We start from the raw sequence: 72089 nt of genomic DNA on the forward strand, positions 1-72089 counted from the left end.
GATCTGATTCGCCGATTCAGCACGTCTAATTTTAAGTACAAAACAAACGATTTCCTCCCCATTTTTTTCATTGCCTCACAAGAAACATCGAACTGTGAATATAATATCCAGTAAATTATAACATTTTATAATATTAACACGTGTTAATATTTCTAATTCATATCCCCAAATTATATGTTGATACTAAGATAACGCAGTTATCGATTGTGCAATATCATCAAAAAAACACAGTTAACTGGATAACTCTCAATAAATTTGTATACAACAGATTGAACAAGAACATGCACTTTTCAACATCTTACAAAACTTTTAAAGTGTACAAAAAAAAGTACCTTAAAATACGATTATATTTACATTAATCAAAGCCTCAGTTTCTTAATATATAAATAATAAACTGCGTCTAATAGCAAAAACATTGAGGTTTTAGAATTACAAGCCTATGAATTGATTCTAGTTTGGAAAGAGTCCATGACTTATTTTGAATAAAGAAAGTAATGTAAGACAAAGGTATATTTATACTTATCAATTTTATATAACTGTCAATATAAAAATTTTAATTATTAATAATAATAAACTTTGCTCTATTGTCAATCGTTTCCGCAGCGTATGCAATATAGGATTGTTTCTTTATTTCGTATGAATAAATTAATAAATAGGGATTAACTATAGACCCTTAGTTTTCGGGAATATTGTATATCCTACGGTCATCAGAGAATTTTTGAAAACTATTGTGTTTTAGAGCCTATTCAAACAAATATATAATCAATCAAAGCTTTTCTCTATATAATATTATTATTATAGTGAAAATTTAATCGTACAGTCCCACAAATCCACTATCAAACGCGACCAAATACTAGTTAAAAAGGTTTGTTATTGAAGCACATCTTTCGTTAAACACAACAGTATAATAAATAAAAATTCAACATCTATATATTTCTAGTTTCGTTCCGTTGTTCGATGTCTTTCAGAAAATGCAATTTGTCTGTGCGATACCTGTCAGAGAGAAAGAATTTCATTATTTCCTTCGAAATGAATTATGCTAATGGTGAAACGGAAGTAATGCATTGTATATCGTTTCCTCTGCATTACTCGTTTTAGTATTATTGTTTGCGAAACAAAAGATGAATGACAGCCATTTTTGACATGATTGTCATTTGTTTTTTCAGAACTTAATGAAATAAAAAGCTGGATACAGAACTGGAAACAATAACATTTATTTATTTTTGATAGAATAAAAGGTATAATAAAGGAAATAGCGTAAACGAAATGAACATACACAAAAACGTATTGATTAACACATTTTTACATACTTGGATCGTTTTTTTCTTCTGGCTGTGTCAACGGGCGTGGCTTCAATACATAATACGATGAGCCTTGAACTACACGTATATCTGTAGAAATATAAAATAAAATTAATTTCTTTATTTTCACTACGTGTTAATTTTGTATAACTCTGCCAACTTCTCTTTGTTCAACAATTCAAAAATGTGTAAGTAAAGTAATAAACCAAACTAATTTTATATTTAAAAAAATATTGTATTGATAAATGTAGTAAATATTAATAATAAATTGTAGTCAAATCAAAAATCATTTATTCATATAGATAACATAATGTACATTTATGAACGTCAAAAAAAAAATACATTAAATGATTCTAATTTTACATTTGCTGCCAGTTTTAAAATCAAGGGCGTAGAACGGAAGAGAAGAACTGGCAATAAACTCTCCGCCACTCTTTTTAATCGCCAAGTTTTTTTACACAATGTTTGTAAGCAGCTGCAACCATTACACCATGTCCCATATGACATCTTGAGTAATAAAGAATAATAAAATAAATTAATAATAAAGAATAATAGATATCCCATACAAAAGCTTATATTAATTTACTTTTAATAAAAGACATCATTACGGCAAATAGTCTACAAATGAAAATACTTTTCTCCAACATACGAAGTAAAAATCGATATAAATGTAATACTCACGTCTCTTGATCTAGCAATTTATTGGAGCGCAGTGAGGAGGCAAGGCCGAACTTCTCTGGGTTGCTACTGTGCCACGCGTCACAGTAGGCATCCATCGCTGGCTCACCGTTCGGACTTGCGCCGTGCCATACTGCTTTTTGTGTCCTGTGGACAGTGTATAAATATATTCATGCACTTTTCACAAATTAAATTAACAATCCAAATATTAATAATAATAATAAAATAATAAAAGCCCTCTATTCGCTGACATTTTTAATTTACTGCTAATTAATCATGTTATAATAAAACAGTCTTACTGTTTTAAATCTAATTTACAAAGCTAAAACAATACATTTACTAGCAACTACTTTGGATAGTTTTTCTGTTGACATAGGCCTTCTATTAATCTAAATATGAGTTAATATCATTTTACGAGTAATTTGTTACTAGGTTACGTATTACTATTAATTTTGAATTATAAACAATATTTAATTTATAAATTGTAGGATACATTAATTAGAATAACAAAGTTTAGTATTTAAAATGGTGTTTTCTTTAAATATTTGAATTGTATCGCAAAGTTCATCAAGCCAAATTTCTATTTAATTAAGATTCTAATATAAAAATATAACATATTAAATTGTTAATATGTATGTCAATTAGCCTTCCTATTTATAACAATTCATGAATATCACATATCAGTCTAAGATTTTTTCTATTTCGTTTTATTAAGTTACTGTAAGAAGTCAAAATAATTCGCTGAAAATTGTGGGTGAGTCACTTTTGGAAGGTTCCAAGTGATATTGCCATTCAAGTTTTCGACTGAAATACGCAAGGTAAAACGTGGCCGCCCAGAACATACTTGACAACAAACATTGTTGACGCGAAAGAAGCTGATCTAGTAAGTCACTAGAGCCCCAGACCGGAGAGTCAAAAGAGCGATAAGATTAGTCTTCTAAGCTGATGCACTTTGCCCCACTCAGGACGTTAAGTGAAGTGAATACAAAATAAGAAATAAATAAATATTATTATGAAGCGACACACGATTTGCTTTAGCCGCCGTCGCAATAAAATCCCGTTAAAGAGACTGGTATTTTAATTGTAATTACAAAGTTTATTACAACACATACTTCATTGAATATAAACCTTACAAATGAGCCTCAAAACCTATATTTAGTCGTGTAATTTCACAACAATGTCCTATCAACGCACGCAATATTTCAAAGTACGCTTTGAGTAATGTCACACATTACACGAACGTACCACACAAGTCACAACTTCTATAACATATAATCAAAGTAGAAATTATACTGGTACAATGTTTACTTTCCAAAATTGGGTCATCATAAAATTGTAAGCGAAATTCACCTTCATGAATATAATAATACGTACGCCAGACTGGGATTTTAGTCGGGTTAGGGGTATAAAATGGAATGAGTAATGAAAAATAGTTACTCTCAGTGCATAGTAATTTGTATAATTTTCAAACGTTTGGTACTTAATTTTGATATGAAGTAACTTTTGGATTTTCTTTGCTGTAGATTTATTTGTATAAAAATTAGGCTTTCTGCAAAAATAACAAATGAAATTATGAACTGTATGCTGTAACGACCAAACTTAATTTATAAACTTTTTAAAAATGATATTAACATCGCTTTGGAATGCGAAAGCTTTTGAACGTATATGTTTTCAATCAAGCATTAAATTCGTAATTATAGTTAATTTTCCATCTATTTCCACTTCCACCCAACGCTAAATTAATAGTAACGTCAGTCAACCTTAATCCCGAACAGAGAATTAATTACAAAACACCTTTGCTTTCACGTCAAACATCCTTTGAAACGGATGATGAAATAAATTACAGTATGCCTCTTAGAAGCAAGATGGCATTGCTTTAGAAATTGGGTTACTGTTTTCAAAGTCTAGCTGTCATGAGATCAATCATTTGATCTGTTGGTATGATTAAGGCTTTTACAAATCTGTAATCATTAAAATCCCACGTTAACATGTTACTACTATATTTCCAACGTTTGTGTATGTAAAAGCTTAGTGTGTGCATGAATATCATCGCATCACATCGAATTAGAATAATAGGAATTTATAAAATGTTTTTCCGCTATTATTAAATAACCTATATTCATAAACACAAAGCCTAAACGACTTTTGACTTAGTTTTTTGTTGGATTTTTATCAGTTACACTGAAAACTCTGTCGTATAGATAAATACTTCAGTTAAAGGACTTAAAATATTAATTTTAAGTTATGCGTATTTGATCATAAAATGCCACAAAATACTCTGAAATATGTTTTAGATCTTATATTATATTATCTTTTCTGTTCTAACTTTGGTTAACGCCATTTATTTATTTAGTTTATTTAAGGTAACGAAACAGAGACAATATATATACAGTATAAAGTAAAGTAAGTAAAACATAATATATATACAGTAAAAAAATAACACATAAAATAAATACATATCCACATTACGATGCAAAGCAAAACAAAACAAAACATTAACATCCATACATTTTAATGGCATTACAAGAAGAGAGCACAATGACTTTGAGTACAATCGTAATTAATTGTTTTGTTCACAAAATCCATCAAACATACCACAACCAATGTCAAGGTAAATTTTCGACTACTTACCAGCCAGGGTCAGTCAACACGTTCTTCCCACTGAAACTGTAGATTCTCGGTGCATGTGCAAACAATGCACCGGATCCATCGAACATCTCTCCCCAAGAGTTGAACAGCACGTCACCACGTATGTTCACAACTGGTATTTCACGATCAACCCAACTCACTATTGAATCTATGTTTTGGACCCTAAAAAGCAGATATACACAAAACCATTTATATTATATTATGACTAACGATTTAGTACTGTACATGAATATGATCGGTAATCTGTGGTTACATATTTATGGTAAGCTATTATATTGATTTAAATACCAGCTAAAAATATAAACACCACAAAATATAATTTAATAAAGAAAATGATTATTAAAGATTCAATTTCATTTGAAAATAATAAACTTTCAGTAAACAATTTTCTATTAATCTGTTATGCTTTTTTGCACATTGCAGATTTTCATAAATTATAAAACTCTATAATGATAAAAGAAAAAGAACAGGGCCGTATAAAGCCTGAACTAATGAATATGTATCGGTGTTCAAGGACAGATTCCACATTCATTAAATCTTTGACTTTGTTTGCTCTCCGTCGGTGAAGCATGTACAGGTAATTTACTCGCTAAGACAAAGTAATACTGGCGAGTTTACCTTGAAGAGATGAAAGCACGGAAAGTGCCATCGAGGCCGGCTCTCTGTGCTTGTCTGTGGCACTCGTAATTGGTACTGCTTACTCCGTGCATGTCACCCGTATGCGGTTCATTCAACGCAGCTAGACGAAGCTATACAGACATAATATATAACAATGTTGGTCTCGTAATAAACTTGTATTATGGTAATTAAAGCATTTATTTTTTACTTGTAAAATATTACAATCTTTAGTACTGTTAAAGATAAACAAAAGTTCATATTGAAAACTAGAGTCTTAAAAATTTTGCTACAATATTTTTAAAATCTAATTCAGCTTTCAAATTACATACCACTGGGCCTTCTCCCACGGGACTCTTGTGATGCACTAAACTAGAAGTTTCTAGAATATTCTGTAGTGGCGTTCGAGTGGGCCCGTTGCCAGGTGAGTTGTGTACAGCCAACAGGGACCCCATCTGTTTGAACCAAGATCGAAATGTAATCACATTTACAATATTAACTTTTGTAGTTTCATAAAATATTCAATGGTATTTGGAATTCTGTCGGAATTAGGTATATATTTTTTTCCTGGTTATTTATTTTAGGTAGGTAAACCAATATTGCTTATGAATCGGCCAATATAGATTCTATACTGGATTTTTTAACATAAGCGGCGATGGATGAATTTATTTAGTGATCACGGTTAAAATTTTGACTCCATTGGTATATGTAAACACAGTTATATACGAATTACTGCTCGAAACAATATAAACGTTACAAAATTCTAATGGAAAAATTTAATTATAATCATTACGTTACCTGAGAGATGATTATGATGTATTTAGGTATTTTTTTTTATGATGTATTTTATTTACAGTATAAAAGCTTTCATATTTATATATTTTAGATTAGTTTATCAGCCTTGGTCGAATCCTTGAGATAATTTAATTTGAATGTCTGCCAGTAAAGTATTTACCTCGTAATGTCATCTCAATATACCTATTGTTATGTTAAGATACAAAGATAAAATGTATAATCCCTTGGGGACTGTTTCGATGTGGATTTATTGTAAGAAAACCTTTGTTTATACTTAAGCGAGTTATGTAACGGTGATGACTACGTATTATATATAAATTTTTTTTTATTCTATTCTATTACTATCGCTCGTTATTACTAGCATTTTACGTATGCTTTTCTTTATAAATTATAATGAATTAGTGAATTATTGATTATTGATTAGAAGTGTCTTTTCACCAACTTCGATTTTAAAGGGGGTGGGGGGGTTTAGATGCTTATCATAGCATGCATAGGTGCAAATAAAATATGATCAAAATGCTGAAATGCGATAAAGGTACGCCGCCATAGGGACCAAACTTTTAAAATTTGTTTAATTTTCTGTTTATTAATGTTTTCTTGTTTGGTAAAGTGATAGTTACAGAACTAAAAAAAAAACATTTCTTATGTCAAATCTGCTACTTAAAAACGCTACTAAGTATAATATATCTTTATTAATTCTAGCTATTTTTACGTTCTAAAAAGTATGTGGAAATTTTTGCAACGATAGACGAAATTTGCATCACTAAAGTCGCCATTACTTAGTCTATTCTTCAGAGAAGTTTTCCTAAATGTAAAGTTTTGAAACTAGGTTATTATAAAACTAATCCCACCAATATTATCTCGAATAATATATAACAGTAATAAGATAGGTGAAAATTGGTTTCACCTTTCTTTTTAAAACCTCATTAAAACGTCTATGTTCATTTTGTATACTTTTAGTTTCGCCGGGTATAGAACCCATGTAAGTACTCGCAAGTTATACGACACGGTCGTAAATCAGCTACAGAACAAATGTGTTTTAATAATTAAAATATATAATCAATGTTTTTAGGCAGACTGTGTCAGTCCCGGTAGAATGCGATTGCGACCCCGGAGCTTCTGTAATACGGCTTTGTAGGACCTCAAATAACAAGAAAAAGGCAGTCTGAGGCTAAGACAGCTGGGAAATCGTCTAATGTATCCAGGCCAATTAGGCCAGTATAGTCCTCTGCCCCCATCTAGGTTATATACCTATGGTCAAATATTCAACAATCTTAATATATATATTTCTTGTGTGCGTGTGTATGTGACTGAACTCCTCCTAAACGACTGGACCGATTTAGACGAAATTTTTTGTGTGTGTTCAAGGGGATCTGGGAATGGTTTAGATTCACAATTTTGTCCGCTGGACAATGTTTTTTAAATTAATTTTCAATTTATTAGTTGTTGTTGATTTTGGAATGTTTTACATTGAATCGGACAGACGGCGCTACCATCGCAGTGTCAAATTTTAAATAATATTCGAATTTTAATTTTAGTCTGTCCCGAAATTTAAAAAAAGTTTTGTTATCATTGTGTTATATCGTGTGTGACCATGTGCTGGATCGTTAGATATTGTCATAACATTTGAATAATAATTTTTATCAAAATGGCTTATTAAAAATTGAAATTTTGAAATTAAAGACGTGTAGACAGGACAACGTCTGTCGGATCCGCTAGTAATAATATATTTATCTCTATGTATATAAAATTCTCATGTCACAATGTTCGTTCCCATACTCCTACGAAACGGCTCGACCGCTTCTTATGAATTTCTTTATTCATATTCAGTAAATATAAGAATCGGCTACTATCTATCTTTCAACCCCCTATATGATAAGGGGTGTCTAAGCCAAAAAAAACATCCATTAATTTTTATCTACAATCGACCCCCTATTTTTTTTTGTTAGTTAAGAACTTATTATTTGAACTCTGAAGTTTATGTAGAGAAAAATCACAGAAAACCCTCTGGGATAGCATGACAAAATGTTCTATGTTAGTAAAAAGATAGTAAATGGTAGATTAAGTAAAAATCCGATTTAGGGTAAACGTTTGCGGGGGCAGCTAGTTACTTATATAAAACTATCTAAACATCGCATGTGTCATTTGGATACATTATTTGGCACGGAAATCCATTTGAAATGCTATTATACATTTAATAGTAGCGTAAATGTATTTTTCTTTAAGCTCCTAAAACTTCGGAATATAGACATACCCTATAGGTTGAATTATTATTAATTCATAATATATTCAGCTTTCCAACTTAAATCTAAACAAGGGAAATACAGCTTTAAAACTCTTTTCTAAAAATGGAGGAAGTGTTCATAAAATCTGCCTTCGTCTTTAGAAAATTCATTTCAGGGATCAGCCCGTTATCATAAGAAAAATCCTTAAGTTTAAAATTCAGCTCGTCTTTGTTGGATGATACTGGAGTAATAGCGAGGCTTACAAATTTTATCGGTACTGTGTCTATTGAGTCTTTTATAATTTATGTGGAAAATGTAATTTTTACATGAAATTAAATACGAATAGGAAAGTTCTATGTCAATAGAGAACCTTATAGTAGAAGTAATTGCTGAAGCTGTACTAAAAGCTAATAGCTGATAATATAGTTAGCATTTGTTCGTATCAGTAGTAATAGGTATCCTCTAATGTTAATATAATTTATTAATAGTTATTTAAATAGAATATTAATTGTGTATAGCTTTGAATTGTTTAGTTTTGTACTGTTTGAAAGTTGAACAGTAGAAGAGACTTTATTGGACAGTGTAAATGGATGCTTTTTATGTCGTCAATTTGCAGATGGTACAGTAGATAAGTAAATAAAAATGTAAGAGTACTACGGTCTCAAAAATTCATGACAGCGTCTACAACAACTAGCTTCTACTAATTGCGTACTAGTAACTACTTGTAGCGTATTTGAAGTATAAATACATTGATATCTGATCCATGCATTTTTTTTAAATATATATTTTCTACATAATTCCCCGTTGTTATTGTTCCCCCTATGTCGTTGGAGGTATTAAATAGCTTACGTAAATGGTATTGGTAACTCGGATGATAAAACACTACTACCTATTTCTTTTAACTACTTTTTGTATGACCTTTACAGCAAATCCCAAAAAGATGCTTCTTTATTTAATGTTTAAAATTATTTCCTTTAAATTAGTATCCGTTACTTTTATACCCATAGATAGCTTGCTCAGTGTTAAACCTATCGTATCTATACATTGGACAGTCACTCAGAACATATAACTCCATCTCCACATCCGTATCGCCACAATGACAGGCATCACTTTGTTTAATCCTGAATATGTAAAAGTACGACAAGAATCCACCGTGACCTGTCAACATCTGGGTAATCAATCCCGTTGGTTTCATTTGTTTAACTATCGAAAAAGCCGGAACAACATTTGGAAAGAACAACTTAGTTATTGCCGCTGACAGATGCTACAACTTACAATTAATTTTAATTCACAAACACAAAGCAAAAACCATTCATATCACTTTCGCGTTATTACAAAATGCCACTTCAATTATCTAGCCACGCTTCCAATTAACTATATATTGAAACCACATAAACTAGTCGAGTTAGAAGCGGAAATTACGAAAATTGTAATACATTACGAGTGGCGTGCGGTTTACGCCAAATTCACAGATTTAAATTAAATTAGTAGTTTGTTCTTATTATTCATATCAGCTTTGAAACTAACAGTTAATATGTCTAAAACTAATTTCGCTGGTAATTTTACTTACACGTACAAGTACGTGATGGATTTAAATGCTTGTTTATTATATACCAATATATTATATTATATACTAATATATAAGTGATAACATAAAAAGAGAGTACGATATACAACTCCCAGGTTGTATTGTCAATTTTTCAGTAATGCGATGGATTGATCTGTTAAGCCAAGAAACGAAAAGGACTTTAAAAAAAAAATTTTTTCAAGGATTATTATTAATACGAGTAGTATTTTATTTATTTATTTATTTACACTTCGTTGCTAAAGAAATACAAATAACACAGTATATATAAATTACAAGGGATGCAACGGGCGGCCTTATCGCTAACAAGCGATCTCTTCCAGGCAACCCTAGTAAGAATAGAAATAAATAAAGAAAAATGATGGGTGCAAGAAGTGCAGTAGTAGGCAATCGCTCTGTTATAATTTTACCAGACTGACTGTTGCTGACTCGTGATCATCATTATTCTTTCTAACAGCTGATTTATAATTATAAAAAAATAAGTTATCAGCGATATTCCTGGCATTTTAGGGAATAGATCGTTGAGATAAGTTGTAGTGTGATAAAAACATTGGACGACTTGGCAAATATTAATCGCTTTGAATCTGCGACGTACGACGTCTTTGATCTCTCTTCCTTGTTAGTATAAATAATCCCGTGGCTATAATTGCATTTCTTTTTTTCATACTTTTATAAGGTGTACAGTTTTCTGTACATGTCGCACATCACCGATTGTTGGGCCTAACATGAATTTGTGTTCGCGATTTTTAAAACCACTGCGTATGGCTGACAACACAGATTACATTTTAATTCAAGTTTTTTTACATGAATTGTTCCATTAGTTTATTCACTTTATACTATCCAGAGTGAAGGCAAAACCAAAATAAAAAAATAATATAAAAGCGGATGTTATCAACTAAGAAATGAAATAACAAACCCGAATTTTTAAATATGTAGAAAATAGATCTAAGTGTATATTTTAATGTATAGATTTAACCTTCATCAAAATATTATAATAAAGTTACTTACTGAAACATATTGCCATCCATTGTTAACGCGAATAAGCAGTGCTTGCTCTTGAATGACATATGCCAGAGTACCTCGAGGATTCTTTGCACCCAACTGTAAGAAAAACAACTTAAATTTTGTAAAATGATCAATTTGATACATTTTTACTACTTTTAATAAGAACCGTTTAAACCGTCGTCTTTGCAAATAATTATCAAATCAATGTATACTATTGTAAAAACTATTTTAAATGAGCAAGTATGGAGTTTATTGCCTATTCTTTTCCATTTAATTCTACATTTTGAAAGTACCCCTTCCAAAATGTATAGTCTTTTTTAATATTTTTGACTTGTGATTAAGATGATTAAGATGATTGAAGTGATTGAAGGCACTTTTTCACACAGTGCCTTATTAAAATAAATAACTTGATTTTGAATTTTGACGTCGCCATGTTGTGGCGAATAATAAAAATATATCAACTAAGCGTTCTTTAAAATAAAAGAGTTTTAAGGCGATACTAGTGGAAAAAAAATTAAAATTATTTCAAAGCTTGTAGTCCTAAAGAAATTTCTGTATCGAGCAAAACATCAAATACTTTACTAAGATAATTAAGTTCAGTATTTATGGTCTTTATATCGACGTACTATCATTATGATTATTAACCTATATATCAAAGGTTTTGAATACAATTAACCATTTGGAAAAGCCTTAAATGATCAGAGAAACCGACGTCAACGTGAAACATTGTCACAACCGAATATATACATTTAATTTTACTCATTACGTTTTAATAACAGAAATTGTCGTTCATTTAGACATGAAACATTTTCATATACTTCAAAGTCCTTTCATAATTTATTTACAGTTTCATTTCCACTTGTGTTAGGCTCATTACGAACATCAAAGCATTTTTTTACGAAATAAAACAAAGGGCTTTGTTAATAAGCTATTAGAAAGTCTTAATTAATATTTCATATCACGGAAAAATAGTAGCCTTTGTAATTAAACTAACAAAATAAAGAAAATGGCTTCCTCATTATTTAAAAATAAGTTGAGTTGAGTTGCAATATGTGGTAATAATGTGTAACTCACCCGTAGTAATGAATCCGTGGTTTTGAATAAGACAGTTCCAATAATAGTCCTTCCATCCTCTTCGTCGTCATAATCACCACTTTCACTCAGCGAATCTAAAGGTTCCGCGAAATCTAATTAAAATAATATAAAATGTAAAAATAAGCGGAAAATTGGCGCAGGTGAAGGCATGAGATTCAGAGGCAAAATTAAATTGGCAATTAATTATTATAATTACATATTTGCTGATCCTAAATATAAACGTGAGTTGTTATTGTGAAATTATAATATGGATCTATAAAACAGCATACATTTACGTAGGAAATATTGCTATAAAACATATATTAAATAACGTATATGACTTATATACTTAATAATTTACTAATAAATAAACTCATTTCATAAAGAACAATTTGAATCTTTTATAAATATAACTGTATTATTAACTCTGAGACGGATGAAAGGCTTTTAAAGTAATGTACGATTGAATGTGTCAGTGTGTTGCAAAGTGAGGCTTTTTAGCGCAACTGAACACTGTCAGTCTTATGAGACAGTATTTTTAAGATAATACTCGTAATTATTGATAAATTTGAGTATTTAGTACATTTCATAACTAATATGCAACAATGGCATTGATTATTAAAAATCAAAGTTTTATTATTACTAACAGAAATTAAATATATGGTGTTTTTTAATTATAAGAAACTTACGGTACGCTCCTTGTCGATACTGCATCAAATTATTTAAATTTCTAAGTATTTGCAGTGCGTCACGCGGTTTTCCTAAAAGATGATAATATTTTAAGTTGCTTCTTTAATTGACATGCGATTTCTGAGTCCAATGCTTCACACGTTTTTCAATGATAGCCATAGCCATAGGACTAAGGCTACTCTTAAACAAAGCCATTCTTAAGCCATTTACAAAGTCCTCTCATTAAGATACCAAGTGGAGTTGCTACGCATACGCTACGAAAGCTTGGGTGCTACGAATACAACGCACGTAGCTAGCCGTTATTAACGCTACGACTACGTGCCCTCTACGTTTCTTTTTACTAAAATGAGGTGGCAGTATGAAAATCTTTCTACCTGAACACTCTTAATCCTTATCCGGCCCTATATTATAAAGGCAGAATGGGGTAAAAGAGGTTAGTTTTTTTAATGCAAATTTTGATATTAGCTCAGTTACAGGGCCGTCAGAAACTGAGTCTTTTGAAATTTTACGTGAAATTTTTTACGGGAAAATGACGAGAGTAATTTTTGCGTGCATGCCTTCACAAAAAACCGACACCCTGAAGTTAGCTAAGTTATAGTTTTTGTAGAATAAGGCAAAAGATAAAATAATCAAAAAAAATTTTTATCTTATTAAATCAAAGAAGTATAATTTCTAACGCGTGCGTAATGCTATGTAAACACATGTTTTTTTACATTAACTCTATATTCAAGAATAATAAACGAATAAACCATTGGTAAATACGACTTAAACTGACCTGCCGTTGTTTCAAGACGATTAATTCCCGGGCTATCTGTCAAAGTGTCCAATGGAAGTTCGTTCGTGTTACTTGTTCCTGGTGGTCCCGGGGGCCCGGGAGGACCCGGCACAGGGATGTACTGAACGTTTGAAGAGGTCCCTGGAGGTCCAGGTGGACCTCGGGGCCCCTCCTTACCATTTGTACCTGGAGTTCCATCTAAACCTCGTTCACCTTTATCACCCTTCAACTGTAGAAAATAAAATGATATAAATATATAATTCGTGTAAATAGATTACTCAATTCAATCGCTAGTACAATACAAATAAAGTATTATTCATTTTGAGCCCCAAAAACAGTTTATAATATTTTTAGGTTAAACAATTTATTAGAGGGAAACCGTAATTATAACCAGCCTTCTCCGAATTTCGCTTAACAAAACACCATATTCGAATAATAAAAAATGAGGCACGCCCCGGTCTAAAAAGGCGATAATTAATGGAGTAGTCTAATTTATTCGTTTCCGCTCAATAACCGTGTTTGAATTTCAGATTTACCTTTTCAAGGTCCGCTAAAGCAATTCCCGGCTCCCCCTTTTCACCTTTTGGACCCTGAGTGCCCGGAGGGCCGGCGATCCCAGGTGGACCCTATTAAACACGATTTGTTAGGATTTACGAGATATATATAAGTACTTAAATTAATGGATTAGCCGATCATGATTCTTGATACAATCTCGTTAAATTTCTATATATTTAAAATCCCGGTCACAATGTTAGTTCATATACTCTTCCGAAACGGTACCGACGGACCGATTGTTATGAAATTTGTTATGCATATTCAGTAGGTCTAAGACTCGGCTTTTATCTTTTGAACCCTTAAGCGATAACGGGTGTCCATGATAAAGACAAAGACTTAAGGGATTTATTTTTTTTATGATACAGCAAACCAAAATACATACAACCCTTAATTTTCACCCCTCTACAATTAACCCCTATTTTTATTTGTTAATTTTAAAAGCTGACGTAAACTCCAAGGTTAATATAGAGAGAAATCACAGAAAAACTTTAAACATTCTCTGTAGTAGTAAAATGTTCCATGTTGGTTTGTACTTAAGGTAGGCTAGGCATTAAGGAGAAATGAAGTTGGCGGTGGCAGCTAATATACATATAAAAAAAACATATTCTTGCATTACATGAATTCTATTTTTTAATAACGGTCAAATTTAAATACATAATAAGTCAAATTTGATGTAATTAAGGGAAATATTTAGAAAGCGTAAACCTACGCTTACGTCAGCAGAAAACATTAGCCTAGTTAAAATTGTTATAATAATTTGATATTTTTTTTATTCACCAGAACTCGCATTCTACCCTGATAATACTCACAGTCCACCCAGGTAGACCAATGTCCCCAGATACTCCATTAGTACCAGGAATTCCTGGGGGACCAGGCAGACCCGGCGCTCCTCTTGGTCCAGGAGCTCCAGGGTGACCTCTTTTTCCCCTAGGACCGGGTTCACCTTTATCACCCTAGTCCAAAAAAATGCAGGTACATATTTCAACACACTAAGCAAGGGCAACGACCTTTTAAAGCTGTCACACAGAAACAAAAGAAATTTTATGACATCTCGCCTACTAAAGTAGGTACATTAAACAACTACGTGTCATTGTATTAGACATATACACGGAGAAATGTACTTTTATGTTATATGAATGTGACGTTAAAATGTTAATTATTATCCGTCAGAAAATATTCTATGGAAATAATTTTTACTGACTTCTGTCCTTACATTCATCATATTTCTAAGTCAAAATCGATCATAATTGCTACGAGTCTTATGTATTTCATAACCGATTACAGATTGGACATTTGGCTTTTATATGTAATCCAGTTCTGGAGGTGAATTAAGAATTATTATTTAAAATGTTAATTACTCTGTAGTACCTTGGTCATAATAACAGCTTCTTCTCTAGATATGGCAACAGGACCGGGGGGTCCAGAATCTCCTTTGTCACCTTTGGGTCCAGTTAATCCTGTAGCACCTTGCGTCCCAGGGAGTCCTGAGGGACCAATATCTCCGCGTTCCCCCGCCTTTCCATCGTTACCCGGAAATCCTTGTGGACCTTCGATACCACGCGTTCCTTTTTCGCCCTGTTTTGAAAAAATCATTTAAATAACTTCAACGTAAATATCGTAATTAATGACGCCTAGCCAATATCTACGTATATATTACAAAAAGATTTTTATTTATATTAAACAAATCGGAAATATTTTTTTAATACCTACTGTATTTAAACTTTTGCTGACTACACTCATGTACAGTATTTAAAACGTTAAATTACGAGAATTCCCACAGTAAAGGAATTAATAAAATATTGTTTCATTTATATAAGAAAGCTTTATTTAAATGCTACAAAACTTTAAATACAGTACGTGGAAGCAAAAGACTATGCAAAGTCTTATTAAATATCTTGACAGCATTTTATTATTATTTATGAAACAATTTAGAACAAAATATCTTACAATACAAAGGAACAGTAAGCTATTAGTCACATCTGGCTTATAATTACCTTTTCGCCTCGTTCTCCTTTATCACCCTTGAGTTTAGCGATGTCTCGCGGCCCTACATAACAATATCATATATCACATAACCAAATTTAAGGAAGAGAGATTTTAATGTCATAAAAAATAATACAAAAGAAAAGTTTTGTTGGCACTCACTTCAAATATAAACTCATATAACAAATTTACACCTTACAACTCAAGATCGGCTGGACCGATGTCAGTTATTTTTTTTTTGGTGTATTCTTCTCCGTTCCGAATAGCAGAAACAGTAATTAAAAATCTGATAATTTAATAATAATAAATAAGTTAACTACTTTTACCAATCTGTTGACAAAACTACGCATCTTTTTAAATCGAATTCGTGTCACTTCAAGAAATTTCAATCTTGAGGTGAATGAAGAGATGCATAACCAAGCTTTGATCTTGATCGAAGACATGTTAAGTGTGATTTTTTTACATATTTATTCATTATATTACCTCATTAAAAAATGTTGTATAGCAGATAGTGTTTTAACATTAATTGGCGTAAGAGAGAAGAGGCCTAATGTGTGAAACTACCATTCTCCTTTCACAATGGAAAACAATAAAACATTTCTGTATTTGCAAAAAAGTTGTATTAATATTACTTTAATAAAATCCTAAAATAAGTTTGACTAAAGTAACAACGATATTATTAGACTGTAAAGCGAAACGAAGTTAACCGGGTCAGCTAGTTAGGCATACGTAAATACACAACACTATTGAATTCCTTATTTGAATAACCCTGGTTAAAACAGACCCATATTCAAAAATACATTGATAAATGTATTTTTGAATTAAAAAAATATGAAATTGTCAGTTTTGTATTTAAAAGACAACATCCTAAACCATTTCGGCTTGCTTGTTATTTGTTAATTAAAGGTTCACAAGAAATATGAAGTACGTGTAGTAAATACGATCTAAGAATGTGAACTGTGAATGTATTTGCGAGATTACACTTACATTTATATTCCGTTTACGTTATGGGAAAGTCATAAACATTGAGTTATTAGTGAGCACCAACAAAATGGATTTAGGGAAGGGTGTTTCGCGAACACGTTTAGTGCCGCTTAAATGTCTGTGGTTCTACGTCAAGTTTCTCATGAATATTGAGTGAGTGTATTGTTTGAGAATCTATATACCATTTCACACTGTCTACATATATCTAGACAGTATGGTATATAGCTGTGCTTACTTATAAGCAATAGTTTTCTGATTACAAAATAAGTTTAATATACAAATATAAGTAAACAAAAGTAGACATTACATTAATTATAATCGAAACTATGTAGTTTAGATTATAATTTATGAAACTATAAGATGGCAAGATGATTTTATGTTAAATTTACAGTTAAAATCTAAACTGCATAGTTTGGATAATAATTAATGAAAGTATTAGTTACTTATTATATATTTAAATATATAATAAATAACTAAATATCTTTACATTAGTAATATGCAACGAGATGCGTAAAATAATAATTTATTTTATAAGTACATTAAGATTACCTTTTATCTTCTGAATAACTTTATTTGTTTAAAGAACCTGGTTATCTGAAAGGCACTTGTACCCATGGAATAGTATTTGAAAGTGAAAGTGTTAAATATTAATAAATGTAAGATATAATTTACGGCTTAAAATTTCTTTCATAGGATTAAGTGAAAAATCTCTTATGCGGCGAAGTTTCATATCCGGCGCGAATCCGTAAGTTGTTAATATTGGGTTAACTAATTCTATTATTTGGTAAAGTAGGTCGCTGGATTATAACTTAGGCTCCAATGGCTGATTGAATGGGATGTCGTGTTTTCGGTACATTGGGTTATATTAAGAAATGGGTCTATACTTTCTATAAATATCATTACTCATAATAAATAGTGGTTTTAGATATAAGAAATATTAATGCGTATTTTTTTATGATATGGAAATAAAGATGTGTTAGACTTTTTATCTTTGCAACGTAATAACCAGATTAGCAAATGAGTATTATTCGTGGATATAACGTTGTGGTCTGGGTATAAAGTTTATCTGCATTAAGGCATTTAATTTGCGGCTTTTATTCGAATGTTGTGAACAATAAACAATTTATAGAGGTCTATATATGGCATAATGTCGGTCGGTGTCAGTTCAGTTCCAATGTCATGAAAATTTAATTGTGTATGAACGCGTATATTTGACATTGAGAGTAAACTTTGAAAACTAGTTTTCGAAGCCATTACGGAAACACTAGCAATCAAAACTTTTGCGACTTGAGAACTCTTCAAAAGATTTCTTGACTTTAGATTTTGAATTTTGTTTTAGACATTGTAAGTGAAAGTTTGGGTTAAAGGTGTTACTTGTATGTGATATTACGAAAGGTTTTACTGACTTATTAAAATCAATATTCAATAGTTTCTAACTTAAGGCTTAGGTAAGGCTAAGGGTAGTAGCGCCAGTAATTTTATTATATACCTGAAGTTTACTTTTAAATAATATAACATACGTAAAAGTACAATTTAGTTTTATCTATAAAAGTCTTAATATAAATAAACTCGTAGCATTCCGATCGCCCAATAATTGTAAATCGTGTTTTATTTGTAATGTTGTTTATTTATATATATCCTGTAGTAATTCCGTTAAGTACATGTTATAAGATCGTTAATATTGAACTTCGTTTATCAGCAGTGACATGGTCAACGTTATTACTGCAATTGTCATTCAATTGACACGTTATCTGTGGCGTAATTTCTTGGGCTATTCGGAGTTTACGCAATAAAAAGGTTATATGAAAAAATATTAGTTCACACGAATTTCTATATATTTGAAATAAATCTATTGTTGTGCGTATAGTCTATGTGTACTATAGTGTGTAAACGTCCTTGTTTATGTCCGTCAAGGGCGCTCGGAATATTGTTAAACGTAATAAAACAGAATAAAGATAACAATAATGTAAAATTTAACGAACCCGAAATATGTAATTATTTCAAAAAGACCGAAATGTAATTTTTTTAAAATAAATAAAAATATTAGCGAAAGTAAACTGTAAAATAAATGTAAAGTTATTATGAGTACAAATTACCAATATGAATATAAATAAACTAAGAAAATATAGAATTTAAATAAAGAAAACTAATAAATGTAAAATCTTAAGTAAATATAAAAGTAAGAAACATAATTAAAAAAAAATAAACAAAATTGTAAATAAATGAATTAATGAACAAATAAATAAAGCAAAACGAGGTCCCTGATAAGCAAAAGTCAGGGGTTGGTTCGCAGCTCCATAAAAAAAGTCTGTAAGTTGTTAAGCATGTGAGTTTCGCGTTCAAACCCTGATCATTGACTTCTCCACAAAGAAATATACGTTACTAACTTGATTCTACGATAAGGAAGCTATTGACAGAACACAGATATAACTATGACATTGTCATAGTATAGTATTATATTGAATCAATAAAGTACCAACGTTTCACGTTACCCGAGTTCATAATATTCAAGATATAACATTAACAACTTTGATTATTTTTCATAAACAACAATAAATAATTATTTTTTGTCATTACAGTATTACATTTCATTGCACCTTATTATCTAATCATTGCATTGCTTATATGCTAGTATTGAACTATGTATGCTAAAATTGAGGTTTAAAAAATACAATTCTAAAAATGTACCGGAAATAATTGTTATCGCGGGCACGTAGTGTTTGATAAATATTGTTTTTATTCGTATCCGTTCGTAGTAGAAACTCTTTATTAAGTTGAGTACGCATTGTTAAATACCTTTTTTACTTGTCTATAAACATAATTGTATTTTTAAAAATAGTTTTCGATTAAGTTAATTTAATAAACAGTCATGTGAATAGAAATCTCAGGAGAATGGCTCTTATACAATATAAGTTGCCATAATACCTTGCATAATTAGCATAACGCATTACATTTCTGGTATATATAATGTAATTAATATGATAACGACGAAGTGCTATTAAATTAAAGTGATTTTATGTGTAATTATTTTCTTATCTGTATAAATAAGGAACAATATAGTATTTTTAGTAAGTTTTAAGTAACTTTATATCCAAAATGGCATGTCGAAAAGTATTCGAAACAAAAAATTAACCTATGAACAAAAATTCATTCGACCAAGTACAAAACCTAAATAATGTATCCCAAATGTGTGTCGCGATTAATTTTTAACTCCGTACCTGTTCTCGCAAGGTCTCCCAGTACAGAATTTTCAGAAACCGCAGTCAAAGAAGGCCCCGGCGGTCCAGGTAGACCCCGACCACCTTAAAAAGCAATAAAAACATAAGCCACTTAACCTTACGAACAAAAGCACATTGGGTATAAAATATTCAAAACAACAATTACGAACTGCCTACATCCATCTCAAATCGCATGAAAGAAAGATAAAAGACGTTTATATTGCTATAAAGACAGAAATATCCCAAGCAATGGAAAAAAACTCTTTGAAGCTAAAATGAAACAAGCGGTACAATTGAAGATATAAAGCGACGTATAACAATAAATAATGCGTAGGTACTCTTACGGAATCCTATCTCAAGGGTCCAGTTGTGAAATAAAGATTTTCCGAATCGTTGCTATAAAGCCCTAAAATCTTGCGAACGCGTTTCACTCGCATAAATAAAAGGCATAGTGAAACATAAAATTTGATGGTTCAGTTAGTTTGTTACCTTTCTCGCCTTTTTCCGCCGGTCGGCCGTGAGAGCCTGGGAGACCGGGCAGCCCGTCTTTACCGGCTTGGCCGCGTTCGCCCTTCGCGCCGTGTGGGCCTCGCGCTCCCGTATAACCCTATAACACAGCCATGACGAATATCGCATTTACAGGGTTATAACATAGTTATAATCTTCGCTCCTAGTCACATAATGTTACGAGGGTCAACCGGTCCGTTATTGCCTTTTCGCGAAGTTTATTTCCGGATTTCGTCCGTGAATTTGAGTTTATTTAAGTTTCTATATAACTTTGTAGGATAATATTTCATTCATAATATCTCGTTTATTATCGAGAAACTATTATCATTGTATTTATATAATGTTACAAACAAACAAAAATCATTTATTCATATAGGTAGCATAATGTACACTTATGAACGTCAAAAAAAAGAAATATACATTAAATTAAATGATTCTAATTTACTGCCAGTTCTCAAATCAAGGGCGTAGAATGGAAGAGAAGAACTGGGAATAAACTCTCCGCCACTCTTTTTAATCGCCAAGTTTTTTTACACAATGTTTGTAAGGAGCTGTAACCATCATGTTCCATATGACATCTTGAGTAATAAAGAATAATAAAATATATTAAAAACAAAGATTTGTCCACTATCAGCAGGAGGCATGGTGAAATAGGAGAACGCCCTTTCATACTCGTGAGAACAACACGCAAATACGTAGTATAAACAACTAATATCACCGCATTCACGAATTCAAGTACGACCAATCACCGCAAGTAGTTAATTAAACATACGTAATAAAAATGTGTTTATAAGGGAATTTGTTAAATTTTTTATTCAGACTTTAAAAGTCGCAACTCAATAAAAGAACAAAGCTAAAATTGAACGGATATTTGCACTTTCATCAAAGCAAAGGATGAAAGACTTGAAATTAATTAAGCACTAGTTTTACGCTTGGGTTCCGATCACAAAATACTCCCAAAATTAAGTAAATTAAGGAATCTAACGATTTCATTAACTCTCCTGTTAAATACCTATTTTAAAGCTATCACTGAATAATTAAAATCAAAGTAAATAAACGATGAAATAAACACGAAACAGGATTCAATCATTAATTTCATGTAAAGCGTCACTCGGTGTCATAATGATAAATTGCTCACCCTTTCCCCTTTGTCCCCTTTGGATCCGTGTAATCCTTTCTCCCCTTTATTGCCGGTATATCCTCTTTCGCCGGGTGGACCTGCGAGACCCATCGGACCTCTATCCCCCGGTGGGCCAGGGATCCTATCAGCCCCGTATAATCCCGTTGATTCCTGTCAGAATAGTGAGAACTATTATGTTTAAAGGTGTTTAGCCGAGATGGATTGTTGTAACGTTTTGAACTAGTCTACAAAATGATGTATTTATTTATAAAAAACCTTACAGCTAACATACATATTCTAAACAGAACACTTAGAAAATATACAAAGCGAAAGCAGATTACATAGATAAATGAATATGAAACAGAAAACATAAGTAAGTCATTAATAGAAAATTAACATTATTATATATTATATAATATTTATATAACATTAACAAACGACAAATAATTTTTCAGAATGAACTAAATTTTTACTTCTAAACAAAGTCAAAGTCTTCGAGCCTTTTTAAATGTTATTTTACATCCTCTTTGTTGAAGTGGAAAATATCAACATACTGATTTATTATGACTGTTTGTTTGAAATTCGAGACTTAAATAGTTTTGCCCTGTCTCAGATCCAAATAGATATAATTAATTTGTATCATTGATTTCTACCAATTCGGTACTATAATGAATTTGCCGTGAACCTCTGAGATACATATCAATGCGTTAAGCAAAGTTAATACATACCATTATAATTTTACAAAATAGATTAAATATAATCTGATTAAACCACACATCTGACACACCATCACTTACATACCCTCACTTTTACACCATCGCACAATTAGGTACCACTTAGTTAAAAGTATTGAATAGATTTTGTTAGGTTGACACACAGATATACTAGAAGAGGATTAAAATGGAAATTTGTTTAAATGTAAATAAAAAATGTAAAATGTATCTGCATAAAGGCTATTATTATAATTACGTCTTTAAAAGTATAAAGTAAAATAACTAATGTTGTAGATTTGTTGAAATTATATAATCATTTGTTTTAAAAAAATTATAGTTTAATCCTATACATTTTTTTTTAATTTTCGTGTCAGCAATCCCTACACTTTTACTATGCTAAGTCAAGTTAAATTACCAATACACAGAATTTGAAAGAGATTTTAGTTAGACAGAGCAAGTTTGTTAGGAAGATTCAGATATGAATAATTCAAATATAACGTTCACATCAATTTTCTTTGATTTCTAAGCAAAGAAGTATAATGCTCAATTATTCAAATAGGCTATTTCGTTTGAGTGGAAACAAAGTTTTATTTGGGTCACAAAATGTATAATTTAGTTTCTTTCTCAACTGAAACATTTTATTTAAGGGTACTTTGACAATAAGTTAATAAAACAAAAGCAAACCTGCTCAATTACATTGTAGGTTAAAAGACTTTATTTCTCAAAAAAGACAAAAGATACTTGCTTGAGAACAACACTTAAGTTTAACATAACATTGTAGTCGTTCTTACAATAATCACAATATACAGATAGTACATACAATAAACTTAAAAGAAAAATCAACCAAAGAAATATGAACCAAAAGTAATTATAAGAAATGAATTTAAAAGTAGTTTTGCTTAACCAAAATTACTTTTAAATTTTCACTTAGCTTCGATTTGAATGATTTGAAAGAAGTAATATTTTTTTATATTTGTGGGTAGTTTATTATTATCTTCTATATTATTTTGTAGTAATTATTATTATTTTAAGAAGAAGATATAAGCTCAGCTTACTTACCAATAAGGTTGGAGTGACAGGTCCAGGAGGTCCAGGAGGCCCAGGTGGGCCCTGAAGCCCAGGAGTACCATCAGATCCAGGTTCCCCCTTTGGACCTGGTTGTCCTTCAACCCCTGGCATACCGGATTCACCTCTATCTCCTCTGTCACCTTTTGGTCCTGCTGGACCAAGTGGCCCTTGTTCTCCCATTTGTCCCTATTTATTGAAAAGCTTTATATACTCTAAAAAAATACAAGACTGAATTGTCTGTATCTGAAAAAATGCAAATTTTATTCAACTTTCGACTTACAAAATTTAAGAATCAAAAATCATTTATTCATATGTGGTTAGTTAGAGTCACTGTTGCAGGGTGAAATAAATTCAAGGTATACAATATACATACATATTTAATTGGCGTTAAGAACAAGTGTTGTAGGGTAACATCCGTGTTATAACTATCAATGACAATTATTAATAGAAAGTTACCAATAATAGGAATTTACAGTTCACAGGTACATTATAGAAATTAACTGTGTTTTACAAAACTATTTATCAGTCTACCTGCAATGATTGGTAACATTAAAGAGATACTCCACCCACATATATTTCTAGAAGTGGTTACCGCGGTATAAGTATATAATATAATATATAAAAACCATGCAGGAGAGGTATATGAACATAATTTATCAAATGCGGGAATTGATAATTATTATATAGATATCAAATAACAACCTTAATCTCATACAGTTGCACCTACATAGTACATAGATGATGCTGTATTTACAGTAAATATATAGTTATAGGAAAGCAAGTTGTTGACACATTGACATTTTCTTTGAGTCGTCGTGCCATTGACACATATGACTACAGTGATAATATCTAAGACTATTTAGCGATAACGTGGATTAAATAAGTACAGTAGGCAAAATAATCTATTATTTTTTTATTTGATATTAATTTCAAATTTGTATTCTTTTTATAATTGTCTTTCTTCCGATTTCTAACAATATCTTAAATTAACAACCCAACAAAATAATATGGTACAGGATTTCCTGATATTTTATTAGAAACAAAAGAAGAAAAGTACGTACCGTTTTTCCAGGTGCCCCGGTAGTACCATCTGCGCCAGTAGGTCCCTGAGGACCTGGAGGACCACGCATGCTTGGTATGTTCGTCAGCATTACGGATATGTCGTTGATGCTGCATTTGCATTGAGATGATATCTGTGGATATAACAAATGTAGCATTCACTAAATAAAGGGTAAGAATAAAATCAGATAAAGTTGGAATTCAATACAGTCGTATTACAGCTTACATAAAAATCATAGCATGATAGACATGCTTTGAACAAAATTCATAGTACCCGATATAAATTCAAAGATACAATCGCAAACAAACACTTATGCAAATTCAGATTTTGACCAAGGCCGGAAGTTAAATCCAAGAATAAATAGAATATAAACATACATTGGTATTAGGCCGTTCCGGTCTTCCCGCTCCGGAAGGTCCCAAATCTCCGTCCTCGGCTAATCTCTGAACAATACAAAGTTTCAAAATGATATCATCTTTTATATTATACATACGGGACAAGAAGTCTGTTATCTCATGAATTTATTGAGACAGTTCCGGTTGTTTTGTTTAAATGTGTTTTATTATTTCAACACGCGTCGCATTTAATATATGTTTGTAACACACGTTATGGAGAATGAATCGGATGAAAAAATAAGAAACTTCTAAATCTGTAATGTTTTATTAATGTCTTCTTGTAATTGGTTTGTGCTTTATTACTAAAATATGTATATCCTTATCGGGCATTCTGACCGGAAGGTATTAAAAGAATCAAGAGCGAAACAATTCAGTCTTCTAGGAGATTAAAACGATAGTAATATACAAAGGAAAATCAGAAGCTACTAATAGTTTAAAACTGTTGTGGTTTAAATCTTAGGGTTTAAATTAAAGTAATTGAAGTCTAGCTGCTAGAATAATACTGTAAAATATACTTACATCGCCTTTCTGTCCTTTGTGAACAACTATAAACATAAATATAGTTAGAAAGATATTAAAAAATAACTTACATTATAAAAACATATAGCATTATAGTATTGCTGTAACTTGTAGAATATGAAAATCAATGTATTTTATTAATGGTCTATACAAAGTAACCAAACAAAAATCCAAATGTTATCACAGATTTCGTATTTTTAGCCATTTACATGATATTTTTTACCTTTAAACTAACTAACAACTAGTAAAATGTGTGAATATTCCAACTAGATAAAAACGAACTAAAACGTTCTAAATTCAAAATAACCGTTTCAAAAACGAGCGCTCGTAAAACACTTGTCAATTTCAGTTTGGCGAATACTCACATGGCGAAGAGTGGGATACGATGGGTAATCGGTTTTCATCTGGATTCACCTGAAATAAATAAAGCGCCATTAACCATTGTTGAACGATTCCATTTTGTTTTGTTACTGCAGCTATTGCGGCATTATATTGAAGTGGACTCAGCGAGATTGATCAAAAATATTTTAGCGATACTGTAGTGTTTGAGCATTTAAATTTGGTTTTTAGATTGCAATTGTTGTTACTTATTCTCTATAGTATTGTTAGTTATACTAGATGCAACGCATATAAGGCATAAACACTGACTATTTCTTGATACCACACGCAATCTTAACTATTGTGAAGTTTGTAGCAAGATATGACGACAGACACATCGATAACTATTCCGTTGATTAACTGATTTACAAATTAAATTAAATTTAAAAAAATTTAAAATTTAAAATTGACAAACTTAGATTACATCTAATGATAGAATTATTATTTTGTTTTTAATAAATACCTTCTATAAGCCCAGTTGGATTCATTTTTTTGATCGTCCCAATTAAGCTGATTTTTTTTTAATTGCGTTAGAGAATAATTTAGCTAAAATTATTATAATGTTACGTAATTCAAACTGAGTTATTGCCGAGAACGTACGCTGCGAAATCACGACATTTCCCTGGGGATAAAATTTAAGAATGTCAACGTAAGTAATGCCGCATGTAATATAATGGTCTTAATAAGGTCATATCGCTATTGTCATGCTCTGTAACGCATGTAATAATAATTCATAATTTTGGTAATTTATGATGAAGAAAATCTCATAACGTTGGAGTACGATATTTTCACAATTTACTTTTTGTAACTGAGGCATTTTTATGTGATTGTATTAATTTGTTTAATTGAAAATGTAAATTATTTTAGTATAATTGGTATTACTACTATTTTCTTGTGTAGCCAAGTCCACATTTCAAGGATCGTCATGCTCACTTAAATGTCATTGCTTGTGGCGGCGTCTATGCGTCGGGTCTCTCTCCCTAAAATATGGCGTAGATAGTATGGTATTAGACCGAAAAATATATTTCACTTATATATTTTTTTTATAAAACAGGAGCAGCAAACGGGCAGGAGGCTCACCTGATGTTAAGTGTTACCGCCGCTCATGGACGCTCTTGATGCCAGAGGGCTTGCGAGTGCGTTGCCGCCCTTTTAAGAATTTGTACGCTCTTTTCTTGAAGGACCGTCTTTAAGGATCGTCCTGTGCATGTTCGACAGACATTTTCGACGTAACTACTCGTAGATACGTAGTAGACTTAAAAACATTTATAAAAACACCGTCTAACATTACTTTATTTTCATATTTATACCAATAAGCTTGATATCATGCACATTAAATATTGTTATTACAATATTAATGTACAAAGTATAACATCAATCATAGTGAAGTCTTAAAAAGCATCATCAAATTATTGTGGACAACTGACCTGGTCTAATGGGTGTATTCCGTGATACAAAACACTTAGTTTTGGTGTTCGTTTTATACAAAGATAAGTTGGCGAAATTTGTTTTGTCATCGTAATTTATATACATTGCTCTTAATCGTCATTGAAATGGGTTCATAAATGACAATTAGGAAATGTCATTAATTAAAATTACCATTCGTGACTCATAAATATTTAATTTGTTATCTTTGCAATTGGTTTTATGGGGCTGTTCCAATAAAGAATATTTGGTTATTAACTTCTATGATACTTAGTGATATTAATCGCTTTATATTATGTCTAAACGAAATCCTATTTATATGGATCGTTCATAACATAGAGCCCTATTAGAGAAATACATTTTTACGCCTTTACTAATTTGTGTTCTACTAGAAATAGGTTCCAGAACATTTATAACAAAAGTTTTATATGCTTGTTAACTATTTATTCTGAACATATAAAATATTATGAAGTTATAAACTATTGCAAAATAATTTACAACGAACATTCGTGGAAAATCCTTTATTAATTTTCTTTAGAAAATACAATTTTCAATAAATTATAATCATAATGAAACCGGTAAATAAAGTGAGTATTTCCCAGAAAGCTTTCCATTACATTTTCAACACTGACACAAGATTAATGAACTGAGACATGCGATATTAGAAGAAAAATATTTACTTAAAGTCAAGTCACGCCCGGCTTCGGAACTTAGATAAATATAAATAATTCATACATCCGCTTAGAAATGGTATTGAAACAATCCGAATTCGGATGTCTTTGAGTTTTGTTTTGGTAGAAGTTTTAGGAACAAATGTGGAACCGAATACTTCGCGTTTTTCTCTTAAGAACATTCGCCTGAATATTTGTATGCTACACTAGTTTATGGTAATGTACAAAGGCAAAAATTCAAACTGGAAAATTGTAGGAATTTTCAATAGTAACGAGTAAATTCAGACCATATTCTCAGATGGAAATATTTTTGGTAGAGCACTAAAATAATTTCAACAAGAAATGTATTGATATACAATTTTTTTTAAAGAAACGTCGTGGTTTTTATATCTAGCAACAAAATGCAATTATTATTATAATATATTTATTACCCAATAAATAGGTTAAAAAAATGTCGAAAGTGGAAATGGGTGGGACGGCTCCAAAGGGATCAAAGTTACATTGCATAGCAAGCCCTCGATTGAATTTCTCAAGGTGTAACAGAACGTGACCAAAACAGACTGGAGATAAGGCATCGTAGGAAGCTGGAATGACGTAGAGTAAAACTAAGAAAGCTGCCCAGGACTTATCAGGCTGGTTTTCTACGCTGAGTGCCCTCTGCCCCACTTGGGGGCATTGGACTTTAAGTCAAATGTGTCAACAAAATGATTTATGCTGTATAATGGATACCTGGAGAAAATTACATGTCCGCCTTATGTAGAATAATATGTTTGTAGAAAAATGGCACTAACAACAGAAAAAGGAATTTAAAACATTGAATGATTTATTATAACACATTTATATCTAGTTAAATAAAGTTTAAATATCACAAAAAAATATTTCTATGTAATGAAAGAATTAGCTGTTTTTTTTTCTAAAATGTTGACTATTCCAACTTCAGGGTGTCATTTTTTTGTGACGGTGTGCGAGTGTCTTTTTTTGTGACGGTGAGCGCGCGCATCGTAAATTTACTCTCATAATTTTTTCCTGATGTGCCAAAAGAAGTAAAACTTTAACTATCTCAACTACGACTAAACATTTGTTTATAGCTTACGAGTGTTAAATTTGTTTTATGAAACCTAATTGTGTGTATTTAGGTTTTTAGCCTCACTCCGGAAATTAAGTTATGAAAATGGGCTGAACGTAATGGTACTATAATGTACTTGGTACTGCTAGATTTTTATCCGTCTCGTCGTAATTATATTTATAAAACAAACTTGTTACTAATCACATAGTATAAAACAAAGTCGCTTTCTCTGTCCCTATGTCCCTTTGTATGCTTAAATCTTTGAAACTACGTAACGGATTTTGATGCGGTTTTTTTAATAGATAGAGTGATTCAAGAGGAAGGTTTATATGCATAATAACATCCATTAAATAGTGGAAAGGTACTGTTATTTTGAGGTTTCTAATGTGATGTCGTAAATAATTAAATTTTTTCCGCTTACATTGCAAACGCAGGTTGAACCCTACGAGTTTTATCAAAATAATGTACTAAGTATTGTACACATTCAAAAGGTCTACAGAAAAGTCCGTGATGGTATATGTCTATCTCTTATGGATAACCCACATTTTTATATACAACGTTCTGTAGTGTATTTAGTATCAGCATTGCACCCGTGCGAAGTCGGGCGGGTCGAAATGTATTGTAAACTGTAAACTACTTACATAATATACATTGATAATTTGGGAATAGCAGAATTGACTTCTGGCACCCAGCCATATGTATTGGTTTTAATAAATATATCAGGGCGTATTTAACATGACAAATGTTGTAAGTACCTGATTACATATCTATCATTTCATATCTTAGAAAAAACAACGCTATATTTCTACAAAATTTCGTTTATTTCTTCTAAGAGCAATATAGGAATCAGAACTTCTGTGTTTGACACACGCAGTCATGACTTTTTGGGTCTAGGGCATTCTGGTTTTATTCACGATGTTTTCCTTCATCTTACTTACAAGTATTATGCAATGCTGAATCCACTAGGCCAACACTGATTCCAAGGATATGAGATTTTTACGGTAATAATTATCTGATACGTACGTGTTTCATTCCAATATCGCACTAGATAATAAAAAATACACTGTAAAGAGAAATCGTCAGTTCTCCCTAACAATATTTAGATATAAACACCTGGGATTTAACGAAACACACATGTTTGGAGGGCGATCTTTCTGAATAGCATTATCCTTTCCATTTTCAGTCGCTGTCTTGTTTTGTGAATATTGTAAAGAGGGAATTACTTTTGAAGACTTCATAATGTTTTTATACTTCTCAATGTAGTGCCAATAAGTGCCTACAGTATCATATACTGTAGCTGTACTGTGTATGTATAAAACTGTGCTTTATACTGATTTAAATTTATTAATAGATACTAGTATGGAACTTTTGGCCTTATAATATTATAGTGTTACTAAGACGTTCTTCTTAGATTTCAGAAATGGAAAGTAAGTACAATTTTACTGTGTTATTTATAAAGTAATCATTTACTAGTAACTTAAATCCTCGTGCTTTCAATCCCAGTTGAATGGAATAGTTTGGATTTGGTCCATCACTAAAATTTGTGCATTAATGCGCCACTGTTAGCTTCTAGGACGATGAAACGATCGGTTATTTTGCGATTGAGACTCGAGGATTTGGCTAAGGTTCAGTTTTAAAGAGAAAGAAATATAAGGCTTATATTTCTTTGCGGGAGAAATTGATCCAATCATTACACAGCTCGTAAGTTTGCAAAAGAAAAAAAATGTGTTCAATCTCCCAGCCACTTCTATATGTTCCATTACGATATCAAAGGCAAAAATAGTTAAGTTATTTACGAGTCATTTCAGACGAAATTTTTTCATTCCTTTAGTGGTCATGATTTTTTAAGGATCTAGGTACTAATGACTCCTGTCACGAAGGTTCCCTGTTCATTCATCATCAAAATGTCTCGTTCTAGCATTATTTATTGTTTCGATTCATATTAAATAGCTACAAACGTTAATTTTGATTAAATGCCTTTTCAACACAATCAATTCTCATTTTCTGAAATTTCCTCTGTTTGTACAATTTTACTATGCGTGTTTTTTATAATATTGTCAGTCGTAATTTAGAATAATGATTTTGTTTTATCAAATTTTAGTTGTAAAAAAGGATTTGCCGCAGCACGACCTCTTCATAAACTAAAAGAGAACATAAAAATCCAAAAAAGAACACAATATTCAAATTCAAAATCATTTGTTTAAGTAGTTAACATAATGTACACATATGAACGTCAAAAATATAAATAAACATTAAATGCTTCTAATTTTACATTTGCTGCCAGTTCTCAAATCAAGGGCGTAGAACGGAAGAGAAGAACTGGCTATAAACTCTCCGCCACTCTTATCAATCGCCAAGTTTTTTCTTTTACACAACGTTTGTAAGAAGCTGCCTCCATTACACCATGTGACATATGACATCTTGAGTAATAAAGAATAACAAAATAAATTAAAATTAAAGATTGGTCCTATTTCAATTTAAATTTAATACAAATATTTTTAACACAATATAAATTAAATTCACTTCGCAAAAGTGACAGATTGAATTTACAAATACATGCCAACGCTCGGCACACTAATTGTATATTCGTACATAAAGGAAAAATACAAGATTTATGAAATAAACGAATCAAGAAATTGCCTGCATCGACCAATCTTTTCCTAATTTTATGTGCGCAATTAATTTGCTCTTACAGTAAAGGTTCTGACATATTTTTATTTCTTATTGTATACATAGTCTAAAATAGAATAGAAGATGGTGGGGTGGTAACACAAATTGGACACAGTTTTCTGTCCACCAGGAGGGCCACAGATCTAAATAATTATGTACTAAGGCCACATATATACCAGAAAATTATAACCTTAAAAATAATGCGACACAAACCAATTGAAACTTTGATCCGCCATAGATAGCCGGTACAAGAAATCTGTTCTTGACGAGAATTCTCATTCGAATATAGGATGTATTTCTATATTGGAATAATAATTTAATCATATGCATAATTTTATAATTGTTTCATTGATTTATTAACTTTTTTTTATTTAAATTTAATACTGTTTCTTGTTATATAGTTAGTTAGTGCTCGTTGCCAGTTTATTACATTTGGAATAAGATAGTCAAATGTTTTTTCGTATGTATTGCCGCTTTATTTTATTTCACGAGTATATTATATCAAAATATTTTGAAACAACCACAACAGTTAAAAGAAGAAATAATAATTAAACCTTATATTTCTTATTAACATTTATTAATATTTTCACAGAGTTAAAATCGCCATAGATAAGAAAATTAAATGGATATTCGCTGTTTATATTAATTATTCGATTCCTACTTTAGGACAAAATATGATGCCATACAAACTATGATATACTTTTTACATTGCAATTAAAATTTAAAGTAAATCATAAAAGTTAGATTATAAAGAAACAGCGGCAACACAACAATTTTAAAACAAACGTATGTGAGTGTCGTTTCATTGTTTAAAACTAGGCCACTGTGTCGAAAAACTTTCAAACGGTTCATACATACAATTAAATTATAACGAAACATTTTTTAAAACAAGTCATTATTTCGTAATAAAATATTTTATAAACTAATAAACGCGATGGGCTGAAAAATAGCAAATATAAAGGGAAAATAATTTTATAGGCTGGATTTCGTGCGCTCATTTTAAATTCAAAAATATACAGATGACGTAATTGCTAAATTACTTGAAAGCTTACAGCGGCTCTTATCTTTACAGTTTACGTTCATCGAGCACTGAACATTTTAAATTATTTTTAGAATTTTTTCAAGTGATATTCATACAAAAAGGTAAAATAATTAAAGGACATTTCCTGTTCCGGAGAAATTAAACAATTTAAGCTTTGTATGTATATATGGTTCGTTTCATCTACTAGTAGCTTCAGCGTACGACTCACATCCCTGAGGTCGTTGGTTCAATCCCTAGCTGTGCATCATTAGACTTTCTTTCTATGAGCGAATTTAAAATTCGCTCGAACGTTGAAGGATAACATCGTGAGGACACCAGCTTGGAATAAACCCAAAACATAGGCAAAGGAGGCAAAAAATAATCTTTTAAGTATAAATATTTTTGACTTAATTGAAATCGTTTTTAGCAAGATAGTTATTATATTTCATTAGATTGTAATGTAATGAATTTGAAGTGACGATGTACGTAGAACAATTAAAGTACTTAACTTAAATAAAATATCTACAATGTATATTGGTTGCTCACAATAGTTTCGAGATAAGTATGTGAACTTGACAGTGTCTTTGATTCGTTATTCTTAATATCTAGTTTTGGGTTAACATTAAACGATATAAGAATCGTTTTTAAGAATTTACCAATCCTCAGAATTATACTAACAAATTTACGACCATTTTACAGTATAATTTTACCGAGTTATCTTGCAATACCGGTATACCACCTAATTTATATTTATACTTGCTAACTGAAAATTTTGCTTTTGTAAGTATATTATTCCGTTGTGTTATAGTACCTATATACCAGTTTCTTTACCAAACTTCTAAATAATTTTATCAAGTAATTAATAGTTTCTCATTGCTTTGGAACCAAACAGTAGTCAGTACTTTTGCGTTCTTTATTCAAAATACCACTCTTAACGGTTACAAGTTGTCTATGTAAAGAAATGAATATAATTTCCGCTGACAAGAGTTTGGAAATCGAATCTGAATCGAATAAATGAGGCACGAAATTATTAATTATTTTCCAACTTATCAGAGATACGAAAACTATATTTTCCTGTCGGTTCTAAATAGGTTCGAGACTGTCCCCATTAAACCGCTTTGGTGGCTTTGTATGTATGGACTCGAGACATACTTAATCTATATATATAAAAGAAAGTCGTGTTAGTTACACCACTTATAACTCAAGAACGAAAGAACAGATTTGAGTGAAAATTGGTATGGAGGTAGCTTAGAGCCAGGAGACGGACATAGGATACTTTTTATCCCGTTCGACAGCGTTCCCGTGGGACTTGACATGAAACGTCAGTCACTATAAAAAGTGGTATAACAAATAAGAATCAGACTTGGAATAATAAAACGCAAATGATAGCTATGTAATTGACGTATAATGACAGCTATGTAATGACGTATATATGACAATTTGATATTTGTAAGAAATCAATATTCAAAATATTTCTATTAAATAAATACGTTTAATTATTTTTACAATTTACAATTTAATTATAATGATAGTGCTATTGCCCATTCGTATAAACAGTGAAGAGAACTATAAAACTCGGTATTGTCGTATGTATACAGTTCATCCAAAGAATGATGAATGTTTCTATTTGTTGTTGTTGTCGAATGACGCATTTAATCGAGTATTGGAACGGGAACGTGAATATGATCACCAGGAATTAGATTTAGTAGTTCAAACGAATGTACCCCTGTTGAAATACCAACAAAAGGAAGTTTATGATACTTTAATGAAGGCAAACGATGATGAAAATGGTGGTTTATATTTCCTAGATGCCCTTGGTGGAACTGGCAAGACATTCCTCATGTCATTAGTTTTAGCAACTGTTCGGGCGAGATCCAACATAGCGGTTGCAGTTGCTTCTTCTGAAATAGCAGCCACATTGTTAGAAGGATGCCGTACGGCTCATTCAGAATTAAAATTACCGTTAAATCTTCAAACTATTGGAGAACCAACGTGTAATATTGCAAAACACTCAGCAATGGCCAAAGTTTTAGCGGCATCGAAAATCATCATCTGGGACGAATGCACAATGGCGCATAAACGTGCATTGGAAGCACTTAACCGAACATTAAAAGATTTACGCAATGAATCGAGATGTTTTGGAGGAGCAATGATTTTACTGTCTGGCGATTTCCGCCAAATACTGCCAGTAATTCCAAGATCTACTAATCGTCGTCAAATCTATGGCGCTATGTGACGAAACTGCAGCTGACAACAAACATGAGAGTTACATTGCTTACTGATAAAAAAGAAGAAAAAGAATAAAGATGTAGATGACCTGAACTACATAATGGTATGCGTTTGGTGGTTAGAAAATTGAAGAACAATGTAATTTACGCTACGATAATGATAGGAAAATTCAAAGGTGAGGAAGTTCTTATTCCGAGGATCCCGATGATCCCAACCGATATGCCGTTTGAATTTAAAAGACTTCAATTTCCGATACGTCTTGCATTTGCCATGACCATCAACAAATCACAAGGCCAATCCTTAAAAGTTTGTGGTTTAAATCTAGAACATTCATGTTTTTCCCATGGTCAATTATACGTGGCATGTTCACGGGTCGGAAGACCATCAGCGTTGTTTGTTTTTGCGCCTGATAATAAAACAAAAAATGAAAAAATGTGTATCACAAGGTACTTAAGGGAAGAGCAACCTATGTACTAAAATACAGAAATAATAATGAATGATTAATGTAGGTATTTAATTTTTTTGTATTTTTTCCAATAAAAAAACCCAAACTGCTTATTTATTGCCATTAAGGCGGAACAAAGTTCGCCAGGTCAGCTAGTGATAGATAAACTCGACTAGACTTGTCAATGACTAGTTGACCTATGCTGTCTTGACCTGCTCTTACATTGGACAACATTTCGTACCATTATTTATTTTACATTATTATATTTTATATGCAAAAATGAGATAATGTAAATAAACGAAATAAGTAGACGTACGCTTCTCAATGAGATATAGTTTTAGAAATTGGAAATAACGAAAATTTCAAAAAACCTGATAAAATGATAACATATATTTTTCAAGTAAAACTTCTTTAGGCGTATGAGGGTAATGTTTTTACGAATGAAACGCAATAATAATGATATTGGCGTCACGAAGATGTTCTGTGTTTTTGCCGAAGAAAAAAGAGAGGGCGATATAGAGAAAGTGAGATAAAGAGAACGTCGCATTACGCACAGTCACATAGAGCTAGAGGTGGGACTCTCTCCCATCTCAATTTCCCTGAATTCCAAATAGTGAGAAAGATTGAGAGAGAGAAAGGGATCTCGCGAAAAACACACGCGAAAACAAACACACTCGCTATTGGTTGATATATTTCTTTAGTAGTTACATATTAGAACTTCAGATGGCAATTCTGTCGCATAATGTCTTGTGCAGTAAACCCAGATTTTTACAAAGAAGTATCACTTCTGACATGTATAATTTGTTCGCACACACATTTTTATTTCAAAGTTATCTAACCACAAACTCCTAACCGTTTTGGGGCATGATATACAGAGGTAGAAAATATATAACACACGGCAGGAAATTTTAATTATTCCGAATGTAAACCATTTATTAAACTACATTATACTTACAGCTCGATGTGTGACATATGAAGTTCGCCCTTGAAGTCGCGCGCTGATTTTCGCTGGCGTGTCCTCATCTTCCCTTTTTGGATCGAACCATCCAAATGCTGCCCCAACAACGAGTACAGCCCCCAATATCATCAAAGCTAAAAATCCTCCAATTGCCGCCTTAGTAGTCTGAGATATCACCATTGCCATTTTGATCACCAATTATCATCTATGCCACATTTTTATTATCACAATTGTTAATCTCATTTATGGCTAAGTTCTGTCAATACTACAAATCACTTTGTTATATTCAAGTCGGCTGAGTGTGGTTATGTTTAAAGTTGGAGTATGATAAGTAAATAAGCTGTATACAATTATTACATGTAAACATGTTTATACAATTAACAAATCCATGCTAGATGGATTTGTTAATATATTATTCGTAAGATAATGTTAAATGACCGAGTGAGAATAAATCTTCATTAAGAATTTAATCATATTGGTTACTGGATTTTTTTGAATTCAAACTAAAAAGGCTATTTTTTATACAAACATTTCCATGATGTTTGCTTATGTAAATATAGTTTATAATCACTAACTACAATTCTATTTTAATTGCCTTTTAAGCGACTAGTTTTATAGCAACTATGTAAATGCTATTCCGGAAAGAGTAATAGCTTATTCGATATCTGATGTCATATCATGTTATAGATAATATATATAAAGCTATGGTAAATTACTCAATAAAGTATACTTTTTATTTTATCCAGTTTCATATGAATAAAATCAAGAAAATTTTGAAAACCGTGTAGCCTTGCGGCGAAGTATCTGTTGTTTTCTTAAAGATGAATATCTACTTATCTTTAACCTTTAAGTAAATTCAAATATCAAGTAATATTTCTTTTAAATATTTTTCATGTGTTCTTTGCCTAAATATGTTTTAATTGCATTGTTTTGTCGATTGTCTAAGTTATTGTATATTATGTAGTTTTGCACTTTTTGCGCTAGCACTATTTAGTTTATTACTTTTCCTTAGAGTGCTTGCTTGGAGAAGATCGCTGGGGAGCCGCCGAAACTTTGACTTGTTTGCCTATAGAAAAATTATAAATAAAATACACGCAGAAATCTGATCCCAAAATTCCAAGGGTTTTAATACAACACTACTATATAATGCTAACTACAACACAATAGTTGGTATCGAAAATAGGAGCTTAATAAAGTTTTTATTCTTCGCTTTTCCATAAAATAAGCTGCACCTGACTTGTATTATGCACATTCTGCAGAACAAACAGTAAAATAAGGCATAAAACACACGGTGTATGTCAAAGTTGAAGGCTAAAAACACCTTTACGAACGGAACTTGAGTAAACGTGAGGCCGGAAGTGAGGGACACTCTACGTCGAACTATTGTACTATGCAACGCGATAACCTACATTGATTGAGGGGAAAATTGTTGAAACATATATAATATACACTCTTCACTTTGAATACCCACAACACAAAATCAAACTAAACGCAAACCTATATATAAGCAAACCAAAAATCGCACATTTTTCGCTCAACGCTTTTTCTCCTTCCGAGGCCCTTTCATCTTTAACCACTTCATTAAAAACAAAATTATCACTAACATTACAAAAATCACATTACACACTTTTACTAAAAAACTCAAACAATATTTTGTTAAGCTGTCTTATACTGATACAGAAAATATTCGTATGGTACAAAAATAGTATGTGTTATGTAGAAATAATTAAGCAACACTGTTTAGATGTGAAAAGGAAGAGACTGGCTGCCCACAACACAGGAAATCCTAGGGCAATCTAAATATTCAATCGAAACATTCCTGTATATTGTGTCTATTAAAGTTCTTTCTTTCTTTCTTTAATATTCTTTTCTTCTTCATACGAATACACTTTTTTAAATTAATAATTAAATAAAAATTAGGACTGCAGGTTTATCTTCATTTTATTAACCATGAGCTTTTAAAACACTCTATATAGAAATATCTCCACTGTAAAAGCTATTATTCTGTAATATCAAACGATTGATTCCTGCAATTGTAACATTCCAAAGGGGAATACAAAAACTCAACAAACACCCCGCAGTTCATAAGGAAAACGAGAAAACAGCAAAAACAAATGAGTGGGGCGAACCAGCACAAAATGAGACTTATCACAAACGATTGCCCGATACAGTCCATTGTATTTTACAATTTTCCTCTCCAATGTAGGTTAGTATGTTGCCTGCACTGGTAGATATTGAAATTACGTTATAAACAAATAATTGATATTGTATAATGATAGTTGATTGCTGCGAAATGCTAGTGAATATAGTTTTATATTAAAATATTAACCTTTGAAAAGATTTGATGGTGATAAATACAATGCCTATATATTGTTAGAATATTCGTGAATCTTGTCATAAAAGCAATATTTGGTGAATATAATTTATTCTTAGACAAAATAAGTACAACTTATCCTACAAAAAAATATTAAGATGACCTCTTTTGTCGGAATTAGGAACTAAAACTTGGTTACGTTCCAATATAATTTTCTTTATACGATAGGTGGGTAAATAAGCATAAGGGACACCCGAAACGCGCATTCCATCCATTTTAGTTAGTGCGTTGCCGGCCTTTGAGGGAGGATATTCATTTCAAAAGTTATGTGTATCTACCGGGAGTCGATTTTCAGAAGAAATATCTTTTCGGAGAGGAAGCGAACTGTGGCAGACTTCCATCAAGGTAATGCTGAATTACCACTATTGAAATTTAAATTATATAATACATCTAACAAATATTAAACATATATAAAAGGTATATTTAAATATTTGTGTTCAAGGGTTAAAGTTGCGACGATTATACATGACAAACAAAACCATAATCATTTCCAAGTAACGTTCAAAATGGTATGAAACGGAACATTAGATGACAAGAGCATGTACCTTTTTGTTTGTCTCAAGTGGAAAGTTCATATTAAAAATTATTATTAAAAAATGTACAATCAGTTTATACGTGATAAAAGGTTTAACCCATTTAAAACATTTAGTTTAATAACAGTTTACTAACTATTAATTTATTCAGACGTATCCAATAAAGTCCTCGAAACTTCCTAAGCAAAAGATAATTGTATTTATATTGGCCGCTGTTTTGAAGTTATATTTTAATAATTAAAACTTAGAATCCGTCGAAAGATTTTAATTAAAGAATAAAAGGGATTAACAAGATTGTCAAAGTTATATAATATTATATTTCAATGTACTAAAATATAAAGGAAGATTTATAATAAAATAGAAATGATAAAAATAAATCGGTGGCGCTACAACCTCTTTAGGTCTTGGCGTCAGATTTCTGAATCTGTTTCATTCATTTATCATTTTTCCATCTAATAGACAAGTAGGTGATCAGCCTGTAGTGCCTGACACACGTCGTCGACTTTTTGGGTCTAAGAAATGTCGGTTTTCTCACGATGTTTTCCTTCACCGTTCGAGCAAATGTTAAATGCGCACATAGAAAAAAAGTCCATTGGTGCACAGCCGGTGATCGAACCTCCGACATGAAAGTCGCACGCTGAAGCTACTAGGCCAACACTGCTCTTATGATATAACTTAAATATAAATTATTATGATATAACCTATTTTTTAGCGAAGCTTAGATCTATTTGGTGATAATTAGCTTTGTAAATACAATTTACTTAAAAAATCTGTGTGTGACATATTTTTATAGGCCTGGAAGCTACATACATGTCTCAAAAATTATCCCGATAAACAATTTTGAAAGCCTCGTACGATACATACAGTATAAGTACGTGATGCCAAAATGGACGCTGCAGTAAAGTTCTGCAACAGTGATTCTGAAAGAACCAAAATTTTGCCGAATCGCGATCTGAATTTTAGCAACCGAATATGAGCGTATTGTTTCCGTGTTTCGTTATCAAAAGGGGAAACTAGAGTGAATCGTTTATCTTAGTCTCTTATTTAGGGTTGCTGCTTCCAAAAAATACTGCATTTTAACTAACCGGAAATGTATTACTTGTCAAATGGATAATGCATATTTAATAGAAATATATTCTAGAATCTTGTCACAAACGCCTTAATTTTATTAACATTTTAACAAATATTTTTCTATTAAAATAAATATAAGATACTTTAAATGACTGCGGAGACAAATTTACTATTAAAAGGAAAGAAACGATTGAAACTTGACACAATAGTTACCAAAAAAACAGGATGTTAAAACATAAAAATATAACAATGATAAAAGTTAGCCAACCCTAGTTCTAATACCGACATTAGGCGCAAGCGTTTTTGCCGCCTTTTTTATCTCAACGTTCGTGTCTACGCCGTAGCAATGGCGTAGCGTTCAGGTGGGGCTGGCTCATTTTCTTTTCTTATAAGAAATGAATGATGACGTATTGTTTAACTGAGCTCTAGGATTGCCATTGTCGAGAAAACAAAATGCTCGGAAAAGACAAACTATTACTTTCGTCTTTAAACGTTCGTTTTTCGAAAGAATGGTTCCCAATGTTTACATTTTGTGTCTTTTATATCTTTGCGTAATTTTGATTAATTATCTTATAGATCAACTATTAAACTTGTAATTTTATACCTTTTCAGCTGTATTGAAGTGAAAATAAATGTAAACAAAAATATATACGAGCAAAACTAAATAACAAATAAATAATAATTAGAGATGTGAACATATTGTGTTTATATTAGAATGCCTATTGCCTATTGCCATTCGAAGAAAGAGTTTTGTCCAAGAATTGAAATATTTTAATAAGATGTAGTCGTAATAATTTACAAATACATATTTTTAGGTTGTTTTTGTGGTTTTCTGAAAATGAGAAGGTTTTCAATTGTTCTGATTTTGAGGGTTTTATAATTTAATGCTTAATTTTAGTTAATACTTGGGTTAGAAATATAAAATTATTCAATTTATTTATAATAATATTACAAATGATACTACAACATTGCTTTTTACCTTTGATTACTATAGACAGGTAGGGGACCAGTTATTTGTGCCTGACACGTATCGGCGAGATTTCGGTAAGTTATATCGGTAAAAATCTTTTGACACCAAAGTTGGAATTATAACAGGCTAACAATTTTATTTCCTTTAATTCAATACTTTAGTTCTGTTTATTTTGTAATCAACCCTTAGAATAATTTTATACTTCAAATCCAATTGCGATCAAGACAGGCAATTCTCCACTTAAAAGTGAAGAATAGAGAGATGGTATATAATTACATTTTCTTGGTTTCATATTTTTATTTTGTTCCTTTGTTGTATTGTATATTTAAAGATTATTAATTTTTAAAGGGTTTATTGCGAATACATTACATATTAACATTACATGTAGATAATCTTATCTCGATCCTTTAAATTTATATCTATACAAAGAAGTATCTGTATATGTAACCCTAAGTTTCGTTCTAACTACTAAATGACGTGAGAGAGATCTAATCTTATATTGGTTCATGTGTAAACTGCATAAAGCCTTAATAACAATATGTAATTTGTATTTTTGCACGTTTAATTTTGTTATAACTTATCTAATTTTATACATTTTTTTCTTCACAGTGGTTGCCTGGAACAGATCACTCGAAAGTAATGCGATATTTATGATGTTAGTGTAACGAAGTGTTACTAAAAAAAAAAAAAAATAATTACGATGTTAAACCCTTGTAGAAATTTATTTTATAAATAGTATAATCGAAAGAATAAGAACTTTTATGGGACAAACAAATCAACTTTTGACAAGTAAATATTAAAGTGTGATTTTCATGTTTTATAGTACAAACACAAAAAATTACAAAGGGTGATTTGTTGGTCAAATATATATGTTAGTTACCACAGCGGATTTTGTTTAGTTAAAATACATCATAGACATTACAATAGAGTACTCTAAAAGTAACAATATTGCCGTTTAAGAAGTATGATGTTATATTTTAGTTCATAGTTTGAATACAATAGGATTATAATATTATAAAACAATGTGGTTTGTGGTTAAACGGACGTGATTTATTCGTAGCGTGATGTTATGTAGCGGTAACAAAACCACTTTCTATTAACAAAAATACCATCTAACAGTAATCAGGAATCTCTAATCCGGTCGTTAATGATGGTTTTGCATTTATTTTATTTCTTTGTTTTTTTTTTTTTTTTGATTTGTCCTTTTCCGTTTTTGTTATATTATTCGTTAGATAGGTTGTCCGTAGTATATTAAGTTTAAGTTTTGATTTATATTCTATTACTTGTAAATCGTTTTTATGCCACTATACTTAAGTGTAGTAAAGAAATCGTTACAGTAATCGCATTCATACTAAAAGCTCCTTGTATTATAATATAAGTATAAATAGCATGTATCTCGAACAAAAACGTATGGTTTCAAACGATGCCCTGTGTTGTCGAACCGGTCAACATTGGGTAATAATTTACTTTTTATCACAAGATCCGATCAGCTGAGTCAGATTCGTACAAACTATTCCAACTATTTATATTCTTAGGACGATTTCGGTCTGATCGATGCAAATGTAATTCGAGTGACGCGAACGATTTTTTGTCCCTGATTTGATCTTTGAAGCGTTTGAACCTTGGATTACATTGGCTTTGCTAAGATAATGTAACTTAAAAGCAATAAAATAATATTATAGGGCTTTACTAATCAAAAATATTGATGTCATTATAATACAATTAAATCTTCCAAATAATATATAAAATAAAATAAATCGCTAGAATCTTTTTTAGTCTGGTTAGATTTCTGTATCTGTTTTATGATTGTCAATCTAAGTAGATAATTAGTAGGTGATTAGCCTCCTGTGCCTGACACACGCCATCGACTTTTTGGATCTAAGTCAGTTATTAAATTTGGATCTAAGCCAAATGGTGAAGCGATGTTTTCCTTCACCATTTGGGTGAATATTAAAGAAAGAAAAGAAGGAGAGTCCATTGGTGCACAGCCGGTGATCAAGACCTCAGCAAAGAGTCGCATGCTCCACTAGGCTAACATTACTCTCCGAAATATGTAAAATTTTATATTTTATCCTTGTGTTTGTATGAAATTGAATAGTTAGGAGGTATTTATTTTTAGTTATAGATAACTTTAGAAACAATAAATCAATTGTTTGTATTGAGTTAAACATTTGCAACGTATACAGCAAAAAGCCAACAAACTAAATTAGTACCATAGAATTATATAATATTCAAGATAGCATTTTAATAAATTAACCTAGAAACATTATACAACCTTCATGAATAAACAATTTAAATACAAATATCGTATCGTACCTCATGTATACGCTTAGGAAACATAATTATATTCCTTATTTAAAAATGCTTGGTATGGAAGATAACTGATATTGTTCTGCATTCTGTGTATCATACACAACGTATAGCGAACGATCAAAGCTTTTCTAGACCAATCACAGGAATGCGACACAAAACAATTGTGTTCGACCAATGACAAACAACGAACGTTTGATGTGCGAGTCATGTCTCTTTTCCTTTCACCTTCCTTTCAACTCTCTGACTCTCGCAATCACGGATCAAATATTTCTATACAAAATTAGTACTTTTACATAATTATTGTCAAACAATATGACAAATCGTATATAAGTAGTCTAATAGCAAGGGTAAATATTTGTATGATAAACTCGTGAAACAATCTGTGTGCGTATTTAGTATCAAACTAAAGCAGAAACATGCATAGTTAGAGAAGAAAAATAAATAAAAATCACTAAGCAATTAGAGCTGTAATGTATTGACGTATTGACAAAACTATTGTTTTTTTTATAGAACAGGGGGCAAACGGGCAAGAGTTTCACCTAATGTTAAGTGATACCGCCGCCCATGGACACTCTCAATGCAAGAGGGCTCGAGAGTGCGTTGCCGGCGGCCTTTTAAGAATTAAAGTAAAGTAAAAAAGTATTTTATTGAATCACAAACATTAACATACATGTAAAATTGGTACGTTTTTTCTTGAAGGACCCTAAGTCAAATTGGTTCGGAAATAAAGCAGTGGGCAGCTGGTTCCACAAAGTTTCATGGTGTGAAATAATACCAATAATACCGCTAACGTTAATTAACAATTTATACATATGACCAATGCCGGCTGAGTACTTCACAAATGGTTATTTTCGTCGATACAAGCAATAGTTAGTTCAATTATATCGGTTAAGGAAGCCTATTGAAGAACGACAAACGATTTAACAAAGTACTTTACATTCTAGAGCGGTTTTCCTTAACGAGTTCATGTTATGCATCTAGCGGTTTTGTTTGTACTAGAAATGCAATGAATAGAACTTTATTTCCGATAAAACCTTGTATTTTCTTCTTTATAGGTTAGAATTGTACAAATGTAGGAGATTTTCTTTACCGTAACATGTCTGAGGGTCATTTTGTTGTGTTTTTCTGAGTGTTATTTTTTATGCAAGTAGTTTTATCAGCTACAGAGTGACAATTTTTACATTTTAGACTTTCTTGTATCTTCACAATTTTTCCCCTTACAATGCAAAGTGCACAATCTGCACAAGTGTGGGTTCAAACGGATGATGATGGAATACGTGGGTAGTGTAGAAAACGGCAAAATACCGAAAACAACTATTGGGGCTTTAGACGTTACATAATATCAATTTATACTAGTGTATCGTGTATTAACAAAACGTGCACAATCATTTTTAAATCAGGAAATTACATTTATAAGCTAGCAAATGAATAGAAATTAATTCATTAATTCATGTTCTTACGGTAGCTAAACACTAAGGCAATATATTGAAAAATTAACTCAGAACATAAGTATCACATATAAACAAAACAAAAAACATAAAACCTTTTTATAGTAAATTATAAATGATGCTATCTATGTTAACTCAGACTATGTGCAATTAAATAGATTACTTTCTGATATGAGTCAACCAGTTCTAAATTATTATACATAGCATAAATAATATGAAAAAACCCAATTTTTTCCTTAAAGTACAGACTTGTGACGTTGAGAAAGGCTTAGAAAGTTCTCTTCGAGTTTTGTACAAGCATGTCCATTGTATAACTTCAGAGCTATAATAATAAGGACTTGAAAAACTTCTCAGCCGCAAACTAAATTTAATATAAAGATTAAAGAAGATTGCTGAAGATTTTGGAGAAAGAAATCAAATTGACCTTGCTGAGATCCTCGTAATAACGCCGACCCTAATTGAATAAGCTGGAGTACAAATTATAGTCATCGTAAACTAACTCTTATGCAGTGTGATTAAGGACTATTTTCGAGCTCACAAATTTAACTAAGTTCGTGTATTGTTTCAAAATGAAGCACAAATGTGATGATAAAGCAATTGTGGGTAAAAACCTTTCTTGTATCAAGATAAGAAATTTATCAATTTTAACAGATTATTTTGTTAAATATTGACTTTTAACAATCATGTTATGTTGTTTATAATTTTCTATACATATCATTTAAAGTGGGTAATCATTCTGTGCCTGAGATATCTCGAAGGACCATATGATAAGGAATTATAGTTGGGAATTGTTTGTTAATAGATTGAGGGTCTTAAAATGAATAAATTGCAATATTAAGACGTGCGAATCGTATGACATTATATTTGAACTAAGAGTTGTGGACTGTATACATTTTTGGACATATTACACTTACAACGTATTTGTTCGCCGTATGGGCAAATATACATACGCAAAAAATTACGAAAAAAAATACAACCGTGCATTGCATGGTCAGCATATCAGATTAGTTCCAGTTTAAAATCACAATCTAAGCAAAAATTCGAGGTTGAGTATGAAATATGTTTATCAAAAACGAATGGATTTCTATATCTTATCGTATTGCTCTTTTTAGTCATATTCCTCTGCTGTTGATGTGTCTAAGCGATCTTTCTATAAACAACGCCTTCAAATCTTGGATATTGAATTAAACATTACAAAACACTAAATCTCTCTGTCAGTAAAACGATATTTGTATATTTTACGGCTTTGTTTCGCCTACGCAAAGAGCGAGCATCGTTTTAAGATAAAACATTTTTCATAATTAGTTGAAAAGAAAAGAAATAAAACATATAATTTTGTGAAATGGTCAATATCGGCTTTAAAAATATGTCCAAAGCACGGTACAATTTAGATGTAATTGACTGGCTGATCAATTAATAACTGATTTATATTGCTTCCAATTAAGTCAATTGTGAACTGTAATAATATAATGTAAATGGTTTCAATTACTATTTACTTTTAAAATTAGAAGCTTTTAATATATATATCTTTTTTGACGTTCATAAGTGTACATTAAGATACCTAAATGAATAAATGACTTTGAGTTGAATTGAAATGTGTAACTCTACACGGCTGTTCATGTTTCAATATTACTATTAAAAAAATATCTAAAATGTTGCATTGATAGTTTTGACTTAGCTAGCGTAAAAACTATCTTTAAAAAATCTGCCCCATACTTCCGTATATATAGATATTAATTCACTATCAATGTGCAATGTATAAAAACTTTATTACAGGTGTTTGAACCAGTGTTTAATTACATTATGCCTTGCATGCAAAACCTAGTACCGAGTCACTTGCAGGTTTACGACTCCAGGGTATAGGTTTTCCGTCCTACTAATCTCTAAAAGGTTTTATAAGAATTGAGGCCAGTTTCAAAGGAATATTAAGTTATAACACCAATGTGTGCGTATGACGTAATTCTTTTTATTACAAACGGAATTTAGGCTGAAATTTTCGCTTAACCAATCCGTTTACGGCTTTTACGCTTTTTACGCCTAATTAATAAACACATGTATGTGAAGCACAACTGATAAATTTCTATTACACTAATTAATAATATAGTTAAGATTGTTAGGATATTATGATGAATTTTTGTTTAATGTGAATATATGCCTTGAAAATCAAGCTATATTACGCTGAATATATATAGTGTAAAGATGTATATTGGAAATAGATTTATTTTATTAAATATGTAAAGTAGGTTTTATAAAACTGTATATAAATATGTAAGGTAAGAATAAAGAATTTATTACTTTATTAAAATAAATGAAATGCAATTCAAATTTAGATTTATCAATGTTAATATATATAAATCTCCAGTCACGATGTTTGTCCACGATGAACTCCAAAACTACTTGACTGATTTTAAATTTGGGTACAACGTGAGCAGTTTGGTCCACAATTATTTGTTAACTCCCAAAAGATTCTAACTGATGTCGATACTTTTCGACTAGATTGAGTAAATAATCATTAGATGGCACTGCAATGGTAAACCGACAAAGGTGTCATTAAATACAATTTAATATCATGATTACCACGTGTTATTGAGGCTAAAGTATACATTAAATTTATTTTGTGAAACGAAGGAGGAACGAAATTCGCGGGGGCAGCTAGTACAAATATAAATTTGATAAATTTGTGACATTAACTTACAAATAGAGAAACGTATAAACATGCTTCAATGATAATGGATCACAAATGTATATCTACTATAAAAGAATGATTTTAAAATAAAAGCTGAAAGGTTGAACGTTATAACATAAAATTCTAAAACGAGAATTTAATATGCACTCAAACAAACATTAGCACAAGGAAGAATACTGATGCAGTGCACCCTGAATGCTGCACCAGATAATACATCAAAACTTTGCAGCGTATATTTTTCACGTACAATATATTCAGAATACCGGATGTATAAATAATGTGTGAATTTATTCGAGTAAAGTACATAGTATGATTGTTTTAAGCCTAGTGCTTTTGAGTGCAGTACTAAACATTGTATAGTTCAGAGATTTTTATATATCCGCATATAATATTTCATCGGTCTCTGAAAGTAAAATTATGTTTACTGGTAATTGACAAAAAAAATTACGATGCATTTCAGATAGGGTAACCGAACCATCTACTTGCTTATAAATAGAAATGATTCCTATCTGACTTAGCGCTGACGCAACAAATTGTAATATAATTATTATTATTTTTAAAATTATAATTATATGTAAAAATTGTAATAATTTTCATGATAAGTACCCTCTCATTGTGTAATTAAAAGAAGATTAGAAATTAAAATCCAATATATACATTTTTTTAAATATCAATTGCCATTCAATATTACAAAACAATAGTGTTGTTTTAAAATATATGAAGAAGATCCTTACGATATAATAAAAGAGAAATTAACAAATTGTTTCCCTTGGAGTAGACTCTTGGGTCGTGGGGTTCAAGTGTACAGGCGCTAATTATAGATTTAAGTTGCCGTTTGGTAGATAGTACCGGTAATCCCAAAGCTGGTGTTTTCTTCGCTCAACGAATATGTACAGCAATACAGCAAGGCAATGTCGGTTAACCTTTAAAGGTACACTGCCACAGGGATCAAAGATTTTAAATTTGTTATAATTTTAATTAATTTTTAATTTTTATTGCCTATGTAGGGTAAGAAAATTATAACTAACGTATATTTTTGTGAAGTATAAAAATGTAAGAAACCAAATCTCTTAATCATTAATATTTAGTAAAACAATAATATTGTATAAAAAGTTACTTAAATATATGTAATTTTCTTTTGTATATTACAATAATTAGTTTAAATTGATATCTTATCTTGAGGACCAAATTTGTTGTGTTTTAGTTTATTTACCAATTTAAATTGTTATTAAATTGTTTTAATTGACTAAAAATGAATGAATTGTTATTAATTTGAGATTTTACTGATATTATAACGTCGCTATTTTATATTTTTTAAGACTTTCAAATATGAAAATATTTTGCAAGATGAATACGCCATGTTATACAGGGATTATAATTCCTTTGTTTAATTATAAATACTTGATTATATAACAAAAAATAACAGGAGTCCACAAGACTTAGAGAGTAAGCCGCATGAATACTGCAGTACAATTTTGAAACAAAAATAATATTTTACACCTAAAACACCGATATCACTATTAATATAGTACAATGACCAAAATAATTATGAAAATTTTATTGTATTTGGGAAATGAACTATGAATCTAATTATAGTATTCTGAAAGTATATTTTATTAAAGTAAAAACATATTATAATGGAGTATAAGAATTTCCGTTTGTGATAAATAATTGTATGAGGTGAGCATTTTCAAAATTTAAATAGCTACAATACAACGTCTGAATATATAATTCATTAAACCTTTTGTTCTTCTTTATCTATCATGTTATCATTCACCCAACACAATGCTGTTATGTTAATTAATATATACTGTGTGCTGAGTACGAACGGGCAATATAATCAAGGAAGACAATCAGCCGACTTAAACTTAACAGACCATTAAGATGTGAGTACCGTTTTTCGAAACGAAATAAACATTTTAAGTAGTTTCAACATAAAACGAGCACTTTACGATCACAATTACCTGAGATTGTGAGCACAAAAAATCTCACTAATCACAGCACATTTTATATACACAACTATTAGAAATAATATTACACGTAGTTTCAGATTTTCAGGCGTGAACCGCGTTGTAGCACACGCGTCCACTCTGCTACGCCGATGCGACCGTACTGGCTACGGTATGCTACAATCTGCTACGATTCCGAATATTCACTGAGATTTTGGAACTGATAAGTTTTTAACCTTATTAAACAATGTTATATTTGTATAATATATTAAGGCATGTAATAATTGAATTTTTAACTATAAAATTATTGAATATAAACAAAATATATATTTTACCTTTTGTATTAAAAAACGTCTTTATCGAATCAAATGATTTTATTATTTCACAATTTTACAATTAAATTATTAAAAAAATACTTTACCGTTTTTTGGTGAGCACGGACGGAATGTCCAAAGACTTCCAAATGTACATTTTCATTTATGATGTTTTTTAGTATATATTTTAGTATTGTATCGTAGTCTTATTTTTGCATATATTTATTAAATATAAATTTAACAGGGTTCACAAGGTAAAAACAGCAGGGTAACAAAGAATAGTAGTTTAAAGTTACAAAATATAAGCAAAGCAATGATCCATTTGCAACGCGTTGAAAGCATTGAAAGATCTTTTACGCGAAACCTAGCTTTCATAAGCAGATAATTTTACTGACTCCCGTACCATCAGCGACTTATTTTTTTTAATATGATATGTACGACCAGAGAACACGATGTTTAAATTGTCGTAAAATCAGCAATCTTTTCGAAATTCCTTCTGCCAAAACCAACCAAGGAGTTCAGGCAACTTTTGTTCGAATTCTTCGCGATTTTAACGGATTGAACATTGCTTCACGGGAGCTAGATATATTCGGTAGTGGAATGATCGGTTTTAGAGAAAGCATTATTGGGTGCCTCTCTCGAACCTAATTCACTGTTTTGCTGATGACTTTTTTTTGACCAAAAAACTTCTGGTAATTTTATATTATTTTAGTGTGTACTTATTTTATCTGATATATGATTTAATTGTATTTTTTTTTATTTAATTTGTAAAATGAGATTTTATAAAATAATACGTAGATTCAGTACTATGTATGATGTCGTAAACTTAATAAAAAAAAAAACAAATACAGAATAGGATTAGCATTAAGGTCTTATAACATATTTTTGAGATTCAACGATAAATGTATGGTGTAGTCTATTTCACTGTTTCTAAAACAAATTTTGCTAAAACGATTTTCGTGTTAGCGATCTAAATAATGGATATTAAAAAGCTTCAATTACCTAGTTCACTTCCGAAAACAATTAACCGACTGACAACTCCGACTGCATCAAACGTTAAGCCAGTTTCAAATTTCCTTTACCGAGAATCAATTGGGTCGGGTTTCAATATAGCTAGAAGCTTTAGAAGCCTGTTATGTAATATTGGCTTCGTCATTATCTCGCTCTCATACTTTTATTATTTTATCACTTGTTTATCTTCTGCGTATTATCAGTTTATTTGTTCTATATACTTTCAAAATCAATTTTCATTTGTTTGACTAATAAGTGACTGTTAAGTAAGCAAGCATGTTTTAAATAATGTATTTCCTTCATACTTAATTCTTCAATTGCCCTATATAAAAAAATGAATGTATTAAGTGTTTGTTTATAAAAATAAATAAAATACGTTTATTTTGGAACATAAGATCATCAAGGTATCACTTATTCCACGTCAATAAATTCGAACCTGTAGGCATCCCTGCTCATCGGCAAAGATGGTAAGCCGAGAGAACAAGCCGGCGTAAAAAACTCTCGGTACAGATTATATATTAATTAATACATGAATATCCTTGCGGCTAATATTTAGTCTAGAATAGTAGTTATTTCATATTGATGAAGCTGTATGATACAAGTGTCAAATGAATCGACCATTTGTTTTTTCAATTATTCAAAGCGGTGTACGGACAAGCTTTGTTAAAATATACAAAAAATACGTGTCAAATCGTCTTTTGTTTTTAACACGATAAAAAAGATAATATCTTCTGAATATAAGCTGATATATGCATTTATATTGGGGTATAGTGGTGTTTCCATCACACGTTCATGTCGCGATAAAATCATTTGGAAACAGGGGAATTTATTTTACACGATCTTCAAGCGATTTGGTGAAGAGTTTTCTAATCTTAATATATATAAATTACGTGTCACGTTGTTTGTCCGCTATGGACTCCTAAACTACCGCACCCATCTCAATCAACTTTGCACACCGTGTACAGTTTGATCTAAAATAAAAGATAGGATAGCTTAGATCTAAATTTATACCCACAATATTATTTTATTATTTGATACAATTCTAACAGATGGCGCTGTGTTAAAAGTACCAACGTTTCACATAAGCCTTTCATATAAGTTCTGCTACCTTTTCCCTTGAATAGTTTACTACTACGTAATATAACAAAAACCTTAGCTACAGCAACGCTTGGCCGAGTCTGCTAGTATATAGTAAAATTATTGTCCTGTATATTTAAACCTTATTATTATGAGACAGCAAATTATTAAGTATTATGCGATTACTAAGCGAGCAAATGTAATCGTGCAAGCGTTATCAATGAAATGTTTGTTGTGTGAATTTAGCACTTACACTTTAAAGGCAAACATAGCGAGAAACCCGAATTGACATGTGTCAGACATGCAAGACTGATCACTAGTCTTTAAAATTACAATGAAATTCTTTATTAACGTTAATTCATTAACAATATAAGTGCGTTGGGATTACTAAGGATAAATACCAGAGATTGCCAATAGCCAGCTTAACCAGCGATAACGCCATTTATAGCTGGTTTGTCGCCTGTCATTGTGACAACGTTGTCATAATAATTTATGCATGACTTTAGTGACTGCACATTACACGTTAGAAGCTTAAGTACCATTAACTGCGAGTGTCTAGTTTTGGGACCTTTAGAAGTGGACAACCAATTTAGTATTAACGATAAACATATTTTGTATAGTTATATGTTATATTTTGTGTATCTTGTTGCATTCGGTGGAAGGACTCCTGTAGTAATTAACGTCATAAAATATTAATTCATAATAATAATTTAGTTTGTAATACCTTTACATAGGATAGGTTGTTACTGATAAAAACTTTTACAAAAGTATCAAATGTCTTTTTAAAAGATAAATAGGTAGTCTTAAAACATAATTTTACATCAAAGGTAATATCAAATGAAATCAAAAATCATTGATTCATATAGGTAACAAAATGTACACTTATGAACGTCAAAAAAAAAATATACATCAAATGATTCTAATTTTACATTTACTGCCAGTTCTCAAAACAAGGGCGTAGAACGGAAGAGAAGAACTGGCAATAAACGCTCCGCCACTCTTTTAAATAGCCAAGTTTTATACAATGTTTTTAAGGAGCTGCAACCATTACACCATGTTCCACATGACATTTTGAGTAATAAATAATAATAAAATAAATTAAAAACAAAGATTTGTCCTCTATCATATGACGTAAATATATTAGAGTAAACATATCTTCCTTTTTTGCCGCAATTCGTTTTTTGTCTTATAAAATAGAATTTATTACCCACGTTGCCATAAAGAAAAATGGCTATTCTATATGCACTAATCACATCACGGTTCACCCGAAAAAGCTCACGTTATACGAAAATGATAGATGTGACAGATAATAACACCTCAATCTACATGTCTACGGAAGTCAATGGAGATTTATTTACGGATATCGCTGTAATTCACGTTTTGAATGAACGTTGGTAATACTTCACGCAATGGCTGAATTTTAAAATATTTTGTATTGTGAATTTATAGGGGTATATTTTATTAGTATTGTTTATTTTATTGTTTATTAGTATATTTTATTAGTATATTGTCAATACGATATTAAAGTTAGGATAGCTTTAGTTTATGTTGGCGTCTGGTAAGTAATACCGGTGACTCCAAAGCTATATTTTCATCGCTCTTCGAATAAGTATTGCAATACAGCGAGGAAATGCTGCCAGCATTAAAGGTACACGGCCACGGAAAACATCGTGAGGAAACCGATATGTCTTAGACCCAAAAAGTTGACGACGTGGGTCAGGCACTGGAGGCTGATCACCTACTTGCCTATTAGATTTAAAAATGATCATGATCAGATTGAGAAATCTGAGGCCAAGACCTAATGAGATTTGTAGCGCCACTGCTTTCTTTTTATATCAATACATATAATGTTTCCTGTGCAAATATATAATCTATATATATAAAAGAAAGTCGTGTTAGTTACACCACTTATAACTCAAGAACGGCAGAACAGATTTGGCTGAAAATTGGTATGGAGGTAGCTTAGAGCCAGGAGACGGACATAAGATACTTTTTATCCCGTTCGACAGCGTTCCCGTGTGACTTGACATGAAACGTCAGTCACTATAAAACGTGGTATAACAAAAAGGAATCAGACTTGAAATAAGAAAACGCAAATGATAGCTATTGACGTATAATGACAGCTATGTAATGACAATTTGATATTTGTAAGAAATCAATATTCAAATTATTTCTATTAAATAAATAATTAACAATTATAATGTAATGATAGTGCCATTGCCCATTCGTATAAACAGTGAACTATAAAAATCGGTATGGTTGAAAATTTAAGTTTTCAAAGACGATCGAATCTTTCCCGACAAAGCCGTAATGCAAGAAGAAATCGAAATACTGCAAATGAAAGGACTGAAGAAGAACAACAAATTGCACGTGAACAGCGCCGCGATAGTAGGTATGGCTCGATTTCGTGCTTCTCAATCACGAGAGCAAATATGCAACCTATGTACTAAAATACATAAATAATAATGAATGATTAATGTAGGTATTTAATTTTTTTGTATTTTTTTCCAATAAAAAAAACTGCTTATTTATTGCCATTAAGGCGGAACAAAGTTCGCCGGGTCAGCTTGTTATAAATAAAAAGTGATGTATAGTAGAAAATTTACCCTTAATTTATACCGGCACATAACTGACGTATTACTTTTGAAATTGGTAGAATAACACTGACAGCCTACAAATTGTAACATCGGAGCAATAATTGCAATAATCAACTACAATGATATAAATGCGGTTATTTTGCAAAATTCCAATACGCAATATATTATTGGAGACAGTTCAATTGGTGGCCTGCGGTCCTTTTAATTCTTTATTAAGTGCGGCAATCCACAAGCTTTTGTGATTAAAAATATTCGTGCGATCTCAACTTTCAATTTTGAATTCTATTTGTATTCGAGCCCTGGTATTAAGTGATCAGAGTGGCTCTGTGTGTAATAACAAACAAATTAATTAAGGAATGGGGATTTCAGTATTTCACTGGTATATTTGACCGACTTTATTTGTTTTATTTTGACATAATTGACGATGTTTCGAGTGTATTCCCACTAGGAAACTAGATAATAAAAATCTGAAACTAGCGGGTTGTACATGTAGTACCAAATGTTTATATCGTATGTTAACAAAAGTAGAGACTAAAGAAAGAGATAATTATGGAACAGGGAGCAATTATGAGTTGTGAAACCGTCAGCAAATATTGATTTATGTCTTCAAAATACACTAAATAATAGTAGATTAATACGAGGTCTTTGGTTTAGTCAAATGTAAAATGTATTTTACAGGTGCACATATAAACAAATGAAAGCAACGGGATTGATTGCCGAGATGTTGACATGTCACTGTAGATTCTTGTCGTGACCGACTGTCCAATGTATGTATACGATAGGTATAACACTGAGCAAGCTATGGGCATAAAAGTAATGGAGACGAATTTAAAGTAATCTCCAACATCAGGTTCAGGCGCATCTTTTTGGGAAAGGCATACAAAGAGTAGTTAAAAGAAATAGGTAGTTGTGTTTTATCATCCGAGCTATCAATACCATTTACGTGACCTATTTAATATCTCCGACGAATCTTGACATCATTTACAAAAAAAACATGTATACTTTTATTTTTGTAACTTTAATCCATGTTATTGATAAAAGTTGGAAAATTAATAGTGCGATGAATTCTCTCTATTCGATTCTCGGTGTATAATAATAAACGCCTGCTTTGTTACAACAATAACTAAGTATATTTCCAACACTTCTTATCCTTAAACAACCACACAGCTTACAATTTAACGTCCGTCTTGGTCAAGCGGATCGGTCCGACTGACCCCCGCTTCTTTTTGATCGTCTCAAGACGACTCGTCATTTTGTTCGTGAATGTTGGTATCGAGTCAATCGACTTACTTACATCGAGTAAAACATATTTAACAAATACAATCATCAAATAATCTATACTCTAAATTATAAATAATAATTTTAAGCATAATAAAATTGTAAAATAATAATAAGTTATCATAAATTCATTACATTCGGCCGTCCGACTACGTGCGATCTCCTGACGCACGGTATATAATCATGGGAAGGTTTTATAAATTCAAATAAGTACACTAACAAAATATTTTAGTTTCATGTGAACTAATTGTAACCTATCTATACATTTTGTTTTTATCATAAATTCATTACATTTACATCATTATTACAATCATTACATTCGGCTATTATTTGGATTCAGATTGATTGTGTGATAGTTTATTTGTCACTTTTGTTACTTTCGCTATCAGACGTACTACTGCTGCTAGCTACTGCATCTAAATTATCATTATATTCGGACACATTTATATTGATCCACGGGCAAATCCTGTCTACCGCAACCACACTATCGAATTTATTTTTGCGTTTACTAAAGCCAGGTATTTCGACAATTTTATACCTATCATTGCCCAAAACTTTTGCTATTTTGAAGGGGCTTTATAAGTCGGGGCAGGAACTCTGTTTTGATCGCAGTTATGTTTTTGTTTAATTTGACTAGACTCAATTTGTACGAACTTCTTGCCTCACTTCTGTAAGGTTTGAATTCGGCTCGTTATTTATATCTAACATATTACTTAGGCTATCTTTCAATCTGGTTCCAAATAATGCTTCCGTAGCTGTCTTTTGAGTGGTGGAGTTTGTTGCATTATTAATTCCCCACTGAATTTTTCCTACACACATGTCCCAGTTCCGTTCGTCCTCACCGTCAGAATACTTTGCAAGTGAATTTAATATCGTTTGGTTATATCTTTCGGCTTGGCCGTTGGCTCTGGGACACGCAACAGCATTCAAAACATGTTTAATACCATGGGTATCACAAAAATATTTAAAAGCTGCTGAAGTAAAAGAAGTACCTCGATCTGATATAATTCGGGATGGTAAACCGAAGTCATAAAAAATATTTTGTAATACTTTAACAGTTGTTTTAGTCTTTGTATCCTTAACAGCTCTTACAAACAAATACTTGGTAAATCCATCCACTATGGTGAGAATGTAAACATTGCCTTTCTTGCTTTTGACAAATGGACCAAAGTGGTCAATGTGAATGGTGTGGAACGGGATGTTAACCTTCTCTATCGGATACAACTGACCATTCTTATGTCGAGACGTATTATCCTTATTATAAGCACACTTAATACAAGACTTAACATACTTTTCTACAAATCTACGTAACTTAGGAAACCAGAAAACAGATTGAATTTTCTCGGTAGTCTTTGATATTCCTAGATGACCTGCGTCATCGTGGTTAGATTTACATATTTGCCATCGAGCACTGCGAGGAATTACTAAACAGAGCTTATCATCAACTCTCCTATATACTCTACTGTTCTTAATTAAATAGTTTCTCTTAATATCTTTAGCTTCTTCATCACACTCAGGCTTAAGAATTTTATATATTCGGGATATCTCAGGATCTGACATTTGTAAAGTCAAGAGCCAGTTATCAGTGTCGATACTGTAGACTGTAACTGCAGAGTTATCGATAACCTCGGGTTTTAATTTTGTGTTACGGCTCAGTGCGTCCACATGAGTCATGCGGATGCCTGGCCGGTATTCTATACTAAAATTGAACTCACTTATTAAAAACCACCACCTAGCTATTCGGGGTATTAAATCGCGTTTCGTTAATGTAGTTCGAATAGCGTTACAGTCTGTTACAATTTTGAACTCAATCCCCAACAAATATACCCTAAATTTCTTTAACGAACAAACAATTGCAAGGGTCTCGAGTTCATAAGAGTGCAAGTGACGCTCTTCCGGGGTGGTTTGCCGGCTAAAGTAAGCAATTGGCTTGAGAGCACGCGACTCCAGCTGCCATTGCATCAATATCCCACCCACGCCTAGAGAACTTGCATCCGTATGCAACTCAGTTTCAAAATTAGGATTGTATAGAGCTAAAACTGGTCGGTCAATTAACTTATCTTTTAAGGTATTAAACGAATGAAATTCTTTATCTGTCCATTTAAAAACATTACCCTTCTTGAGTAAGTTGGTAAGAGGCCTGGCTATCTCACCGAAACTTTTGATAAATTTTCTAAAATATCCTGCTAGTCCCAAAACTGACGGACTTCATGTACGTTCTGAGGAACAGGAAACTCTTTAACAGCTAGAATCTTACTTTCGTTAGGACGTATGCCTTCTGCAGAAATCTCATAGCCAATAAAATAGGACTGGCATAATTTGAATTAGACTCTTGTATAATATCATTTTGCAACAAGTCATTTATTATCTCCTTAACCTGACCTCTTTCCGAAAAGGATAATCTATACGGTCGGTAAACTACAGGTTTGTCATCCAATAAGTCTATTTTCATTTTAGTTGAGCTGATACAACCTATTTCTCCTAAATTAAATGCAAAGCAATCTCGATAATTGAGTAAAAGCGAATGAAGTCTAACTAATGCCTCTTTGTGGTCAACTTGGGGACCAACATTTATGTCAGATATTAGTAAAGGCTCATATTCCGAATTATTTTTGGTTACTTTATTTACATAGGTACTATCTTTTTCAACAAAACAAGTTCCTTTAGCAATAGGGCATTTCTTGGATAATGTGAGATTTTGACCAGATAAATTTGTCACGGGCAAATAGCACTTTCCATCAACAACCCTATAAATTCCCTGGTGCAAATAATGCTCTTTCCTAGGCTCACCATTACAATAACCTTCAATATAAATATCTCCACAGAAGTCAGCGTCAGATGTGGTAGCTTCAACTAACCGTGATAATGAAATGTCGGTATCGTTATCAAGATTTAACTTCAAACATTTTACCGGCTCTGGTATGGTATCGATATCAGGGCTCTGGTAAAAAGTTAACTGACGACTATTCTTAAATACTGTAACACAAGGAAGTTCAGTAACATTGTGACCAATAAGTAAAGCCGACTGAAGGAAATGATTGCTAACCACCAGTACCTCTACATTAACCTCAACTTCATCTAATTTCAAATCGACGTTGGTCCTATATACTGGAAATACTTTAGAGTTCCCGAACCCTTTGATTACTGGCAACTCCGTTGAGTTTTTAGTTAAATTCAGACTTTGAGCATCAGATTCCCTGATTAAACTACATTCACTGCCGAAATCAATAAATGCAGTTAAAGATAAGTCTTTCGTTTACCTTAACCGTTTTGTAAAATTTGTCGCTGTTGTTACTGAGGGTAGATATAGTTAAAAATTTGTTTAGGCTCATTTCGCAAGATCAACGGCTCTAGTTTACAATTATCGCTGTTGTGGCCTACCTGATGGCATTTTACACATTTCGTAAGAGGTTTAGGGCATCGAAGGTAAGGGTGTCCCTTTGAGCGGCAATTGAAACAAGTTAACAAACTTTCGCCTGAGGATGATGCAGTGTTACCCGTTCGAACTATCGTATTATCGCTACGTTTCCTATTGAATGTTTTATTTTCTAACATAGGACGTTGGGAGCTTAGAAAATTCAACAAGTCTTCCGGTTCGCGACAAGTCAGTGCCTGTGCACTGCTTCTAATAGATGTATCTAGTATTTCGTGGATAATACAATCGACGTCCTTTTTGCCTCTTATTTCACATCTGTTCAACAACGTTAACTTATCGTAGAAGTACTCACGTAAACTTTCGTTACTACGAGTACTGCGAGATAACATTTCTTCGAGAAGCCGACCATAATTTTGCTCATTTGGGAAAGCTCTTGTAAGTTTGTCCTGCCACTCTGACCAATTGAAAACAACGCTAGGAAGGGCTTCGAACCACTTCTTTGGCAAGCCAGACAGTTTCTGCAGAGCAAAATGTATGGTCTGCTTCTCGTCCCATTCATAGATTAAAGCACATTCATTTACTTTCCTAACCCAACAGTCGATATTCTGAGTTTTACTTGACGGATCAAATTCTGGTATTACATTGTTGAGAAGATTATTATTTAAATTACTTATCTTGCACTTATGCCCTTGAAGGGTATTAAATATATCCAGTACCTGTTCAGTAGACCAACTACCTTTTTCCTTGGATCGTCTCTTACTTGCACACCGTGAACTACGGGGTGACTCACTGTTGGAGGAGGAGGAGCTGGAAGACTCTTTGCGTTTCTTTTTTGATCGCTTTTTGCCTCTCTTAGACTTAGCTGCTGCCTTGGAGGAAGACCGTGAACGCTTTCTCTGAAATTCATCATTACGAGAAGGCGAGCCTTCGGGAGTCATCGCTTCATCAATATCCATACCTCAAAAATAAAATATCATTTTATTATGTTAGTATATCAATTCATTGTCTAGACGTACTAAAACTATAAGGATATATGTTTTTTTTAAACATTTCAAAATTAAGTATTTAAAGAAATAAACTTCATTTATTTGAAATTAATCCTTGACTGAAAACAAAATACAATAATGATTTCGTTAACGTTGACACGCTCTAAGGGATACATTTTATAGGCATACTTAGCTTCTTATTTTTTTTAGTTTTGCTTCTTCTAGGTACACATGACCTCTACTCTAACTTACTACACGCTCACAGATCAGGAGGAATACATAGCCTCGAGTATCTAAAGCACACTTGGCTTCCTATTGTAGGCACACATAACCTCTAACGACTAAGCACACATGGCTCGATAGGCATACATAGCCTCTAGCAGCTGAAGCACACTTGGCTTCCTATTGTAGGCACACATAACCTCTAACGACTAAGCACACATGGCTCGGTAGGCATACATAGCCTCTAGTATCTGAAGCACACTTGGCTTCCTATTGTAGGCACACATAACCTCTAACGACTAAGCACACATGGCTCGATAGGCATACATAGCCTCTAGCAGCTGAAGCACACTTGGCTTCCTATTGTAGGCACACATAACCTCTAACGACTAAGCACACATGGCTCGGTAGGCATACATAGCCTCTAGTATCTGAAGCACACTTGGCTTCCTATTGTAGGCACACATAACCTCTAACTACTAAGCACACTTGGCTTCCTATTGTAGGTACGCATAACCTATAACTAATTAGCACACATGGCTCGATTGACGTACATAATCTCTAGTAGCCAAAGCGCACGTGGGGCGTTCGATTTCTAATCATTTATAGAAATAACATTAATAGTCGTATAAAACACTTGTACGCACCTTAGATTGGGTCTTGTCCCGCTTCTGAATTGCGATGAATTCTCTCTATTCGATTCTCGGTGTATAATAATAAACGCCTGCTTTGTTACAACAATAACTAAGTATATTTCCAACACTTCTTATCCTTAAACAACCACACAGCTTACAATTTAACGTCCGTCTTGGTCAAGCGGATCGGTCCGACTGACCCCCGCTTCTTTTTGATCGTCTCAAGACGACTCGTCATTTTGTTCGTGAATGTTGGTATCGAGTCAATCGACTTACTTACATCGAGTAAAACATATTTAACAAATACAATCATCAAATAATCTATACTCTAAATTATAAATAATAATTTTAAGCATAATAAAATTGTAAAATAATAATAAGTTATCATAAATTCATTACAATAGTGTATATCTCGTTTGGATAGGATAAAGAAAAACGGGAAAAACTCGAAGCAGGGCGCTATAACAAATTTAATGAAACCGTTCTAAGACTTCAAATATTCCAGTAAAAATGCAAATCACTAAAAAGAAGTTTTAATCTTCTTGAATAATGAAATTTTAATTATTGCCTCGATAGCGATGCAGCGATGGAAAGCTGTTCGGAAATTAGTTAAGTCATTTGAGCTTAATAAAGTTCACGTATGGTTTATGTTTTAAAGAGCTTTTAAAATGGATTAGTTAACTTAATAATAAAATATAATTTTCAGCTATGGAGGACTTCAAATGAAAATTATATTATATATTAAACTGCTTAGGTCTTTGCGCTTAGTGGTTAATACATATGATTATTACATAGAGGCCCTGGACTCTCTTTTCAATGAAAACGTATTTGTTTTATATCGAATGTCAGCTCTTGTATTTACTTAATGACACTCGGTAATAAAAAAATCAGTTTAGGCCCGTGAATATGCTGTACCAGGCTTGATTAATTATTATCATTCCTGTGGTAAAGTATCAATAATAATAACACTTTATTTACATCACAATAACACAAACCAGGAGAAAAACAAAATAAATGTATAAATACAGACTAAAGATGTTAATGGACCTTCTTATTGCTAAAGGCAGTTTCCAGTCAAACAAAACAAAAATTAATAAATTATATTAAACAGGCATTAAAATATTCTTGCATTATAATTTAGTCTGATTACACATTATAATATATTGTAAATTGGTATAGAACATAACTCTTTTCTATATTTATAGAAAAAGTAATAGATACTGTGTTACACATTAATTTTAAAAGCTATCAGAAATTCTTGAGCTCTCCCAACTCCTACACTTTGACAAAAACTAATTAAATACTTAATCCGTATAAAATAAAGTTCAATGAGACAGGTCCCACGTCAAGGTGCGGTTACAACCGGGATTTTAATTAAATTGGCAAAGGTTGAGGATTAAAAATGAAAGTCATGTAACTATTACAGTAATAAAGCTCTGATATGACTTACGAGTAGTACTTAAATTCAATTATTTAACCTAAAACGATTTGAGGTCGCCGCTGACATACTAAAAATTCGTCTACATAGCGATTCACTAAATTAGTTTCAGTGACGCTAAATAAAGGACAAGTTTAAGCGTTGTTTGGTATCCTTATTAATATATTATTGTTTAGAAAATGTTATGCTTATGTTCAAAGCTTAGTTATATGTAAACCTTGAGTTGTACACCATATGCTTAGTGTTAACTGATTATATCTGTTGGTGAAAATGTATACGATTATTATTATTACAGCTTTATTAAAGAATCCACACAAAGATTGATAAACATTTCTTTATTTTAGTTGTGTGTGTATAAGTTAAAATTTAAAATATTTTTGTGGTCTATAATTGCCCCTTTTGGAAAACATCTCCTCTATATTTCTCTTTAATTGTCTTGTTTTGAATGAAAGAGATCTAATGTTAAGGTGCATAGTTTGAATTGTTGTGATGTGGAGCGCCTTCCTATATTTTTATTCTTGTCCTGTTCTTCGTTTATCATATGTAATGAATCTGGTAGTCGCTTGCCCTATTCGGCCCGATTTCTTTGACTTGTCGTTAAATTTATTCTGGGGCAAAATATTTAACAGGTTTTATACTATCAATCAATATCATATGTTGCTATTTTATGGGGTTATGCAGGTGACATTGAAACAATTGTTTCATAAAGCACAAGTAGGTTATGAGAGCAATCTGCGGATTATCCCCACGGGAGTCAGTCAGTGTTTAAATAATTATATATGTTGTCTTTAAATAGAATAGTAGCTTCCATAATAATATTGCTCGTAATAAAGACAAAATTAGTGCACAAGACTGCTTAAAACGAGTAACTGTTTCGAAGGCATTTTATGTTGTTTCAACAAAATCCCTAGTAAGTTACAAATTTAGTAAATAAATAAATTCAAAGCGTACGTTAAAGTTACTTGATAATGCCTACTATAATATAAATGAATATTTACACGACCCTATGCTTAGATATGGTTTGATCCAGTAGAAAGAGGTAACGCGACTGAATCTCTCGGCTGCATTTCCAGACTCGGGTGCGATCCTTCAATTTCATGTGAAGTGGGAACAAACCGTGATTATAGTATATAAATAATATGGTATTATTATTATTATTGTAGCCAAGTTAACATTTAAAGAATCGACATGCTCGCTTAAATGCCCTAAAATATGGAGAGGGTGCCGATGGCTGGCCATGCTTCATACTCGTGAACGTACTTGTGGGTACTGGTCGGACTTGAATTCGTGTATGCGGTAATGTTAGTTATTTCTATTTATTTATTTATTTTATTTATTAACACTTTGTTGCATTACATAAAAGGAAAATATTAAACATAATTTAATGACAAGCAACTGGCGGCCTTATCGCTTTAGAGCGATTTCTTCCAGACAACCACTGTTAGTAAAGGAAAAAACCACTATGAGTATATTAGATAAGGTAGGCAAGAAGTGCAAAAATAAAAAAGGGAAAAAAAACATACTTAACAGAAACAAAAAGAAATAAAAATAAACTAAACTGATACAAGTTACATAAAACAAAACAAAAAGTAAACAGTGCACATGAATCATGACTATCTAAGATGAAGAAGATCGGTCTCACGTCAGTTAGTAGTTAGTGATATGACATGGACAGGTAATGTTTATAAAGAAGAAATTTAAAGGAAGATAGAGAAGGAGCTAAGCGAATAGTGACGGGAAGTGAATTCCATAGCCGAACTGCTGAAACCTTAAAGGAATCGCCAAGAAAAGAGGAGTTATGAGATGGGATTTCAAGGGTATAGTTTTCGGAAGAGCGTAAACTATAGTTATGTGAACCCAAAAATTTTAAATCATTTTTGAGATAAGAAGGAGTTTTAGAATTGAACAGGGTGGAATATAGGAGATGGAGAATATGAGCATCACGTCGCTGTAGAATGGGTAACCAACCTAGCCGCTTACGGAACGCAGAGATATGATCATACTTTCTTAGACCGAAAATAAATCGGATACAGAAGTTTTGGAGACGATCCAGTTTGTTTAGCAATTCCTCGCTCATATCGGAGGAGCAAGAATCGGCGTAGCCCAGTAAAGGCAGGAGGAGAGATTGTGCCAGTGAGGTTTTAGTACTAAAGGGAAGGAAATTACTGAGACGTCGGAGGATACTAGAAGCATATTTCTACTGTGTATTTGCGTGTATTTCTCACGAGAATGTAAGTGCATGCTACTATTTCTACATGCTTCCTGCTGAAAGAGGACAAATCTTTGTTTTTAACATATATATTATTATTAATAACTTAAGACGTCATATGGAACACTGTGTAATGGTTGCATCTCCTTAAACGATAACTTCATTTGAGAACTGACAGTAAATGTAAAATTAAAAGCATTTATGATGTAAGTTCTTTTTTGTCGTTCATAAGTGTGACTTTTTTATTTTGATCGTAACTAATAAAATGTAGTACAGGCCCTTGTCATTATTGTTATTGCATTTAATATAATATGTGTGTCAATATCTTCTTACTTTCCTTCACCACCATTATATATGACGAGTACAAGTTCCACTATATGCAAAAGTATTTGCAATAATGCTTAACACATATGGCCAGTAAAATAATGTAACCTATATAGATTCTTAAAATAAAATTTATTTAATTCAATCTAAGTAAATATAAATAATTTATTTAATTCATTCAACACTTAAAAGGTAAGCCTCTAGAGATTTGTTTTAATAATTCTAGTTTCGTTAATAAAAATCACATTGCGATTAAATGACAAAGAAGCGAAAGATTTCATTACATTCTTAAAATCATGTCTTATCTTAATGTTCCGTGGACTTATCCTATCATTATTCAAACTTTTCGGTACATTAATCACAAATTATGGTCTCAAAGGCTCACAATATAATTGAAGGGAAAATCGCGGTTGTCAGTTACGCCAAGTTCTTTGAGGGTTTGTCAACGAATTGACACCGCTGTGATTGATATATTGTAGAGTTCATTGCGGTATGGCACAAATGATTTGTAGTTGATCAAATACCATCGTGTTACGAGTGACATAGTGAAAAAAAAATTTGCAATTTCTAGAATTAATTCATATGATATACCTGTATCTTTGAAGATTTATAATATTTCTTGTTCCTGTAAAAATTTAATAGCAATTTAATAGCATATATATAAGAACGGCGTGGCGAATAAATGCTAGCCGACTTTATGTAATCTTCTATATTATTTATACTATACAACGTTTTCGGCGATGTATTTTGTTACAAAAATGCATAAAAAATATGAATGTTATGTAACACATTAAAATTAATTTCGTTTTTAAGAACGCCGTGGCAGATAAATGCTAGCTGAGTTTATCCAATCTTCTACATTATTTATACTATACAACGTTTTCGACGATGCATTTTGTAATATTCAGGTGTTTCGAAACGTAGCCTTTGCCAAAACGTTGTAAATGCAACCACAGCTTAGTGACACAAATCTTTGGAATTGATCGTTGGTAGAGGCTTAATTGCTTTAACTTTTTTTTTATGTCGGCCTATGCAAGAAATATTTGTGCAAACATAGAAAAACAAAGCATTGTAAGAAATAGTGCGATATAAATAGGTCGCACTAAAATCCAATACCTTTTATATGATCACAAATAATGAGTACCTTCTTGGAAGTTAAATATTTTTATTCATTTATGTATTTATTTACACTTCGTTACACAGTATAAAAATTACACATAGTTAAATGAATATTAGTTAAACCTATTGTGGATGCATCCAATGTGTTTATTTTATGTTTTATTTTTAACTTTATTTTTATTGTAAAGATGTATCTATTTTGTTTCCAAAAGGAGACCGATTGGCGGCCTGGCTTATCACTTTCGAGCGAGATCTTCCAGCCAACCAATTTTAAATTAATGAAATTACAATTTTTAATAGTAAACGATTTTAAATAGTTAATATCTAGCTAATGATAGTAATTTCAGTAACAAATTTGTATATTTGGGTTATCTATCTGCAGTTAATGTAGAAAACGGTACAGTTTCGTTGTGGTTCACAATTCGAAGCGACTTTTGTGTTTTCATACAATATTCAAATATTATTAAGCTTATGAATTACATGGTGTACCCATTATTAATATTGAAATAGCAATATACCCAAATTAAGCGTGTCGCAATAACTTGAGATTTATTGTGCAATAAAGTGCTTATGATTAATTTGAAATCGTATTCATAATGAAGGTTTTCAGTGTAATAATTAAGTATTAAGAGGATTGTTAAGGACTGCAACCATCTCAAAAAGACTTACAGTATAGTAAAACTGTTACAAAAAGAAATCGGTTGTCTGTAAAGTCGGTTTACTGACGATAGTTGAACGTAAAACATCATAAGAAATGATGATGGAATGGTTGCATTTTTATAAAAAAAAATTTTTTGATAGGTATTTTGTATGGATATAGAGAAGGAAGTAAATGGAAATTGCAATTGAATTGATCAAGTTACATTTATTTGTACGCATAAATATCAATTAAATTATGTCAAATTTTTAAAGAACGAACGCGTAGGCCGATTGTGCCTCTTTGTCGCTCGTTCCGCGCTCACGCTTGCACTTCAAGCCTTATAAGGAACGCCTCAGAGCGAGGTAACGCCGCATGCGTCATGTTTTTTCGTGCTTGCAGCCGGCTCCATCGATACGTTACGTAATACGTTGTGACGTCAACATGATTTATTCATTAAGAAAACATTAATCATTTAATTCCATATAAAATTATTTTTACCGACCATTCACTGCGACAAATACACGTCATTCAAACTGTATATTAAAATATATTTCTAGGTGTTATAATGAACGTTCTACCTAAAATATGCCCCATTTCTGGCTTCACTCTAGTAAAAACTTAATTTGATTACTTCGATACTTGAAAAGTATATTAATATGGATAAAAACGGAATCTAATGTAATAATTATTCAGTAGTCAAATAATAGGTAAATCGATAGTAGTTAAAATAGAAGGATTTTATCTGCTATTAATAATCGCAGTTTTTCCAACTAATTAAAAACATTTTTGTCTTTGAAATCTCTATATAAAAAAGCAAATAAATGTACATAGATCATTTTAAGGGTTTAAACAATAAATTGTTTCAATACAAGGAAATATAAAACTAATAAAAAAAAGTTTTTAACGTAAGTATTTTTAATATGTGTGTCCGCTATTTCTATATATATATATATATTCACACTTTGTTTGTAATCTTAATGCGTTTAAGTTGTCTAAAATGACATTCTTGTATTAAATTACACATGACTCATTCCTTAGCACAAATGGTATAATTATAAGTCTTTAATACGAAAATTTTACCAAATCCAAACTAAAATATCTAAACAAGTAGGTTATATAAACTATCCAACAATACCTCAGCAGTCAGCATCCAGCATTTTGAAACAACTGTCCAACTACTTCCGATCTCCAATTGGATAGTTGGGATGAACAAAACTGTTAGAACCTGCATGTTGTAGTTCGACTTAATCTTGTTTGTACGTTCAACTACAGATTTGATTTTAAATATCAATTCTATTTAATGTTGGTTGGATTAGTAAGTCTTTGTACTTAGATTTTTTTCTCTTTTCATTCTAAATACGTATACTGGTTTATTAAAGAATAACTAATATTACTGAGTGGGCTTGAATAAAATCTACGATATTTGTTATTATTAAAAATTTATAATTTTATTTTTTCCTTTTCAGTATAACATTGTATGAATTATCAAAGAAACAGAACTTATCTCTCTGAAATAATTTATCGTTTTTTGGGGTTATAAAGAGGTGAAGTGAGAAATTATATATTTTCTAGAATAACTAAGCCACGGAGACTTACAAGGGAAGGTAAGCATCTAGATATAGGTAATAAAATATAAATTTTTCATTTGGTTAATAACACGTTTTTGAATTTCTTGTAATACATTATACTGCAGAAATGCAATATGCGCATTCCTTGGCTATATTTTACTGTGAATTATTACACCCGCTAATAGTAATCTAAAAATAGACTAAATAATATTCACACATTAGCTTGTTGTTTATTGTTCCGAGAACAATAAAAGCAAATGTAATTTTCAGCAACTGTTGAGCGTAATTTCAATATAACTTGTAGTGGAATTCGGTGAGAATATTAGTGAGATAAAAATTATATTTCAATTACTAAAACACTCAATTTTGACCATTAACTTTGGTCCTTCAAGAAAAGCTCCTGTCTGTTTGCCCCATGTTCTTTAAAAAAAAATTACTATATGTATAAAATTGCTCAACTTGATTTTTTTAAATTAAATTGTAATGGATGCAGTAGTAAGTATTTGTAAACGTAAAATGTATAATAATGTACACGGTAAATTTTTGAAATACCTTGCAATGAACTCCGTTATTTTGTTAGTCGTAATATGCATCCAATATTTATAAGTTGTTCCAAGCAGACGCCTCATAAGTAGCAATTTTCATCACAATATGGGTGATTTGACTTCGTTCCCGCAGGTGTACTCAACAATCTTGAGAATTACGAATGTTTACCGCGAACTCCCAGACGCAAGCTGGCAACATTTGTTCATAATACACTGTGCGAGCTAGGGTTGCTTGATTGGAATTTTAAGTATTTACGATTTTATTCATTTGTAATTGAAAGATGCATGTATACCTGAATATGAGGCAGGCGTATTTCAATTTATGATTAGTTAGTATTCCTTCTTTATGGGCAACTGATAAAAAGACTTTTTGTACAAAAAACTCACGTCAAGCCTTGTTTTTTAAGACCATACACATGTCAAGTCGTTTAAAAAAATGAGTGTGTGTACATATATACACGCGTCAGAAGTTATACTTCTTTAGCTTTACTTTCTAATAAAGTATTTAATTTATTGAATAATTTATTAGAAACAAGCGAGTAATGCAGTGAAAACTATTTCTTTAGGTTTTAATAATAACATATTGATGTCAACCCTAAGATCACCAACACCTTGAAATTGCCGTGTTATACTAGTTTCAAATAAAAGCAGTCTTTATAAAAGTTATCATAAATATTAAAATAGCCTGCCACTGACACTTGTTAGAGGGATCATAGATCTTCCAGACAGCTGTTGAAAGCTCCACACAGGCAAGTGAATGAACTTTTCAAAGCTAGACAAGTATCGTAAATCAGAATGTTGCATGCCGCGTAAAATGTGAAGATAATTTTTTACCGTCGCTTCGCTATAAAAATCGAATAAACCTTTGATAAGTATCGTCTGCTGATCAAAGTGACGTTTGTATCGAGGATCAGAGGTTAAACATAGTAGTTTGATGAAATTTAAAATTGCCCGTCTGGTTATACAAATCCAGGGTTTGAAGAAAATTTGAATAAGTAATAAACATAAATACAATCATATCACAATGATGTCTAACATTATGTTTTAGATATAAATAAATGTTTTATTAATAATACAAATTTTATATTTACTGTTAGTACTCAAATCCAGGGCGTAGAACGGATGACAGGAACTGGAAAAACTCTGTGCTGCTTTTGATAATTACCAAGTTGTTTTTCTTGTCAATATACTCGTTACTACTATTACACTATACTCAATGTTGCATTTCGAAATAATGTATAAAATAATATATTATGTTTTTATACAGTACAAACAACCGCATGTTTGATCAAAATTGCACTGTAGGCAGAGAAGGCTTTCCAGTCATCACCAAGATCCCGTAAGAAAAATACCGTATAACATCATTTGTCAGGCGAGGATAGCGAATGCTGCCTGTGCGACGCTTTGAAGCCATTACGCATGCGTCGAATATTAGTGTTCTCTAATCTAGTGACAGGCTTAATAATTAACGAAACTTCTTATTTTGTGAATGGTTTTTTTAAGGGAATAAATGATTATGTATATCAAAGATGGCTTAGGTGTAAAACATATGTTTAGTCGCTAGCTTCTTCAAAAGGAATCTTATATTATTTCGACCTACGAATTCTCAACACGATCCCAAGACATAAGAATCATTTATCTCCTATTCGTGTACCAGAATTCGAATAACCAAATAGCTTTTTTATTTCCTTTTTTCATTCCAACCAAAGTCCGTAGTTTGGCGAAGATAATGGTCTTGTAGGTAATAAATCTTGTGTAATAGCGTAAAAATAAACATTTGTGTGAACTTAGCCATTTCCATTTCGATTTTAGTTTTAGTATTTTGTTGAAATTTGCTTACGAAATGAAGTAATTTAGTCAGAAATTGCTTCATTCCGCGAGTGCAGTAATGGAACTATAATTCTCTCGATAAATAATACTAAACTTATTACAGTATTGTTCGGAGATTCTAATATTTATTTTGATAATTCTGTTATGAGTAGATGCTTCTAATGGGAAGTAACTCCACATGGAAGCACCACAGAAAAATTCGCTCATAGCCTCAGGGCTGATTGCAAATTACCGCAGAGAAAAAAAAATTTGTTATGTGTACAGACAACAAATAAAACATGATATTCCGTGGTTATATAATATGCAATAAGTTGAATTCAAGTCTAGACTTTTCTTCAGTAAATATTTTTCAAAAAGGCCAATAAATATTTGAAATAATATATCTTTTAAAGAAAACACTTTTTTAACGGATTAAAGTTATGTATTATTGTAAACTTATAATTATTTAAACATAATTTAAATTTAACCGACGTTTCGCGTGCTTTACAGCGTGCTTGGTCACGGTGACTTGATCATACATTCGTTGTGATACAGATGGTTTTTATACGATTAATGCATATTGCTTACATGGATACGAAATTATGAATCTAAAACACAACAATTAATAGCTCGAATATAAAAAAAAATTATCACACAATATGATTAATCGCTGCTTGATTACAGAGCCCGGTGTAAACATTTTCACATGTTACCATTGTCATTACGACGTGATATTGCGGACACTATCTACCTTATGAAAATTGCGAACTGGCGAAGTCGATTGTACTGAGCTAGTGAGTAAAATAAGCCTTCGAACATATAACAAAACACTTAGAATTATGAACATATTGCACGTGCCGAGAGTAAACACAAATTATAGAGGGAGGAACTTTATGGTTAGGGCAGCAAACAAATTCAATAACTCAACGGTGGACATTGACATGTTCGCTTGGAGTGTGGAGGCAGCAAGGAGAGCTCTGGTACAAAATTATTTTAACCAGGATGAATGAAGTGTATTGACTTCATTTTCATTGTCAACAAATTAAATTCTGTTTTTCTGTTTATTGTTATTGTTTTGTTTAACACTAAAATTTTTTGAAATGTCTAGGTACCTTCTTGTTATATATATTCATTCAAATTAAACTATTTGTGAAGATTTATAATTGGCCCATGTTGTTATGTATATATTCATCTATTTTTGTATTGTGCTGTGAATCTTC

General features: G+C 31.6%; 1 protein-coding gene across 1 annotated transcript; it reads right to left on the minus strand.

Moving 5' to 3' along the window:
- Positions 1–543: 543 nt before the first annotated feature.
- Positions 544–49869, minus strand: LOC111003071 (collagen alpha-1(X) chain). Its single transcript, XM_045628087.1, has 24 exons — positions 49737–49869; positions 36375–36642; positions 25880–25928; positions 25515–25540; positions 24978–25043; positions 24602–24733; positions 23532–23726; positions 21778–21930; positions 20622–20739; positions 20133–20216; positions 15942–15994; positions 15316–15522; positions 14757–14900; positions 13929–14018; positions 13393–13621; positions 12617–12688; positions 11928–12040; positions 10857–10949; positions 5576–5698; positions 5247–5377; positions 4611–4790; positions 1983–2126; positions 1311–1391; positions 544–993 (listed from the first exon to the last, which is right to left on the minus strand). Exons 2-24 carry the CDS (start codon positions 36561–36563, stop codon positions 927–929), a joined length of 2739 nt encoding a protein of 912 aa, XP_045484043.1. The 5' UTR covers positions 36564–36642; positions 49737–49869; the 3' UTR covers positions 544–926.
- Between the last annotated feature and the right edge of the window lie 22220 nt (positions 49870–72089).

The sequence above is a fragment of the Pieris rapae genome, chromosome 4 (assembly GCF_905147795.1).
Source record: "Pieris rapae chromosome 4, ilPieRapa1.1, whole genome shotgun sequence".
NCBI classification, from domain to species: Eukaryota; Metazoa; Arthropoda; class Insecta; order Lepidoptera; family Pieridae; genus Pieris; species Pieris rapae.

What these genes read in the sequence shown, in the direction of transcription:
- LOC111003071 (XM_045628087.1), bottom strand. Translation starts at nt 36,563, where the DNA reads ATGGCAATGGTGATATCTCAGACTACTAAGGCGGCAATTGGAGGATTT. An exon ending in CGGAACGGCCTAATACCAAT is followed by an intron (nt 24,734 to 24,977) that starts GTATGTTTATAT and finishes TTATATCCACAG; the next exon opens with ATATCATCTCAATGCAAATG. An exon ending in AGAAGAAAAAAACGATCCAA is followed by an intron (nt 994 to 1,310) that starts GTATGTAAAAAT and finishes TCTCTCTGACAG; the next exon opens with GTATCGCACAGACAAATTGC.